The sequence below is a fragment of the Octopus sinensis genome, unplaced genomic scaffold, assembly GCF_006345805.1.
Source record: "Octopus sinensis unplaced genomic scaffold, ASM634580v1 Contig18899, whole genome shotgun sequence".
Classification (NCBI taxonomy): domain Eukaryota; kingdom Metazoa; phylum Mollusca; class Cephalopoda; order Octopoda; family Octopodidae; genus Octopus; species Octopus sinensis.
In genome coordinates this window covers 179,990-247,314 of record NW_021836125.1, presented here as the reverse complement: position 1 = coordinate 247,314, position 67,325 = coordinate 179,990, and the positions used below count along the sequence as shown (strand labels likewise).

Below are 67,325 nucleotides of genomic sequence, written 5' to 3'. Positions count from 1 at the left end.
TCTATACTTACCTGTTAATATCGTCGCTTCTATTAAGTTAGCAATCAAATTTTTATAACTAACCTCGCTCCGTTGCATAATTGAGGTCACACAAGTTTTCTTAATAAATCACTAGAACGCCCATCTTTAACTTTTAAAATGATTCGGCATTTCAGAGAAGTCTAAGGAATTTGAAAATTCACCGAATATTTGCTTGAAAATAAATTGTATTTTTACGAAAAACTTAAATAGATAGTTTATATTTCTACGAAAATATCTTCTAATTGCGCTGTCAATTGGTGGTCAATTGTGTTAATGATTGTGCGAATTATAACATTAAAGTATTCTTCAAAATCTGTAATTGCACACTCTGTCCAGGTCTTTTTTATTTATCCAAAATCGCCAACAGTGATATCAATTTTTTTTTTGGACGAAAGTTAAATTAATCAGAATTAATCGGGCCAGCAAGCCGGATGGAACAGCTGTTCCCACGCACAAGGCCAACAGGATCCTTTGGATTAGGAATGTAAATTCCCTAGGATCCTTGGAGCGTAAGTGAACAGAGGTGGCCAAGTTTCTTCAGATGATCAACTGTCTTTGTGCCAAGACGCACGAGTCTCAACAACAATTGGCCAAAACAAAAGCCGTCTAACAAGCCCTGGTATTTTTCGGATTTTGTTATATTCACCCTATTTTAGCACGGGACCCGGGCAAGAGGCGGATTCGTTGATGGCAGACTTAGAGAAGGATCAACACACGTGGCCATCCCAAGCTAGTGTTTACCAGTGTCGAAGCGAACAACGTCGAGCCATCAGCCTTTTTCCATCACCAACGGTCAAGACCATGGGCTCAAGGACAGAAGGATACCCTGCCTTTTCGAGGGCTTGGAGAATGATCTTGGTTAAGAGCCGAATGACGAGGTATGCGACCTGCGCTTTTCTTGCAGAAAGGGCATGGAGCCCGTATGTGTCCATCGTTGATCACACCGGTATCCAAATGGGTCGTGAAAGCAGTTAGCCAGGAGCCAGAATACGGTTGGCGACTGGCACGGAAGCAAGCTAGTCTGTGCTGGTCCGAGAGACGCTCCAACGAGTCAACGTAATATTCACAAATAATTTTGTCCCATTCACGTTGGAGAGATCGTTCCGACGGTAAGACGAATCCTTTTCCTTCCAAAGTAAAAGTGCAGAATTGATATCAGAGTCCCAAAGTTTGATTCGGGTGATTTTACAAGAATCTTGTGGACAAGAAGATACAATCCTGAAGAAATGAAAGGAAAGCGGGAGAGAAAGGGTCGAGCGCGGAGCGAAGCCCAGAACCGCCAAAGGATACAGGAAGTTGGCCTGACACCAACCAACGTCATCAAACTTGACATTAAAAATCTTCTCAGCGGAAGAACGCACCAGAGCGTCGAAGAATCCAAGGCAATATGAATAGAAAAGCAGCGGGAACTCCTTAGACCTAATTGATTTTCGGGATCAGAAGATAATTTTTGAGAATGAAATAAGCAGGGTGGGGATCAATATCTGCAAGTTTATCACAAAGGAAGAAAAGGGCATTCCTCTTGTATTAAGAATACGGATGGCGGATTGGTCGTAGATCGGAGAGCACCCAGAATTTCGAGATCAGCAGTGGAAGTATGTCTCAGATCGGGCAAAATGCCTCGAAACTGAGAAAAAATGTTTTGAAACTAACACGATCGATGTTAACATTTACGATTTCAAATTTGAGAGAATTAATTTCAGACCAATGGATGACAAGCTGGGATTAGAGATTCCAAGTCCTTTATCAAAATATCGGGCGACCACCAATAGTACAATCATCCAAATACCAATCTTCAAGGCGACAAATTCTTACGGGCAATAAAATCCACGAAAGGGCAAATAATAATGGGCCCAAGTTAATTAAAAAAAATAATTAGGTAATCCAGACAACCCAAGGAAGGTCTCAGCTTTTCTATGTGTTGGATTTTTGAGCCAACACAGTTTCTGACCGAGCAAACTGGTTTCCTTAGGTATTCTTCCTTGCTGTGCCTTTTCTCTTCTGCGTTTATGTAATGCTCATCATTCTCCGGAAACACTTGAAACGACGAAGGGAGATAAACCCCCCCATTTACAGAGATTTATGATTTTTTTAAGAAACGAACTGTTCCGAATGTCTCTGATGTTGGTGTACGACGAACGCTGAGTTCATTGGATTGCCGATGACTGTCGAATTGGCATGCAAACAGATCTGATCTGTATTCCACAGAAAGTGAGCAATGTGAAAATGGGCGCCGCAACAAGAACGACCAAAAGGAAGCCAAGTCAAGTGAAACTCTGGACTTGATAGAGGGGCAACCCTCGAAATGTCTGGAAAGGCAACCATTGATACGCCTCCTTTAGCCAAGGTGGCGGCGCTTCCTCGGGAGGTCAGTCACCGACGGCGAAAGGATTGATCGTACTAACGATCACGAATGCCCGCTCGCTTGCGAAACGGGCACCGGAGCTGAGGCTCCTCCTATCCTCAGCGAAGTCTGACATTAATGAGAGTAAGCTGAAGGAAGCAATGAAAGTGAAATTTGAAGGCTACACGTCTATTAATATACCATGGAAGAGTGGCTACCTTTGTCGAACAGTTGGAAAAAACAAGACGTTTCGCATTGAATCTGGCTTATGGAGTACAAGTTGACGCCAGGCTAGAAAGCTCGTAGAATCTTCTGTGCCCACGATCTGGATGGTCTTGGAGAAAGGTTGTCGACATCGACAATAAGTGGGAATACGGATTAAAGAGACACTATGATGTTTCGTTTAATCTCCTCGTTAGCAATCTTTCCTTGTTTTTTTTGGTTTCCTGTTTTCTCTGATCAATAAACAACATTCTATTCTATGATTTTTTAACTAATTACATCTCAATCACTGGTCGATAATGTTAAATTGATTAATTGAAATAACTTTTTTAATCAGCAAAACAAGAAACCAAAACAATCATCTACTAGCCGTAGAGAGAATTGAGAAAGAGTTCCTCTAAAAGCACTTATTGAGACACGCTCAAAAAGCCGATTGAGCTCGCGGAGGTTTTTTACAGTTTTTCCGAGATGGCGGTCTCTCTCGGTGAGGAAACGTAGTGTCGATGCTGCTAGTGTGCCTGAAGTTTTCCACAGACACAGGTTCAAAGAAGAATCTTTCCAATAAAGATCCCGTATTATTTGTTTTGTGAATCTCCTGTTTCGTTGCCGCTGTGCCTGCTTCAGTCGCAGACGCAAAAAGACATGTTTAGACCTCATCATGTGATTGAGGACATAGTTGGTGTTCATTTTAACCAAAATGCAGAAAATATTCTTTAATTTTCTTGGCGGAAAAGTTTTAAGGACATCATCGAGGATATTCTTGATATGTTAGATTTTTAGTTGGAAGATTCTTGGAGGACTTTATCATTTTTGACTTGCCCCATTATTGACTAATTATAAGGGAAAGGATTTTCACAATTACTGTGTTTTAACTAATTTTAGGTTGTTGTCCACACATAGACAACAAATTATTTTATTATAAGATAGTAAGTTAAAAATGATTAGTCTAGATTATTTGACTTATCTGACTGAATATTTAATATGTCTAATTCGTCCTTTAGACAAGAATGTCTGTAGTGTATACGAGTAGTAGGTACGCTTGTCAATTCAATTTTACTATTGATTGTCCCATCTGAGCAAACCGTTACTCCCCACTCACGTTTGAGCTAACAGATTCTACAACTACAGATACCTGATCCGAAAAACCACAATATATAATGCTATTAAGAGCTATTTTTCGCACAAATCAACAAGACTCAGTTTCCACACTTGAGAGGCTAACTGTATTCTTCATGAGAGAATCCTTGGATAATTACATTTTGAGACCTACCTTAGTAAGATGAAGCATGAGTGGATCATCTGTAGATAGTGAGACACACATTCCCTCGTCAAAAAACTTTCTGAATGGATGATTGCTATATTTTTTGACTAAAGCATTGTTGCTCATTGGGACATTGCTATCCCAATCTGTGACAAATAGAAAAGATATTTAACAACAGGGACCTATCAACATATTATAGCGGAAAACCTTGTTTAATAAAGGCCATGAGAAATATTTTCGGCTAATAAAAAACTTGTGCAAAGGTTCAAAGGGTTTCCAGATCACCACAATGTGGCCGAAAGTTAAAAGTTGAAAGATTTAAATTTTTTCGAAGAGAATTGAGAGTAGAAATATTGGAGTACATAAAGAAGAGGTAGTACATATATGCTGGATTTTTAAAGGAATTATACTCCTCTGGAGTTACTGTAGAATTGGCCAAAAAGTCAAAAACAGTTTTGGCTTCGTCGTCTACAGAGTCAAATCCACTGATCTACAATTATATTAAATGATTTGAAATTCACCAAATGAATGACCTGTGTAGTTCTGGATGACTGTCAGGATTTAAAGTGACTTCAAACAGCGGCATAAAATATTATTAATCATTTGACCAAAAGTTATCCAGAATGTTCGAAGACCGGAGAGCGTCGCTAGAAAAAATTAAAATTTTAAAACTATATTCTTGGAATTTGAATCATCCAGCGTACATTTTTGGACTCCATTTTATTATGAAGAACCACCTTGCCAAAAATATCCCACTCGTCATATGATTTTCCGTAAATAGAAAGACGAAATTCCGCCAATTGTATTTTTCTTCCTCCAAGTAACATATAACCTCCTGTGTTTTTATAAAAATTACCAAAACATACTTTAATCAGGTCAGCAAATAATTTCCTTTGTTTGTAGTTGTTATATTTTAAGAATATTTCACGCAGTTTGCTCTTCCCTATTGGATTATATTTTTTTGAAAATTTATCAAAACGATGAAAAGTTTTATCCTAAAACTGAATATAGCAGACTACGGCTCGCATGTCAAGAAGGTCGATGTTTAAATCATAAGCAGTCAGGTTGAGTTCGTCAAAGATATCTTGGAGAGTAGAAACTTTCCCATTCGAATCGAGATATACTTTCATATCAGACACGAGGTAATTTCCTCTTTATAAAGTTAAGTAAATGTTTTTGATTCATAGCAGACGCACAGTGTATATGGGTGTCCACCTGAATAATGAAATAATAAACATATATAAGCCTTTCTGATGTTGTAGAGGTCTCTGTGACTAGTGCCCTTGCTTTCTAGAGATTCGATAGAATCGTTCATCAAGACGTGAAGTGAGTACTTGGATTGGAGATACTGAAATCGTTTGTGACAGTAGGTTTTACTGAAAAACAATTTCTAATTTATTTGATACAGTGTTCCGTTTTCGACGAGAGACTGAATGTATTCGAGATCAGATACAAATTCCTTGTACGAAATAAGTCAAAAATATTCTTCGAGTTTTTTGTCGAAGATACCGATAATCCCATTTTTCATTTTTAAATGAAGATCTGAAGTATCTTACAATTTAATGAAAATCTGTACTTAGCGGCAGTATTCGTGTATTATTTTCAACCCGCTGCTCATAGATTTGGTCAATGTAATTATTTTTGCAAAGGAAATTTTCGGTGGCAAAACTGTACTTTTGAGAAGACAATATGATGTATTTTCTTCTTAGATTGAGTGCTTTTATCGAGAAGAATAAATTAGGGCGTGTTTTTGATTAGGGATCTAAGTAAGATAAAATTAGTATTAAACTTACGACAAACATTCCGTGTGCAATAGTTTGATGATACATATTCGAATCTGCAGTTTTTTCCATACAAGCGTCCGATAACAATAATATTCTAGGAATTCTCCGAGTTAATATATTAAGATTTATCATATTAATTATAATTTATCATTCAAAATTAATTGGTACATTATTAAAATGAAATCATTAATATTTGTGACATCACAAAATAAGCCAAATATTTTGACCTTAAAAGTTTTAGTGCGATTTTTAAACCTTCGGGTACTTTTAATTTATCAATTTACACTTAATGTATCAATTTTAAGGAATGCGTCATTTTAAATCATAGCTTTGCCTTAAAATTTTTAATCTGGTATATGAAAATGTTTAAGGACTACTTAACTCATTATTCAATACAAAAACCAATGAACAGAAAAGATATTGGAAGTTTAATGAAATATAAGTAAATGAATGATAATTATATCTCCTTGAATGTGTTTATACGGTCGTTGAAGGCTATTTGCTACCTCATAAAAACGGATCAAACTGCACCTGTCTACCAGGCCATGGAACAATGCATTCTGTCAGATGAATCAAAATTTTGTGGACAACCCCCAAAAAGTTACCGCCTGTTCTGCAACATAATCTGATATAAGTTAGGTTAATCTAGGCCATATTCAGCCGATTCCGGCCATTTGAATTTTATTAATCCACGAATTCCTGTCTTTAACCAGCTCTACAATCTCCAAAAAATGATGTACGGCTATTTAACGGCTTGTGATATCCAATTTAATTTTGGCTTTCTTGGCTTTCTCTTTCATGTAAACATAGATAAGAAGATTATCTTTTCTATACCATCCCACCGAAGTACGTGTCCCAGGTATGATAATTTTTTCCATATTTTCGTCACGAGCGACAATGATAGTTTAATTTTGAGAGAACTTTGTCATCTGATACTTTGTCGTACCAATTTACTTTCAAAAGAATAAATCATAATTCGAATAAATCCACTCTACTGCTTACTGCTTTGGACAATGCCCACATTCATCATCACATAGAGCAGGGGTTCTCAACCTTTTTTATTCGTCGATCCCTTGATTTTTTTTGACCCTCCTAATATTTAATCGACCCCCTTAAAAAATTTTATATACAACAGACAATACTAAGTAATATTTTATATACAATAGACAATACTAAGTAAAATTAGTTAACTACCTATCTAAAATGAATTCATTATTAATAATCAATCAAACAAAACTCAATGAAAAAACTCGATGTTAAGTTAGTATTTTAGCATAAATCTATAATAAATAACAATTAAATACCAATGGGAACCCCTGTGACTGATGTTTTTTGACCAAAGATTCGATCTAAATCCATATTCAACACAGTATGGTGTCGGAAAATAAAGTAGCAATTATGCTATTTCGTTCCATTAATGTCACATACTTTCCCTGAAGTTCTAATGAAATTTCATTAAATTTTCCAAAAATCAACGTCAATAAACAATTTCTTTCTTTTTCGATACAATTAAATCTGCTAAATTTTTGTCACCCTCGAAGTTGAAAATTTACGATTGTGTCAAATAATATTAAAAATCGTTCTAATGCATTTCCATTTGATAACCTCCCACCACCTATAAATAAAATTGGAAAGTATAACCTCAGTGTTAAGCACAAGACGGACATGCTTCTTTAGCCTCATAGCAAAATTTTCTAAAAAGACGATCATACTTGCTGTTTTAATTAATTTCGTTGATAGTTTTAATAACTATATTTAACGTTTTATGTAGAATTGGTTTCAGGTTGAGAACCGCTGACATAGAGAAAGACTGGGAACACAATCGCGTTGACAAATTTTATCTTTGTCTTAAGACAGAATCCTTGCTATTCCAGATCCTATTTAGCTTTATCACCGTATTTCTGCACATGGCTATCCGTCTATTGATTTCCGAGACACAACCACCATTATAGTTATCAGAATACCAATAAAGATATTGTTTCCAGCACATTCTATTTTTTTGTTATTGAAGATAACTCTTATTTTCCAGATAATGAGTTCCCACTATTTTGGTTTTTCTACATTTAGAAAAAGATCAAATGTGGCGCTTTTCTCTTTTGCTATCATCGTTCACAAATCCTCCTGTCCGGATAGTTAAAAACTTTAATCCTTTTTCTACTAGTGTTCGTATCATCTTAATATTGCAACGTGGAATGTAAGAAAATTAGTATTGGTAAATTAGATATTGTTACATCTGAAATGCGTCACTTAAATATTGACATGGTCAGTGAAGTCCGTTGGAAGGATAATGATTGTTTCTAGTCTGATGATTTCAAGATCTATTGTCTAGAAATAAATGTCTTGATCATCACCACCGATCGGATGTATTTCGAAATTAAAAGATGTTTCTGCTGACGATTCTTCAGGTTACTTAAAATATGCCACTTTCTACAGATTCCATGATCGGTAACAGATTTGTTCCTATAATTCCTCGATAACGCTTGAATGGGGTCTCATTCGAAAATGAATGGATCGTTTATTGTAGCAATACACAGAATATTCAATAATGGAGACCCATTTATTTTCACTAAGGAACTTCAACTTCGATAGTGATCTCGTAATTTTCTGATTAAAGCGTTTGACTATACCCTACAAAAAAATGTATTCCATAAGATAACCTGTGATCTAGGGCAGGGGTTCTCAAGTGCGGCCCTCGGCCGCATGCGGCCCCGAGAATCTTTTTTGCGGCCCCGACTTCCAAACTTTAAAATAAATTTGGATATAAAATTAATTGTAAATTAATATTATTAAAGATAATATTTTAACTACACGTGTTTGTAAATATATTTCAGGTTGAGTATTTTTTCATGCCATCAAAGAAATATCGAACATTATCTCAAGAAAATAGAGATTTCAAATTGAATGGGAAGAAAAGTTTTTTTTCGTTGAACTGAATGGTAAAGCTGTTTGTTTGATATGCAACTGTGTCATTAATTCATTGAAAATTATACTATTGAACGTCATTATAAGAAGCACTCCGAAATATACAATTTATATCTCGGAGAGTCAAGAAAAAAAAACTCAATATATTAAAGACGTCATTTAAAAATCAGTCCTCAATATTTAAACCAGTGGAAAATAAGCATCAGTTATTAACGTCTTATAAAATTAGCCACCTTCTTGCTGTAATATGAAACCTTATTCTGACGGAGAATTATTAAAACTGCTATTTCCATTTTTTGTGATGAATGTTTGTCCGTCAAATATACAAAATATTGCAAACGATTACCATTAAGTAATGATACTATTACAAGAAGAATAGAATGTATTTTTGAGGACCTTGCCCGTCAGCTAATCAAGTTCTTTACTATATTAAAAATAATTTTTATAGAACATCGAAAGATTTTTTATATCATTCTTTTGCTGTCGACACGAGTAAAGATATCTCTGATACCGAACAAATGGTCGTATGCATTAGAGGTGTCACTTCGGATTTTAAAATTTCTGAAGAATTTTTTTTCTCTTCGTTCATTAAAGGCACTACAAAGGAATGGATGTACTTAACGAATTCCTTGAAAGTATTAAAGAATTTGACATTGATCCTTCCAAAATAATTTCCATATGTACTGATGGGGGGGCGAATATGATTGGTCGTATAAAGGGTTTCATGGACTTTATTCAGAATGGAGACTTGAAAAAAATCTTGATCCTATATTTTGGCAACATTGTATCATTCATCAGGAGAATATAATCGCAAATCACTTAAAATGCAAAATGTAATAAGTACGGTGTTTGTCCATTGTGAATTGGATACGCGGTAAATCTCTCAATCACAGGAGATTTAAAAAAATGTTAGTGGAAAATTGACACAGTGCATAATGATGTGCTTTACCATACCACTGTTCGATGGTTGAGTCGTGCCGCGTGCCTCAAAAGGTATATTTGCTTGAATAGAAGTTAGATTTTATGAACTACTCCCTCAAATAAGAGAATTTGTTAAAGACCACAAATACCATGATTTGTTGAGCAGTAAAGAGTGGATTGCCGATTTAGCTTTTTGGGTAGATCTAACCTCTCATTTATCGTCGTTAAATTGTGAATTACAGGGGAAATATAAATTTTGCCATCAACTCTATGGATCTATTGCTTCTTTTATATCAAAATTAAAACTTTGGAGGGATCAAATAATGCTCAAAGATACATTCATTTTACTTGTTTGAGTGAAAATAAAGCTAACGGTTTCATTTGAAAAATATACTACCATTATCAGTCACCTTATTGTTTGAATTTGAAAAACGTTCTAAGGTTTATTAAAATTTAGTTTATTTTAAGAATTTTGATGAAATTTTGCCATCAATGAAAATTTTTGCAGCACCATTCAATATAGATCCTAAGAATGCTCCGCCATCACTCCTCCAATTAGAATTGATAGACCTTCAATCAGATGTGCAATTTACCTCAGTGCAAAAGATTGAAAATTTAATGGAATTTTATAGTTCACTTCCCAAAGAAAATATCCGAATATACTCATAAATGCTTATAAATATGCTTCAATGTTCGGATCCACTTATTTATGTGAGTCAATTTTCAGTAAATGATTCACATAAAATAAATATCGAAATAATTGACTGATATCACTTATGCCAGCTTTTGCGATCTACATGTGCCTCCTATATTCCGTGTTATGACAAATTAGTTAACAATTAGTTAAAATAGCTAACAATTTTTCGTTTTAGTTAACAATTTTTCGTTTTAGTCATTTTCCTTTATTAATTAAGACTAACTATCTCGGTTCTGAATAAAAAATGAATCTAAAAAAAAATTAGTTAAAAGTTTAATGAAAGTTTTAATTTAATTTATTCTGCGGCCCCGAAGACAATGGTTAATTATCGATTTGGCCCGACGTTCAAAAACTTGAGAAACCCTAGATTCTAGGGTTATTAGGTCTGTCGTGGATATGTTGAATTTTGAACTTCTCGCAAAGTACCCGAATGTCATTTTGAATTCTGTGATTCTGTCCCATTGTCGGATTGTAAAATCTGACAGGGACCATTTAGATAAAATAGGGACTCTAGATTTTTTGAAACCTCGAAAGTGTATCTTGATAAGTATCTCAAAATATATATAATGAGAGTTGCAATCAGAAAATAAGTTGCATATTCAGATGATTCATTCGTCGATATGAACATGCCATATATGCGATAAAAAATCCAACAAAACAAATTATCAGGAAAACGTGGTTATAAATCTAATTCTAAAAATATTAATTAATTTGAATATTTATATTTTACAAATTTTATAATTACCCGTTACAATCAGCGGGTTTTCATCAACCTTTTTTAGATTGGGGACCATCTTAAATAAATAAACATTTTTTGCTATTAGCGTACAATTTTTGGCCTCGTTAGTGGCAGGTTGGAACATGTTTGATTATTTATTATATAAAAATAACATGTTTGAAAAAGTGCATATTTGTCCATCGCAGGTGCCCCATAAGTAAATATAAATCCAATTTTATATCCCATTGCATTTTATTCGTCTTTATAAAATTGTCAAAAATTAAAGATCCACGAGTGTGTCCATCCGTCTCCAAACAAATAAAACCCATCAATAATATCACATGATCAACAATGTAAACGTATAATCTGACAGAGGATATAATCTGACAGACGATAGAAATGTCGGTAACTTGTCCAGAATACTTATCATACATTTATTTTTATTGATTCGTTTATTTAATTGCCCCCAGTTCATCACATGACAATTTTCAAATTCTACAGAAATTGAATCATTAGATAGTCAAAATTCGAGCTATTTCAAGAGCCGCTGGTTTAATTATCTTTTCTCCAGTTAAATTGGAGCCTTGTTTTTTTCGATAATCATTGAGACTTATTTGTTTTAGATATAAATTGAAATTACTGCATATGAGCTTCTATTCTTGGATTATCTTGGATTTATTAAACCATTAAAGCTTTGCAGTGAATCAAATTTCGTTCTTTTAACTTTAAAATATTCATGTAAGCAACAATTTTCAGTTTACGACGCCCATGCGTATGCAGATACAAATCAGTAGTAATCCTTTGCTGGAAAGAGAGTGCTTTAGGCCAGTCCCAGTATGAACTTGACATGTGGCAGTTTAGTAAAGCCAGCTAAAGTTGATCTGACTTTGAAAAAAGTTTGCATAACTATTTACGCCAAAGATTTCGTCCCAGCCCTTCGGACTGAAAGACTCGCGGGAAAATCAAGTGAGCACCAAGCACGGCAGGCAGACGAATATTCCGAGATTTCGTTAAGTTTAAAGTGGGGGAAGTAGAACTGAAAGTGTTGCAATTTACATAATGGGTGATTTCAATAAAAAAGTTGAAAAGCAGTAAATTAATAAAAATCTGTCAATAAGTATTGCTTTGTATTTAGATTCGCTTCAGCACTCTATTGTTTAGATCAGGGGTTCTCAACCTTTTGAGCTCAAGGGCCAAATCGATAATTAAGATTAGCTTCGCGGGCCGCACAAAAATTATTTTATATATTTTTATATTTTCCATTTTACTAAATATTGATTCGCATAAATATGTAGATTCATATATGCATTGTGTGTTATATTTTTGAATTTGTCTTGAGGTATTAATTCGTAAAAATTAATAATGGACGCATTTTTGAACAATGCCGCCAGTTATATATCATGTTTCGAAGTAAAAAAGGAGATTAAAAGAACAAAATCGAAAAATATCACAAAAAATATAAATAGAAATAAGTAAAAAAGGAGATTAAAGGAACAAACTCGATGCGTCCATTATTAATTTTTAAGGAATAATTCAAGATGTATTTTCTTTTAATGATTTAATTATCTGAAAGTTCATCATTTTTGTGATATTTTTCGATTTTATTCCTTTAATCTCCTTTTTTTTACTTATTTATACTTTTTGTGATATTTTGATCAGGGGAGGTAGAAGGTCCCCCTTTCGACATCTGTGTCGTGCCAGATGGACTCGTCGCCTCACGGGTGGGGAACGTTGACAAGATTTGACCCCGGCTGAAAACTTGGTTCTATCGGATTCGAACCCACGACGTTTGAATTCCAACATCCATAGTCTTCAGCCACCGGGGCTTTGCAGGCGCATCCTTAATTTTCACGCTGAATGGAGTTGTCAATATTTTCATTAAAGGAAGGAATTCTTTAAAATTCTAAAAATTAAATTTATATAAATGTACCCCAAAACGTGCTTCAAATTGATTAATGAAATCACTAATTATGGATATGTTTAACCTTAAGAATGAATAATTAAATTTAAACATTATTAAAAAATTAAAAAAGTTAGTTACTCTAGAGGGGCCGCAAAAAAAATCCTGGGGGCCACATGCGGCCCCGGGGGCCGCATTTGAGAACCGCTGGTTTAGATAGATCTGTCTGGTGACGAGATCAAATAATCCAGGGTCTTGAGTGCAAAGTGAAGTGGCAGAGTGTTGTTTTAGAATTAATTTGCTGAACATTTTTTGTGCGTGTTAATTTCTCTATATGTTTTTGGCTCTGTTTGCTTATCAGCATCTGAGCTGAAATAACGTTAGTAAAGTTATCTATGGGAAAATAACAAGCGAGATAGCTACAATCTTTAGGAAAAAACTATACTAACTGAGTTATTTATACTGCAATAATTATTATTTATTATGAATAAGCACACCGCAAAATAACGTTAGTAAAGTTATTTCGCTTGTGCCACCCTCTCCTGGATGCGTTTTGTTAATCGCTTCAAGTCCCTTTGTTCCTCGATACTTCCCTCAGCTGCTCAAGATTTCAACGCTTTTCAAATCAAAGTTGGTCTTGATGCAGAAGGGTTTCTAGAGTAATTCGTGGTCTTTCTCGGAAGGTCGTCCCGGATGAGGAGCGTAGTGGTGTAATAATAGCGATTTTTTTGTAAAAATAGTCATGGAACGAATCAATTAATATTTAATTGCAGACCCTGGAACATCGTCGTCTCAGGCCGATCTTGCGGGAAGGATGAACCTTTCAGAAGGATCTCTCGTTTGGATCGGCGATCACGGGAATAACTATAATTAACTGGCTTGCCCGTGTTTGGTCTTTAAATAATAATAATAATAATAATTCCCTTTTGCTAGTAGTAATGCCTTCAATCTTTTTTCTGTAAGAATAAATAAGCTTCTGACATTCAAATAGAGTATATTTCCTATTCTTCATAGCAAATTGTGTCACAGGCTGGATAATGCCCTGGGTTGGATAATACCCCCTTAAAATTTTTTTTAAATCAAACGAAAATAACCTGATAATTAATTAAAAATAACTTGATAATGGAATTAATTCGATTTATTCAATTTTTTATCCATTTTTTGATTGAAAAAATTTTTCAAGAGTCGGCAAAAACGGCATCACCAATTTTTCCGAATCAATAACGTATTTTATTATAATTATACAATTTTTTAGGTCTACCATTTAAAAAAAATATTAAAATTCATGAATTTTTATTATATAAAAATTTTTTTTATAAGAGTTATATTTTTTTATACGACTTTTGTGTACATATTTGCATGATTCGTCATTAAGATCTTAAGTACGCATTTGTCGGTACTTTTGTCGAAGTGGTCGCAGTTTTTTTTAGAAGATAATTAAAATTAATTAATTTTTTTAGTGAAAAATAGATTATTTAATTTATAACCCTCTATCAATAATTTAAATGTTATTAAAATTATTTAAAAATTTATTTAACCAATTTAGTCATTTTTAGTACGCGGCATCCAAATCCAGGACTGTAGAAGGAATTTATGTCTTTTACAATCTGTGCAAAACATTCCTTATAGTTCTGTATTTGTTTTCGCCACATAAATTCTGAAAAAATAACTAACTAAAAAACCTGCGAAATAAGATTCCAGATGATGTCTTACAGCTCCTCTTTGAGCTTCGGTCCCAAAACTAATTCCATCTGATGTCCCTTCGGACATATACGTGATTTTGAAAGGATATCCAAATTTTGCAGAAAATGCAACTGCATCCTCCTTACTTATTGGGAGCTGTCGGAATTTGATGTTGCATAAGTCCACAACAAATTTCCATGTGACCTATAGTGCCAGTTTTATATCAATATTAGGTACATGCTCGCCATAATATTAAAAATTAGAAAATAAATTAGTAAAAAATTTAATATATTTTAAAATTATTGATAGAGCGACTTAAATAAATATAATATATTCCACCTCAAAAATTATTAGATTTTTTAAAAGGCCTAAAAAACTGCGACCACTTCGACAAAAGTACCCATTTGTCTTTATCAACCTCCGATATTTCATATATAGTGGAATCAATCTGATCGTATAGGGTATTTTTCGGTATTTGGATTCGCATCAATATCATGTCTCAATCGTCCTCGTTACAAATAACTTGCCTTTCTCTTTCTACTTGACCCTGAATCCATGGTGCTTTACGGCGTCCACTTATGTGTATGATTTTCAGATCATTACACATTGTTTTCCATACATTTGTTCTTAAATTCTTTCCCATTATCCGTCTGTAAAATAAATGGGGGACCAATCATGTAAAAAATGTTCTTTAATTTTCTAGTAATTTCCTCCGCTGATTTCCGCCTGGCAAGTTTTACAACTGCGAATTTAGAAAATGAGTCTATAACCACAACCAACTACAATTTATACAAAAAATACCCATCCATTATCGCTATTAAGGCTAGCATACCTTCTTAAATCCACTAAATCTGCAATATAGCGATCTTTAGGCCCTCTTGCAATAATAGGAGTGATTGTTGGCTTAGTCGCCATCAACTTTTTTGTCTAAAAATAATTTAATACATATGCACCTGACAGTGAACGCATTTTGAGATCACAGCAGTAATTTCATCTCGGGTTACTGCATAAATTTCCTTTCTCAATATCGAAAGCAACTTATCTCTTCCAAAATGTGTCCTCATATGTTTAATCTATAATAATTATGTAACGATCACGATCACCTCGATAGTTTTAGTTTAAGTTCCTTTTCTTCTTTGGGAAAAAAGCGTAACCTCTGGTTTTTGTATTTTAAGTATACTATCCCTTCCTCCTCGAAAATTAACTGTTCTGCTAATTTTCTGTATCTTTTCTTTTCAGATTTCTGAAATCGGTCAATATATAAAACATCTATTTGAATATTTTTGATTACTTCAAGTTCATCTTTGGTAAGGTTGAGTAAAACCATTTCTGAAATATAGATTTGATCGATTATACTTATTATTTTTTCAAATTGGAAACTTAGATAACCAAAACAAATTTTCACGCTAGATTAATTTGAAAAAAACTTTAATAAATTACTAAAATAATTAAGAAAATCAAAAAATCTAATCAAAATTAATTTGAAAAAATATTTATTTTTTTAAAATAACGTTGAGGGGGCATTATCCAACCCAGGGCATTATCCAGCCGGTGACAAATTGTTTTCAATTCGTGAATGTTTTTCATTTTTCTCAAACCAACTTTCATTTTTACAATTTTCTATAAATGTTCGATTGGATTGAGGTCTGGTGATTGACATTATTTTATTCCTTAGTAACCATTCAACAGTGATTTTTGACTTATGTTTTGGGTCGTTGTCATGATGGAATGTCCATTGTTGTGTTAAATTTAATTCAGGGACTAAACGAAACAGGCATTCTTCTAGGATTTTGCAATATTTGAGCAAATTCATAATTCCATCTATTACAAATAATTAACCGACGCCTCTTGATGAAAAACAGCCACACAGCATGATACTTTATCCCTTGTGCTTTATGGTGGGTATGGTGCATTTGGGTTTATACGCCTGATTGGATTTACGCTAAATTGAAGGGGTGTAGTTCCGTCCGAAAAGTTTGTATTTTGATTCATCCAACCATAAAATATTGTTTATGAATTCATTTTCTTTGTTTTAAAAGATATTCGGCATATTTAATTTGTGCAAAAATGTGTATATTCTTTAATAACGGAACACGACGGGGACTTAGTTTATTGATACCTTCATTGCGTAGTGTAGAAGTAATTTACGAAGGGATACTAATGTTCCTGTATTCTTTAAATCACCAGCAATTTTTTGAGTAATTCTTGGTTTTGTACCGAATATTCTTTTCATTAATGAGCAAGAATATTATCTTGTAAATATTTTAAATGATCGAAAATTTAAAAACATTAAAAAATGGTAAAGTTAGGGTCGGAAATACATACAATCTAGATCCTCGCACAAAGTGTTCCGTTTCGAACTCGCTGATAATCCTTATCACTAAATGAGACGATAGTAAATGGCCCTGGCACGTCACATAACTAAGAAAGGCACGTTACCACCTAAGCCAAAATGTGATTAAGATAATTAATTTTAAAAATATTAATGAGTGAGTTTGACTTGCAAGATGGATGTGTGTGACCATCGAAAAAATTGACTCTGACTCGGAGAGGATGAAAATAGACTGAGATGAGACGCATTAATTAAAAATTAGTCATTATTTGTTGGTCTGGATTGAAATTTTTTGCGAGTTTTTGTGGTTTAGAATAAGGTGTGTATATTTAGCCTAATTCGCTTTGTTTTTTATTTCCTCATATTGTTCAAAATCGAGCAGAAATGAAATACATCCTCATTACTGGCGACAATAAAACTACTAGAGCAGAGGTCACCTGCAGTATTGGATTACTACTTAAGTCATCAATGACCACTTTAATTCACATTGATGCTACTCCAAAACAAATTGAATGTAACGTCTTTACTCTACTTAGACTGTGAGATGACAGTATTAAACGATGGAATGGTTTGCTCAGTTGCTGTCGGCAAATTTGAACGGTTTCTTGGAATTGACTTTACGAGGGCACATGTGATCACCATAAATCAACTCTACTGCGAAAATAACCACGCAGCTTCTACTTTTAACTCTGCCTTCGAAGCCCAAGAGCATGTTGTACAACGACTATTGGACACACCCCAAACGCCCGGGAATGAATTAGTACCAGAAATATGTCTCATTGATGTAATATACCATGTTCAATGTAGTGCGCTGGAGATTTGAAAAATAAAAACGAATTAGCACAGTTCTCTCTTGGTAAGTTTGTTTCTAAAATTGGAAATCAAAGCATTTTCCACATACATGTGTGGAATGATGAAGTTGGTCTTATGACTTGATGTTAAGGCCGACGACAATAACTTGAGGCAACTTGAAACTTTGGTTGAGAAGTTTAAAGAATTTGGTTTATCGCCTGATGTGGTAACTGTTTTTCCGCATCTTAGATTATTAGCAAACATTCGGAAAGGGAAAGAACAAATTTAGAATTACCCAAAGTACTGTTCTGAAGACTTTGTAGATCCTCTCTTACGATGGAGACTTTTTTAAAATGCCTAAGTCTTTGGTAGAACAGAACCTTATGTCTCTGATACAACAGAAGGTTACACCTGTAGACAAGCCTATGATTGATATTACAGCTCAATTGTTTGCGAAATATGCGTATTGCACTACATTTTAATAAAAGTGACACATTGGAGACAGAGGGTTTGATGGTCGCAGTTGTGGGCGAATTTACCGAATACGACCAATGCGACGCAGTCCAAGAGGCCTTCCAGCATTCAATCATTTGGTTGGACAGTCCCTTTACACTAAAAGTTGGCGGGGTCATTATTATTTGCAGAAAATCAAGTCATCGGATTTGGAAGATCAAGGAAGTCCTGAACATACGTCTTCTTGGAATTTATTGAAGTCGTGTCGGTAAGAAAGTGACCGGTCATTTACAGGGGAATTATGTGTGCTGGAGGAGCAGGCGTGAAGGGTGCCGAAGGAAGAGGACTTGCTGCGGGATATGCTAGAGTAAACAAAATCCCGTTTTTAGGTAAATGTTAGTGTCAATGCTTTAAGGGATCTGCTACGGAATGCAATTTGCCATAATCGAGTTTGCACGGAATGTTTGTGGAATGGAATCTGCCAATACGACGGAGGTCGATCCAACTACACCATTTCCCGTGGTATTTCCCTTGCTCTAACTCGAGGTTTCCCGGATAAAAAATGAGGCCGGGGAATTGAGCATGAAAGATGGTTCTAAAGAGGTTCTCATCTCATCGACCAATTCCCTGACGAGTATGACTTTTTTACAAAAAAACACAACTATCACGTAATATATTTAACAGGAGGACTATTTGAGACCGATCGCATCCACGAACGACAATTAATAATTATGAGGTTGTTGTGACGTGGGCAAATAGTAGTTGATAAGCAATATCTCGAACTCTTGTCGTCGAAGGATGAAATTTGTTGGCTTTTCGGCAGTCCGGATGAGCGTGGAGATCGTTGAGATCGATTGTTGTATTTTTTTGTGAATTGCAAGACCATCCCTTTTTTGTAGCTACTCAATTCCACCCAGAATTTAATTCAAGATTCGGTTCTCCGTCTGCATTCTACACTTCTTTCCTGCGAGCAGTGAAATATGCTCAATAACCATTTCCTTACTAATAGTTTTCTTTAATTTATTGGATATCATACAAGTCTACATTAGTATTAGGAAAATATTAATTTTGGGTATTATCGAAAATTTTGTAGTAGTTTTTATTGGTCAATTTTTTCACTTTCACGTTGTCATTCTATCAATAAATCAATTTATATTAGTAGAACTAATATTTTTGACAAATTTTAAATCCCCATCAGGGGGTCCTGGGAAGCGTGGACGGTAGACACCCAACTTAGATTTTTGAAATAGTCATCCAATGCTTCATTCTGTAGTATGCTTGGCTCTAATATTAGGATATGCACAAACAGATTCTATTGCTACCCTCGATAACTTGATTCAAAGGGTCTTTGGAACAAATCCCATACAAAACATCCTTCTTTATTAGCTTTAGCCACCGGAATTCAAGAGATTTCGTAGTTTTTTCCATGGAATGAGTTGAGTTCCTTCTCTAGTTCAGAAATTCGTCAGTTATCAGGATTGTAAATCAGGATAGGTTTATAAATGCTTATTTGGAGCGAAAGGCCGTCCAGGTGTCTGACTATCCATTTCTTCATCGGTTTAGAAATTTTGGCCGTTGATAGGAACTTTCTCATTGCAATGTCTTCAGAATCTCCTAGGAGAAAGTGAGTTTCTTGGGTTTCTTTAATATTTCAGTTTTTCGTGAGTACATTCGTTTAACTCTTTTAACATCAAGTTTTGAGATATTCGTCATCAATCGCCCGTATGGCAGATTCCAGATATATTCTGATAACAAAAAAGACAGTAAATTTCCTTAAATATGGTAAACGTCGTTAAGAACTTTTGAGATAGATAATTTCCAACACGAACTCTGATTTTTCTAGATAACAAAATTCGAATCAATTCAACTGTGTCATGATTCAGGAAACTTTGCGACATCTCAATCACTTTTTCTCGACGTAAAATATCAAAAGCTCTAGAGCAGGGGTGCGCAAGTGCGGCCGTGAGTCGATGAATGTGCGGCCGTGGGCACAATTAGTTCATCGAGCAACTAATCTTAAATATAATGCTCATAGTATTAATAAATCAAGAAAAACCCCATATTAAATAAAATATGTCAATAAAAGACGACGTTCTTTGAATTAAGAAAAAGAAAAAATATCACTTCGTAGTCGAAACAGACAACAATAGCATACAATGCTTATTGTGCCATGAGATTGTGAAAACTATAAAACGGGACAATGCTAAACAACATTTTCAAAGACATTTAGACCACCTAGTTGTCAAGTCCAAGTGTTCAAGAGAAGATTCCGTCGAAAATTTGAAATACAAATTAAGACAAAAAAAAATGTTTAAAAACTTTTTTAAATGTGGCAAATGCAAGAGTTGAAGCATCCTTTCGAGTTGCTCATATCCTTGTATCTGCTGGAAAACCTTTTTCAGACGGCGAACTCATGAAAAGATGTATCATGGAATCAGTTAAATGCATTGATCCCAACAAGGAGCATAACTTTGAAGCAATTCCACTTTCACGTGACACAATTCAGCGCCGAAAGTTTCATATTGCCGAGCATCTTAATCTATCACTCCTACAAAAATTAAATTCTCAAACTACGTTATTTTCACTTGCCATTGATGAGTCGAATGATATATGTGATTCTGCTCAGCTGATCATATTTATTCGTACTCTATCCTTCGATTTTGAAATACATGAGGATTTTCTATCCATGAAGTCACTACCTGGAAATGTACGGGGTCAAGATATATTTAAAATAGTTAAACAATGTTGTTTGGAATTCAAATTGGACATGACATGTCTAAGAGGAATATGCACAGATGGCGCACCAGCAATGTTGGGTAGAAAACAAGGATTTGTTGCACGCCTAACTGAATATGTCTCAGAAGAGTATAACAATAAATCAGTTATTGGCAAGAAATATTCTCGTTGTATTCGGAAGAACATATTTATGTGAGTCTACATTTTCCAAAATGAAATATTTAAAAAGTCAATATAGATCTCGGATAACGGATGCAAACTTAGAGTCATGTTTGCGCATAATGATATCTATCCTACCAGTGGATTTCAATAAGCTCGCAAAAAATACCAAAGATCCTGGCTGTCATTAGAATAACTTGTATAATACATTTCTTTTAATTAATTTTCCTTCTTTCTTATCTTTTTTCCATGAAATAATTATTTATTTTAATAATATGATGTCGCTGATGAACGAGAGCATTTCCTGTTCAAGAACTCATTCGGTCTCGATGACAATGGGCAACTTATGCGGTCACTTTTAATAATTAAAAAAATTACTATATTAATATCGAAAAAATAATGCAGAAAATGTGCGGCCGTGGAAGAGAAGGAAAAATAAATGCTATGCGGCCGCAAACCCAAAAAGCTTGCGCACCCCTGCTCTAGAGAGATCAATTCCAAGGATATTCTGGGTTCTCCGGAATTTTTGCAGAATAGCCCAGTGCTATAGAAACCATACTATTTTACCCGTAGACCTTCTGGTTTTGAAAGTATTTTGACTATAAGCTAAATAATCGTCTGTCACATCTTTGAGTCAAACAACGACGATTAAGATAAAAGTCTACTGCTGGGTGTTCAGGAGAATGATAAAACGCAAGTTTTCTACAGGCCAGGTAAATTGATTTCCTTGCTGGATCTGTATTAGTATCCCTTATTCACAATTATGTTATCAAGAAATTTCCAGGTTCTTCTGGGCTTTAACAACTTAAAGATGATGTTGTCCAGGGCCGTAGAGCGACCATGCTTTAGCTTCTTTATTGCTCTAAAGACTTCTTCCAGTAAGATAGATCGTTTCAAAGTTTTTTGCATATCTGATTTATGGTCTTGCACTAAAAAGAGCTTTTCAAACTACAAAACAATAAATTTGGTTGTTCAACAAGGTTTCCAGTTGATTTTCTGTCTTTATCGTTTAAAAAAATCTTCCCTGATTGATTTCCAATCCCTATTATTTGCATGCTTATGAACATTTTGGGGCTGTTTCAAGAATTCCACCTTCTTCCATTCAGTTCATTATTATAGTGCTGTTTGTTTTTATTTAATTCTGAACTACCTTTTCTTCGTGATTAATTTAGGAATGGTTTATGGCTTAAAGGTATTTTCACATTAAAACCTTTATGGCTTAAAAGTAATCCACAACGTCAAGGTAACTATGGTACCATTGGTACCAACATGGGAAGGAGTTTTGAATAAATTCTATAAACATCACTGCAATTCAATCGGTCTCGAAGGACTCAGTCTGTGGTTATCCCCAAAACACTAAGAGTATGCGTAAAGAACATAAGTTTGAATGATCCTGCCGGAAGAATGCCAATTGCAGATTCCCTATTTAGTAGGATATCAGAATGAACCAACCGGCTATTAAAAAACGACCAGCTATTCTATCCGCTCTCAGAAATCCTCAATGTTTTATGAAAGAGTAAAAAGTAGTACGTTTAATTTCCGAAAAAGAGAAAAGTTTGATCGTAAATCTCTAAATGATTTGATATGATCAAAAAAACTTATTTTTGTACTGACAAGGCCTAAAAATTATTCTTGAGAATTACACAATTTTTTGAAATAAACGGCTAATAGATCTACAAGATTTTTAACTTCAAAAAGCGTGAAAATCAAAAAACTCGTTCAAGTAAGAAACCAACAATAATAAAGGAATAGACAAAATTCGAATCAGCAAGGAGGCCACGTGCACTGCTTTCCACCAATAACGTGCACGTGTAAATGATATACGGACTGCTGTCCATCTGCGCCATCGTTGATCACCAGTCGGTACCCATTGCCGAGTCCCTTCCGTTGAGCCACGGTTGCAGCAGTGACTAAAAGATGACCCAAAAGCTTGAAATGAGCAGTGAAGTCAAACATTCTCGTCTTCAGCAGTGACATCTGAGATTTTCCTGATTGGCTTCCTCGGAATGACCAGAAAGTGTACTGGAGCACATGGTTCAATGTCGTCAAAGGCGACGCACTGAGTATAGACATTTATATATTACTAGATCATCCTCGTAGATAAACTTGCACGGTATTGTCCCTGAGAGAATTTTTGAAAAAACCGTCTCTTCTGCTACACCTGAATCAGTACTCATCACAAAATGTGTTTGTTTATTTTGTGATTAAAATAAGGAAATATTTGTAAAAATTAAATTTTCCTAGTTTTAATTCTGACAGAGTACACGTCAAAAACAGAAAATGCCACATACTTGTTTTAAAATTGAGTAAAAATACTTAACAAGTTGCATATTCTTTTGCGTCAAATCGTCGACATTCTCAAAGTTCTTTAAGCAGAATTTTCTATTTAAGCATCTAAAATACACGCTTAGCGGCGTTTTTCATATAATTTCTATTGCAGCCCTCTATCGTATTTAAAGTGCACTAAAGCATTTGGAAGGCAAATACACAAAATCTTAATATTAAAGGATCAATAGTCTAGCAAGGGCATTATCTCCAAGTATAGCTACAGAGACTTTGTCTATGAGAACCAGTGTTCCGTAGGGTCTAAGATAAACTTCCGTATTTAACTCATAATTCAATTAATTAAGATTTTCTAAAGCTTTTTGACAATTAGACCTTTTAAATCCAAAAAAATATCACTCTTTTCAGTTTTATAACAAGGAAAAATAAAAAAAATTAATAATTGATTGATATTTTAGTATCACAGCCACTATTATAAAGTTCAAAAAACGAGTTTTCAAGGGTATGGAACACAAAATTGAATTCAAAGTTAATTTTAAATAAAAATAGACGTCAAAAGTAAATCACTAAAATTTCTTTTTTATACTGTCTTGAGCGACAAGAATTAGTTGTTTGATTTCAGAGCGAGGGGCTTTTGGTCCTTTGAGAAACTCGTGTTCAATCAGTTCTTCGCAGTTTGATCTGTTTATTGGTTTGACTTCGAGACATCTGTCAACGAAAGAGGACAAAGCAGATGACATTCTTTCTGCCTCCTGAATCTGGGGTCGTCCAATGTTCGCAATATGATAGAGAGCTTTCAATGGGTGTTCGTTGAGATACGGCGGTTCCCCATCAATCATTTCAATCACCATAATCCCAAGACTCCAAATATCTACTTTCTTGCCATATTTTTGTCTAGATGTTGTTCAAATATAAAAAATACTTGGCAACCACTTCAGGAGCCATCCAGTAGGGAGTCCCCACCATTGTGTTACGATTGGCACTATCCCCCACAACCTGCGCGCAAAACCCAAAATCAGTTAATTTGACATCTCCGTTGAGTCCAAGAAGAACATTGTCGCTTTTTATATCTCGATGAATTATGTTGTGACTGTGAAGAAAGTTTAATCCATTAACAACGTCTCCAATAACTGTAGCCATCTGCTCCTCTTTCATCATTGTCTCCATCACAACATCAGTAAGGGCCCCTCCATCAAGATATTCCATCACCACCCACAATTCGCTATTACTAACCAGGAAGCCATTAAGATAATTAACTATGTTGACGTGTTTAGTTAAGTTCCGCATTATCTATGAAATTAAAATCAAATGTTAACTTCGATTTCCGAAATTAAAAGTTCTTTTTTGGGCTGTAGTTCGAGATTCATCGACTTTATGGCAACAGTAGATCCAAGAAGATTATTCACTGCCAAATTGACTACACCAGAAGCACTAAAGCACATTAAGAAATACCAAAAAACTAACCCAGAACCCAATTTCTTTTTAATTGTGTATATTTCACGAGGGTCTTCTAGAGAAACAAGAGACCCTAACTATAGGATGCATAACTATACTTAGTTTCTCGATGACGTACTCAATGCTAACTTTTCCTCCTTTTTGAGACTTGTTTCTCTTTTCAAACTTCGGGCTTGTTTCTTCTGCTTCATCCAAGCTTATTTCAGAGTTTGCATTTTGTAAAAATTTTTTGTGTTTTTGTTCAACATCTTCCAGCACTTGCAGAGCATTTATTACCTTCCCAGGATTTTTCTGCTGTTCTTCCTCTCTATAACTGTTGGAAATGATTGGAAAACGGAATTTGTGATGCTTTAAGCAAGGATTTCCACTCTGATGGCAGACCAGACAAATCTTTGCTCACGTGTAGGTTGTGAGTGAATAGAACCGGCTGAGTTATGGTCATGCTTTTGTCCATGGATTGTTTTTTGTTAATTTTTGTGTTGAGTCGCCCAAACAGTCCTTGTTTCGGATTATCATTCATCTATAACAATTTCGCTGCGCACTGAAATTAAGCTATTTAACATTTAATTTCAATAATTCTGGCTAAACCTAATTACAATATTAGACTACCGAATCCTTTTGATGAATATGTGAAATAATGTTTTTGAAAATAAATCAGATACAAACTATATCTAGTGGGGATTATTTTTTCCACAATTTTTTAAAATTTAATCACGGGAAAATTATTATTTAATTGAACAATATTATTACAAAAATATAACTTATGCAGAAATTTAATTCTTTAATTCAAAAGGTCAAATCTTTTGCGATTTAAAAAAAGCACAGATTTTATTCATTTAATCGCCAAGACCACGATAAAAATCAAACAAAAGTCACGTGATCCCGATGCACTCGACCAGGGACCCCATCTTAGCTCAGTGATCTTTTCACGAGCCCACACAAGATCACACCGGGGGGCAGGCCGTTTTTGACGGGGCATTTGCTGACGGACCGAGATAGCCATAGGTCTTGCTGCCAGAATGATCTTCGAGAAGAAGCCAATGGCCTTGTCGAGAGAGCTAAAGTTGCACAGATTCCAATTCTTCAATCTCGTGTTCAATATCTCTTGGAACCATAGCCAGTTGGCCGCTTTGTAATTGTATGGAATGGGAACTTTCCGCGATCGGGTTGTGGTGGTTTCTCGTTTCATAGAGGACTAACCACTACGTAGATAAAGAGCATAGAGTTACCGAGTGAAGTAGATTTGTCAGTCACTCTGAATGGAGTCCTTGTGTTCCTCGATGGGTCGTTCAGGATTGTTTTTGTCCAATTGGGAAAGTAAAGATTTCCCTCTCGTATCCGCCAACTGATTTGAAAGCAAAAGGGGGTGTTTCACATTGAGGTCTACGCATAAGATGATTTTCTAATAATTAATAAACTTGAAAAATCCATTTGGAAAAAAAAGTAAAAGATGTTAGCTCCGCAAAGAAAACGATATCGTTGTGAATTATCTTAAAGAAGAAAATTCAAATAATAAATGAATCGATAGCATCCAAAAATTCCTCGGTCCCAGAACTAATCACCTGCAGTAAAACATTGAGATGAACGAAAGATGTAAGTAAGCCTCGAAATAAAAAGCAAATTCGTCAACAAGAACGCCAAATGGAAACCAAGACCACCTATTCGATCAGTTAACAACTTAATTTATTCCCACTTTCTCAACAAGGCTTTAACTATGCCCCTCTCGGAAATTGGCAAGCCTAGTATAACCAAATCATTGTTCGTAGTGAGTCGTAGTCTTTCGACCAGGATATCAATGGAGGAGTACGTAAATATTTACGAGTTCTCATTTTCTGCCGTCTAAGGAGAGTCCAATCTTTGAGAAACCAGAAATAATTTTGGAGATATCATTGACAATCACATCAGTGGGTCCTGACAATCACGCCGTCTAGATACCAGAAATTTACTTTGAAAAAATAAGTTGCAAGCGATGTGGTCAACAGAGAGGGTAAAGAGCCCGAGTGGGTCTTTTTGTAGCTAAAAACTATTATTTACCACCGCGAGAAAATGACCCACATCGAGAAAAATTACAGATTTCACATGAATTTATTACGGCCCGTATAACACTTGTTTTAACGTTGAAGTAGTACTTATTGCATAAATCCTCCATTTTAATTGCATTATGTCAGGAGTACAAACGATCTTTTCATATCCTAGGAGTCGATAAAAGTAAGGCATTCGACAGGAGTAAATTACTTATCGTGTTGAAAGACATTATCGATGAAGACAGTCTCCGCATAATACACATATTATTGTCTGAAACTGAACTACTCGTCAGAGTTGGTTCTAAGAAGTCTATACCATTTTCTACCAATGCTGGAACCTCACAAGGAGATACGCTATCACCCGTATTATCTATAAGCAGATTTGAGAGATCTGAGAGAACAAATCAAAAATCTTAACGCAACTTATTTACGCGAATGATATCGATTTGTAGCTAAGAATCGGGAATTTATAGACATTATTGGGAGAAAACAATTTTGAGCAAATTGTCTCTCAAAGTTAATGAAGATAAAACATAATTAACCACTATTGAACGAATGCCTACCTACGTGGAGAAGTGGAGGAACGCCAGAAAACTCGGATATTTACTTGGCGAATCAGAAGATATTAAACAAAGAAAGATCTTAGCCACAATAGCACTCAAAAAATTACAATCGATTTTATTAAGAAGAAAACAAATTTATGCGAAGATGCGACTGCGCTTATATTACGCATTTGTCCGACCAGTCTTCATGTACAACGCAGGCACTTGGAAAAACGTCAAAAGAAGACATGAAACAACTTACTCTTTTTACAGAGACCAACTAAGAAAACACTTTGATTATTCTTGGCAAAACAAAATTCCGAACAAAAAATTCTACAGGCTGACTGGATAATTTGAAGTTCGTAAAATCAAATGTAAAAATCCAAAAGTTGAAAAAATCAGCCGCAAATATTCTTTAGGAGAATATTTTGGACTTTGGAAGCAATACCTGTATCAATATCGGATCTGTGTTCTTCACAAATTCTCAAAATTGTAGACCAATTATCCAGATAAGATTAAAAACAATCTGATAAAGTGTTCCAGGAAACATCAATTGGAAGAACAAGTTCTTTTCCTCAAGCAAATTTGTACCGCTGCGACTGGAAGATGGACATTTCGAAAGTATCTATGTATTTTTACGATGGTTTCTTTAACGTCGCTACTTCTACATTTTTTGCGAGAATGTTGAATAATGTGTCGAGCAGCCATATGTAAGATTTCACAGTCATTTTGCATCATTATCAGCCTCATTTTAGTCATGGTGGTTGGATTGTTTATCACAAGACTTCCGATTTTACATCCAAACTGTTGCTCGCCAGACTTGTATATTCTAATGCAACAGATTCAAGATACTCTGCAATGTGTCTGTGTCCAAAGGTGTCTACAGTGTCAATTAGATAGCTTTCTCCATCCGATGTTACAACCGAAACACAAGTAACAGGTGACGGCAAACGCCAGACGGTATGTCCATCTTCCCATACGAGCAGGAGAAATCCCTTATTTGGGATTCTATCTGTTCGGACACGTTTTCGGTCGGAAATCTCACTCTGTCCGCCGAGATTCATTATAAGTGTTAATTCATCCAGCCAACACCATAGACACTGTTTTGTCCTAAAGTCTTTGTCGACAGTTCTCATGTAGTTAGTCGTACACTTGATCGAGTAATGGACCACCAATTTTATGACGAGAAGGAAAACAAGATTTTATGACGAGATTTGGACAAATTAAACAAATTCGAGATGTTCTACAGCACCAAAAGAAGTGTTAGTAGAATATAAGCAAGTTTCATATCTGCCAAACTTGTCTTTATTTACAGGCTTTTAAATAAATCTGATTAAAATCAAAAAAATCATGATTTTTAGGAATCCTGACTATACGCCAAACCACGCTACCGTCAAATTACGTGGCGTGTTGCAGTACTATCGTGATATTGACATTGTTTTTACATTTGGATTCTGAAGGTAACATGAATCCGATAGTATTGAAAAAAATTGATTAAGGCAGGATTTCTTAGTTTATATAACGGAATATTTGCTAGAACAAATGCTTCGGTACATTTAATGAAAAATCATTCGTATCACTAGCATTGGGAAGAAACGTTTGAATCGTTTTTCCAGATTCGTTTATATATGAAATATGTTTTAGCGTAAATTTGTGTTTTTCAATAAACCTTTTTATATAATATGTTACACAAATATCCCATAAATTTCAATATAATGCTCCACTGAGGGTAATTGAAAATTCATTTGGAAATTTTTGGATAATTCTCGAAGCTTTCAAGTAGATGAATTTTTCAACTTAGATTTTTTTGAAACAAGTTCTGAGTGTATTGAAATTATTTTTGTTAAATTAAAAAACGTACTGTATACAAAGATGATTTTCGTTGCAATTAAATAAACAAAATAATTAAAAAAACACAATACATAAAAAAGTCAATGAACATGAAAATTGTCAAAATAACGCAATAAATCAAAAATCGGTTTATAGACAAAACTTCTTTTGAGGAGATATTCAAGAAAGCCAAACCTCATAGATGGCTATAATTAAAAAACAAAAAATACTAAAAGACTTCCGCAAACATCAGCATTAATACAATCCACATCCTAAAAATAACTTGAAAGACACCAAGCAAAACCATGCCAATATAGTCAGCAACAATGCTCTCAAAAGCGGGGTGGGTCATAAGTGAAGACTCCACATAACCTCCCTGCAAACGAGGATTTACCAAATAAATAAGTTTAGTAACACACTCAGAACTCCCCCCATTCCACAGAACAGCAATAATATCCGCCATCAATAACTTGATTCTTTCAAACTAAAATTATCACCTAAGAAAGTACATGAACATCTTGTCTACTCTCCCAAAATAAGTAGGCACTAGAAAAATATTCAAAACATACAAATACTCAGTAAACAAGGAAAGAGACGGAATGACCAGCGTCAGATCATCACAAAACACCAAGTACACAAACAATAAATAAAAAACATCGGCATCACGAATCAAAGTAAGAGTGAAGACCTTTTTCAAATGAGCAAATAACCAAAAACAGTATGAAGAAATATCAGCACAGTTGATCTGAGCATGGATGTGGCAACATCACAACGTAAAGTGAGAATGTTTAAATACGAAACGCCTAGACGGGACATAAAAACGACGAGTTCGACTATAAATGCGTCAACATCGCTCTGTACCACATTCTGCGAACTAAAATACTAAAATTAACGCAAATTACAACAAAGGGTCCCCCATATTGTAGCCAATTGTTAAAAAGTCTGTAAAAAACAGTGAAATAAATATTCGCTTCTTCCGATGTAGTGAACAACAAAATTCTTCGAAAACAAAGAAATATGCCACTTTGAAGGTCTGAAATTGAAAAAATGAGAGATCAACCCATAGGAGGCAAATAAGGAATGAGATGGAGTATTTCGGCTCTGAGAAAATGAAAATCCCGCCGTTTCACTACGCGGAGGACAAACCGGGCACACGATTCAGGAATCTCCTAAAAAATTATTTTTTGAACAAACGTTAAAATATTCTGCGAAATGACACATACAACTGAGAAGAGGGAAGGTTAAATTTAATTGGGTCAACAATTCTATTTGTTAAAAAACAAAAACTAGAAAGATGAAACATTTTGTAGTAGTTTCGATCGATAGATTTTACTAGGAAGTCATCAAGCATATTTTGTGTGAGATCATTAGTATGTAGCCATTCAAATGAAGGTTGGGACTCAACTGAAATATTAAAAACATGGTAAGGACCGACTTCTGGGATCTCAACCACTTCATAATGTCGTATAAGTCGCTTTGACCAATTATGTAAATCAAAACTAATATTTTTAAACTAAAAATTGACAATATAATGACTACAGTGGGAAGATTTTGTTGTAAATTTCTGTATTTGTTCAAAAGGATAAAAACATCGGACTAAATTTAAATAAATAGTTTTTAACATTAGATTCTGAAAGTTCTTCGATGTGTTTTATTACATGAGGGTTTACATCGGATTTCTTTGTGAGAAGACAAAGAAGTATTGATATAGGCTCAGATAAACCTCGAGTGTTTATTATTGACACTAAATGTCCATAAAACTGTCTCAATTCGTGACTTTCTTCAATAAATTCGAAGGAAATCACCAAAAATTTGGCAATAGTTATTAAGCAGTCTTTAATTTTGATATATATATTTTTTATAACAAATTTAATCATTCTTTTGGCAACAATAGTTGGTATTCGCTCTTTTGGAAGGGCCATTTGAATAAACGACTTTATTTTATCTATATCTGATTTTTTAATTAAAATATATTTAAATTTACCTTCGTATTTGCATTTTAATAATGTTTTAGAGAATTTTTTAAGATCATGTGCGGACACATAACACGAATCCATAATTAATATTATTAATTAACTAAATTAAATTAAATAACTTAAAATAATGTTTCCATGACTATATCAATTTTCTTATGACAATCAAATATTATTCGGATTTTGACAAATCAGTCGTTACATGCAACTTTACTGACCGAAATTGGATTCCTACTAGCCCAGAAGATGACTGGAATATATTCTGGTAACTGATTAAACTAATTTTTAGGGGAAGTATATACAGCATTAGGAACCTTTTTTCACCTGATAGCGGATACCGTCTGAATGACAACCAGTCAGTGCTTTCCGCTTATTTGAAGAATCGTAAATCATTTTCCTAACCATTTCGAACTAACGAGGAAAGATTTGCTGGCAAAAAACATAAAAAGGTATAAAAAGGATTTGGAGAAAGAAGGACATATTCTTGCAGAGAAAGACAGTGTCGGAAAATATATTTACCTCGGTTTTTTGTGTTTTTATAAAAGTAAGATTTCTTTCCACAAACATTTGTGATTCCGTCGGAATACAACTTGTTTGTTGATGAGTTCAAACGCAATCCAAACACCACGTGGATCATCAAGCCAGCCGCAAAAGGTTTCATTTTCAATTTCAAGCTATCTCTAAAGCTCAGGGAAAAGGAATTTTTCTAATAAATAAGTTGTCACAAGTCAAAAAATGGTCAACAAGAGACTTCCAGTCAGCTATAATAATCTATTTCTTAGGAATAAGGAAAATTTTGTCATTTCTCGTTATATCGAACATCCTCTTCTCATCGGAGGTAAAAAATTTGATCTCAGAATTTACGTTCTTGTGACTTGCTTCCGTCCTCTCAAAGCTTACATGTTTAGTGGTATTTTAATTGGTTAGATATAAGCTCGGGTTTTGCCGTTTTTGTACACTAAAATACAACACAGATATTTCTGAAATTTCCAACCATTTTATCCATCTCACGAACGTAGCAATTCAAAAACACGGCGTAATGTATAATCCAATTCATGGAGGAAAACTGTCTCTAGAGAACTTCCTCAAGTACATTGAAGGAACTCGAGGGCAAAAAGTATTCAAAATTTATCCTATAAAAGATTTCCGATGAATTATTTGGAAACATTTGTTGGGTCATTGCGCAAACTCTGAAGTCAGTTCAGGTTTTTTGTAAGATAAAAGTATGTTAGACATCAATTATCAATGATCGGCACTCATTTGAAGTTTATGGGTTAATTTGAGTATTGAGATATTTAGATTTGATATCATCATCGACAGTTTGCTTAAGCCCTGGCTAATCGAAGTTGCTTTTTTAAGTTTATTTAAAAAGGTTAACGCTTCTCCTTCGCTTTCTACAACTACAGAGAATGACAGAATAATGAAATACTCTTTAATTTCAGATGTTTTGGATATTATTGTTACCAATAAGGAATCTATAAAGTTTATATTTCTTGAACTATAACTTGACAGTCTTCGAAGTCGGAAAGGCTTGGTCCCAACTAGTATGGGTCACTTTGAAATTCTGTTAGTCTTTCTTGACAAATTTTCAGGATTGACGAAGAAGAAACGACGAGGCCCAAAAAAGTTATAAATGTAATAAAGTATGGAAATGATTTTTTGACAAATGAAAATTTTTATTAATTTGTTTTTTTAAAATCGAAGGTTTTGTTTTAATTATATACAACTCTCAATCTGTACAGCGCCAATGGGACGAAATCTCTTGTCAGGCAATCTTCGAAGGCCTGCTTCCTGTCTCCAATCAACACCGTGTCGCTTGCCTCCGTGCAGGTCGCTGTGAAAGCAGCGGTGTCTGGTTAAAGGCTCTCCCTCTCCCTTCCATCGGGAACCTGTTGGACAAGGAATGCCTAAGAATCGCAATCTCCCTCCGTGTCGGGCTGAAAATCTGCCAGTCGCACAAATGCCGTTGTGGGGGAACTGTTGACGAGTACGGTTTGCATCCCCTCGCTTGCCGGCGGAGTGCCGGTCGTGCCCCCCGTCACAGTGAACTCAACTCAGTCGTACAGAGAGCCCTCGCCTCAGCAGGCATCCCGTCTATCCTTGAACCTGTTGGATTGGTTAGAGGGGATGGCAAACGCCCTGACGGCATGTCCACCTTCCCCTACGAGCAGGGGAAATCCCTTATTTGGGATTCTACCTGCTCGGACACGTTCTCGCTGGGAAATCTCGCGCTGTCCGCCGCCAATCCTGGGCACGCTTCCAGGCAGGCCGAGGAGCGAAAGATTCTCAAGTACGGCCACCTGTCCAACTCGCTGCTCTTTACTCCAATTGCCTTGGAGTCCTCCGGGATCTTCGGTCCCAAGACACTCCGCTTCCTTCGCTCGCTCGGTCGACGGATTTCAAGGACTAGTCACGATCCAAGAGAGTTTTCTTGGCTCCTGGAACGTCTGTCGATTGCTGTGATCCGAGGGAACGTCTTCGCCATTCGCGCGGCTGGTCGGGTGTCTCGTGAGGCCTTTAACTAACTTAGCTATCTGTAATTTTTGTCTTGTTTGTATAAATTTAATAAAAAAAAAAAAAAAAAAAAATTATATACATGTGTATGATATTAAGGAAATTTTCTGATTGAGAAGGTAATTATTTTATTTTTGTGAAATCAGAGAGTTATTCAATAGTAGCTTTAAAAAAACTTAATTGAATAAAGTCTTCCAAATCGGAAGTCTTCGGACGACTATTACCGGCAAAAAGGACAAGCTTCTAGTTTGAGATGCCACTTGCGTCGACTCTTATCGGCGAAAATGCTACACTAACTTGCAGCAAACCAGGCTCCACAGTAATCGGGAGGGGGGGAAATAGAAGAGGTCAAAACACACGTATACTCTATAATTAATTTTATTAGTAACGTACGATCATACTTAGTCGTAAATACCCGTTCCCAATCGAACACGGCAGTTAAGCGATTACAGCATGTTCTAGTACTTGGCTGGGTGATCGCCTGGGAACAAACAGTGTCGTACGGCAAATTTTGTCAATCTGTCATTTTCTAATGGTGGCAAATGATAGTTTTTCGTCGTATTCTCGGATATTTTCCGTGATGTTGGTTGCTTCAAAGTTGCTCCCAAGAAACTTTCTTTTATACGCCCTTCTTCTTTCCTAAGACATCGACCAAAATCTGGTACCCGCGAGGAAGAACCACTACGCATACCAAGTGGGATTGCCCACAACACTGCTGAACTCTGTTTAATGAAGAAGTGCGATCTGGACATTGCGTGGGTGCAAGAAACAAAGCTGTCATCCAAAACCTTTATGCTCAATTTTTCAGGTTACTTATACATCCGGCCTGACAGACCGTACTCTTTTAACTCTTATCAGAAAATCAAGATGAATTGCGAAAAAGATGAACAGTTGATGGAAGTGTGAGTTGGCTTTCCAGGGAAGTCAGCTTTCTTACTAAAATAAGAAAAAAGAGATGTCTGGACGTGACCGGACAAGGGGACAGCATTTTTAAAGGAAAAGAAACACTAATTAATGATAATTTTAATCCTTGAACTTTTTTTCTGAATTTATTAAAAAAATTTGTCAGTTATCTTAATTTCGATTCTGAACAATATAATATTTATAAACCTCAAAGAATATCGTTCTTCCCATTACAATTTTGTAAAAGCCTTCCTTTGGAACTGTGGGAGAACTTATCCGCCAGGGGTAGAGACCCTTTACAAGCAGTATATCGAGCCAACAATAGGCTATGCATGTGCTGCTTGGGGCTGTAACCTGACGGCAACGAACCGGCTAAAAATCGAAAAAATTCAAGAACGATCTATCAACCTACTGAAGGACCATACCGATAGGGAAATTGTCCATAGAACACTGGAGTCTCTCGTAGAGGCAAATGGGGGGGATCGTGGAAATGGACCACAAACCATTCACCGTACATACAGAAAGTGTGTTGGGTCACGGTCGGAACATCGTGAAAAGATGGCTCGACTGTTGAGAAGTGTCGGAATCACCTGAACGTGTTAGTTAATGGTTAAGACGGTGATTTTGTTTGGCTTAAATAATAATAATAATAAAAAGAAGGAACTGAGTGCACGGGAGGACTGGGTTAAATCCGCTCTTTCCCATCTGTTAGGAAGAGCTTTCAGGATGCCCAGGAATGGGTCGCCTAACCTGCATTAGTGCTTCAATCGACGCTTTAGCTCAAACCTATCGTTGAATGTACTGAAGAAGCTAGCCAAAACCCCTCCTCCTGGCTTGCGGGGGAGGACTGGTGCTGGGGTTACGCCGTCAGGATTCTTCCGTGTTTTGAACAACACGAGCACCAAAGTTGCGAGTTATCGCTACTCTTGCAGGTTAAAGAGATATTTAGTAGGCATATTCCTGCGAATCGTGTTGTCCCCCTTGCGGATTGCAGAGTGACCTGAAAGATACCTCGGTAACAACTCAGGAGTGACGTTATGAGTTGCATCAATCGTACCATATTTTACACGATCGTGCGTAAGGCTTTTACACAATCCGCAAGAAAGGCCGAGCTGGAAGAGCTGACTGGGCACAATTATAATGTGAGCAATGGGATCAAGAGAGAGACTCCCATTTTGGTGCGTACTGTACTTCGTCGGAAACGAGCTGCCAAATGGGAACTCGACAACTTCAGACGTGCCTAGGCAGTAAGTGAGGAGCTGATTCTCGTTTATCAAAAAAGGTCTTATTTCATGAGTCTCGATGTCAGCTCATTCAAGAGAACAACCTGTTTGAGTTTAATCGCAAGCTGTTCTATCGACGACTGGACGGAGAGACGAAGAAGGGTACCCCGAAAAAGGTCGAAATGCTTGACATATGGGGGAGTATGTGGAATGCATGTCCTCGCAAGGGTATATCGTTTTCGTTTTGTGGATCCGATGCTCCCTTGATGACCAAGTTTTGTGGTGTCTCTGACATCCACAAGAAGATTGATGAGGTAGTAACTCGTCTCTCTGACTGGAAGACACCTGGGGTCGATAGGGTGTATAATTTCTTTATAAAAAATTGCAAACAATCGAACAGTTTACACCTGACCCTGGCTCGATTCCAGAGTGGTTATGTACTGTGGTAACTTATTTGATTCCTAAGGTAGATAACCCTTTCGCTCTGACGAATAAATCGTCCGATAACCTGTATGCCCAACCTGTACAAGTTGATGACTAACTTGGTGGCTACTGAGGTCATAAATTTTGTGGAGGAGAATTGGATTCTGTCCGAGAACCAGTTCGAACCAGACCCACAAATGCTTTGCAAGAGCCCACGGATAAAAATGTAATTCAAATGTTTGTTTTATTCCATAAAGAGTAATTGTATTAACGCTTTCAAAGCATGATATAAAAAATCTGCATGTTCTTTGTTAAATTTTTATCTATAATTTCCATCTCTCCTGTCAGATTTGTCTCCATCCCTTATCCAACGATATGCTTTCGTTCTTTAGATATTGAGTTCTATTGCTGTTTTTTCCAATCCTCACCTGATTCTGTAGCTGAAATTAAATTTAGTTTGTTTTTATGCATTTGATGTTTCTTTTACAATAATCTACGTAACATTTTTATTTGCCGGGTCAAAATATAATATTTATAATAAAAGTAATCCTTTATTGATCTCATTCAGTTCGTTATTAATCCTAATCCTAATTAGTCTACTGTTAATTCCAATTAGTTTACTGTTAGTCCCACATAGTTTTCTTCTAAACCATCTTAGTCTTCTGCTAATCCCACTTAGTTTAGTGTTAATCTCATTAAGTATGAGAAATGGTATAGTTATGTTCAGAAAGCGATTAAAGATGAGAGGTATAAATGTGTGCTCATTTTTAAACAAAATTCCAAAAGATTAACCATTAGGCACATTAAGAGATTAGTAAAACATTATTCCAAACTCCTATAATTCTACACTTAACGAATCGCCGTTATTCGTCGAGTATTTTTTGAAAATGTTGTCATCTACTGTCTCTAAAACTTCATTATTTTCTGAAATTCCAAATCCCGCCTTCAAAAATTTTTCTGCCCTTATTGCAAATTGGGACAGGTCTTTTGGAGTAAATTGAGACCGGATTTCACACAGTTGGTAAAAGAATTTTAAATTCTCAATCCATTCTTCGGAAGGTTCTTCTTCAAACTAAAAATAAATAAAAAAAAGAACATCGAGCTGTTCTTTGAGTTTTTTGACAACTGGATGGAATGGATTTATTTCCATAATTTTTTTCAATTGTTTAAAATAACTGAAAATTTCATTTTTATAAATCAAACTTGGCTTGGGCTAAATCGTTTTTTTCGTGTGCCTGAGAAGTAATAAATTTCAACAAATTTCCAGATACCCCATTAAAATCTCCCTTTACAATACAAGATGAAGAAATTAAGCGATTTGAAATAACTACATCATTCAGTGCTGATTCGAGAATTGTTTTTGATTTTGATATGAACTTTGAGTAAAATTTGTTATAAGTTTCCATTTGTTCTTTCAGGTCATTTTTGTCAAACAGGTCATCCATGTTTGCAAGTGCGATATTGACTAGTGAGATCCCACGATAACTCTCTAATTTTCCCAATAGATGCTCGTCTAACGATTCAAACAAATATATAATTTCAATGTTTCTTTTGAAGAGAAGTTCCACAAACGGAGACTTTGTTACCTCTATCCGACTGCTTCCACCAAAATAATATAACGACTTCTGATCAGGTTCCATACGAGAAATGTATTTTTTCAAAGTTGTCATCTCGTTGGGGTTTTTGGAGCTAGGAAATCGCAAAATATCCGCTAGACGATTTCTATTAATTTCGTCTTCATCAATTCCAAGTTTAAGTTTATTTGAATAAAGGTTCCAAATTTTTCCCATAACAACTTCATTGGTTGCAAATGAGTGGAGAGTCTTTTTTATTATTTTTCTTCGTATTAACTTGAGTAGTTTGCTTTCCTGTAAATGTTCTCGAGACACACTAAGCGGGAGATCTTCCGAATTGACTATGATGAAAAGGAAATTTAAATATCTTGGCATGAATTCTTCGTCTCCAAATGAGTCAGTTATAAAAACGCGTCTGGTATACAGCTAAATTAGTTTAGTGTGTCATGGGATTAGAACAACCCGAAAATGGCTTAATTTCTTCCCGATTGTATGTTCTCTGTTACTAAAAACTTCTGAAGGAACAAAAATTATGGCAGAAAAAGGAACTTCGCCTTCTACGTTCAAGTGAATGTAATGGAGAGGATTTTCAGTGTCCTTCGTGATTGATTTATAAAATTCTGCATATTCTAATTCAGTTACATCCAATGGACTACACATCAATTTTACATATTTACTTTTGCATCCAAATCGGTTTAACAGGATTTACGTACTTCCATTCTCCGCCTGTTGACTGCTCTTCTTCTTGACCCTGTGAATATAAAAATAAAAAATAACATCTTGCCACAAATAGATAGGATAATTAATAAACTGACTATAAGTTTCTATCAGTTCTTTTAATTTTTGGGTTTTTATAAAATGTGTCGAATCTTCTCTCAGCCGAAAAATTATGCGAGTTCCTCTTCCCAAAGTATTTCCATCCGGGTCTTTGACAATATTGAAACTCTTTGAGTCGGAAGTCCAAATATATTGATCGTCAAAATTCGACTTTGAAACGACAGTTACTTGGTCGGCCACTAGGAACTGCATTAAACCAAATACCAAGAAACAAAGAATAAAATCCAACTCCAAATTTTCCAATTAAATCATTTTCCAAATTCTCAGCCTCATTTTTCGAAAATTCTTCAAGGAATTTTGCTGTTGCTGAATTGGCTATGGTTCCAAGATTATTAATAAGTTCATTTTTTGTCATTCCAATTCCAGTGTCTTCAAATGTCAGAGTCCCATTTTCCAAATTTGCCTAAAAAGTAATTTACTAAAATCATTGACTTTGACTCTTATTTTAAGTTCAGGATTGGTGTCCAAAACAGAAGGGTCCGTTAAAGCTAACATTCGGATTTTGTCACAAGCATCTGAACCGTTTGATATAAGTTCTCGGACAAAAATCTAGAATTAGCCTGATGATCAGTAGGGTACATCTCGAACTTTGTAGATTGACCGAATTATGACGTTCATCATATTTTTAACATCAGCTTTAAATGGGTATTGTTCCATATCTTGAGAATTTAAGTTTTCTCTAAATTGTGTTATAAGCTTAATTAACTTGACCATGGCGTCAGGTGAAGTCCCTGGTGAAAAAGGTGGGATTTCATTGGATTCTTCTGTAGATCTCGTGAAACTGATTTCTATCTGTTTAAAATACTGCTCTCACTCCAACAAGCAGAAATTAGAATAAATGCTAGAATTTTTAGCATTAGACTAATGAATTATTCAAGAATTCAATATTGGTTTGAAATATATGTTAGGTTTCTTTTAACGAAACAAATTTTTTTTATCAAACAGTAAATAAATTAAACTACTTGTTAATTTTTTAACTTTATTTTGTAAAAAATGGTTAAAAATATGAAAACAGCGCACTACACAGCTTAAAGAAAAAAGAAAAATTAGCTAAATCTTAAAATACTCAGTACACAAAAACGGATACGCTTATACAATTCTCTGGTTAAACCTATTCTCCTTTATAATTCCGGAACATGGAGACTTTCTGATACGGACAATTTGAATCTAGATTACTTTCATGGAGACCGCCAAGAATAGAGGGAAATGAACCAAACTAATAACTCTTGTTGTTTCTTTCGCTGCAAAAGCTTTGTCATGATCCATGACATCGCGAAAGTGCATAAAAATAATCTGAAACAATAAACGTCGAAAATGGGGCTAAACTTTTTAATTTTTTCGCAAGATAATACCCCTTTCTATTTTTCAAGGACAGTAACTGAATATATAAAAGACAAATTCAATAGAGCATGTTTGGATACGATGAAGAGTAAATCCATCCAAAAATTTAAAAGATTTGGAAACAAAATTCTTTCCAATATGGGAGCCACCACCAAAAAAATACCTAGAAAAGCTAGTTATGTCAATGAAAAAAAACTTAAAAGTTTATGAGGCACATACAGCTTTCAATGTGAAAAGCACTCACTCTCTAAAAATAACCCAACTACCTTTAATGACTGTCCCTGGGCCTTGTTTATTGTCATTGCAAAACTCATCCTCAAAGGAAATTGCAGCCTTTTAAATCTAAATGGTAATTCATCAGAAATTATCGGAATTCGTGGAATATATACATCCTCACCTCTATACTTACCTGTTAATATCGTCGCCTCTATTACGTTATCCATCAAATTTTTGATAACTAACCTCGTTCCGTTGCATAATTTAGGTGGCGCAAGATTTCGTAATAAAACCACTGGAACGCCTATCTTTAACTTTAAAAAATGATTCGGCATTCCAAGGGATCTAAGGAGTTTAAAAATTCAATCCGGTTGAATTTTTAGAAAATAACAAAAAAATAAAAAAAACAAATAAAAATAAATAATTTAAAAACAAAAAAATAAAAAAAAAACAAAAAAAAACTTTAAAAATTTGTGAAATAGTATAAACAAAAAAAATCTCTGCCGCCACGGCAACAACCTGTCTAATTTTTTTAACAGCCAATTAAGATAATGCTTAAGAGCCTTTATAGTCCGGAGATTTAGCTTAGTGACCTTGATTAGACAAACCACTGGCGGAGATTGGGCAGGCAGAGTAGCAGCAGCCAAAAAAGCGACGCACAAAAAAGATTTAATTAATTACCTTAAGCTGACCGTTTTTTCTTCAGCTTCGTCTTCCCTCCTTCGGTTATCTATTGAAAAAATTATTTTTGAATAATAAAAAAGTTTAGGAAAAGAGGCATCCGAAAATAAATTCTATCTTTACGAAAAACTTAACTAAATAGTTAATATTTTTACGCAAATTCTTCTGATTGCGCTGTCAATTGGTGGTAAATTCTGTTAATGATTGTGCTAATGTGGTTTCAACTATCAAAGTGTTTTTCAAAATCTGTTAATTGCACACTCTATTCAAGGTCGTGCGTCAATTGGTGGTAAATTGTGTTAATGATTGTGCTAATGTGGTTTCAACTATCAAAGTGGTTTTTCAAAATCTGTTAATTGCACACTCTATTCAAGGTCGTGCAATCTGTAATTGCACATTCTGTCAAAGTCAAATATGATAATAGCTTTAATTTTGATTCATGGTCGATAATGATATATGCATTTAATTTTTAAGAGAAAATCATAGGATGAATTGAATTTCTTTATCGCGAATAATTGAAAGTTCATCATTGTTAATATTCTTGCTGTCGTTTTCATCAAGGATATTCTTAATACGTGAGATTTTTGCCTCGAAGGTTTTAATGGACCTCATCATGAATGTCGAGGACATTAACGTTGTTCATTTTAATCAAATGCAGAAAATAATTTTTTGATTTTTTGGCGGGAAGGTTTTAAGGACTTCATCATGTAAGTCGAGGACATCGTAGTTGTTCATTTTAACCAAAATACAGAAAATTTTTTTTTAATTTTTTTTGGGGGGGAAGGTTTTAAGGACTTCATCATGTAAGTCGAGGACATCGTAGTTGTTCATTTTAACCAAAATGCAGAAAATTTTTTTTAATTTTTTTTTGGGGGAAGGTTTTAAGGACCTCATCATGTAAGTCGAGGACATCGTAGTTGTTCATTTTAACCAAAATGCAGAAAATTTTTTTTAATTTTTTTTTGGGGGGAAGGTTTTAAGGACTTCATCATGTAAGTCGAGGACATCGTAGTTGTTCATTTTAACCAAAATGCAGAAAATTTTTTTTTAATTTTTTTTTGGGGGGAAGGTTTTAAGGACTTCATCATGTAAGTCGAGGACATCGTAGTTGTTCATTTGAACCAAAATGCAGAAAATTTTTTTTTAATTTTTTTTTGGGGGGAAGGTTTTAAGGACTTCATCATGTAAGTCGAGGACATCGTAGTTGTTCATTTTAACCAAAATGCAGAAAATTTTTTTTAATTTTTTTTTGGGGGGAAGGTTTTAAGGACTTCATCATGTAAGTCGAGGACATCGTAGTTGTTCATTTTAACCAAAATGCAGAAAATTTTTTTTAATTTTTTTTGGGGGGCAAGGTTTTAAGGACTTCATCATGTAAGTCGAGGACATCGTAGTTGTTCATTTTAACCAAAATGCAGAAAATTTTTTTTTAATTTTTTTTGGGGGGCAAGGTTTTAAGGACTTCATCATGTAAGTCGAGGACATCGTAGTTGTTCATTTTAACCAAAATGCAGAAAATTTTTTTTTAATTTTTTTGGGGGGCAAGGTTTTAAGGACTTCATCATGTAAGTCGAGGACATCGTAGTTGTTCATTTTAACCAAAATGCAGAAAATTTTTTTTAATTTTTTTGGGGGGCAAGGTTTTAAGGACTTCATCATGTAAGTCGAGGACATCGTAGTTGTTCATTTTAACCAAAATGCAGAAAATTTTTTTTTAATTTTTTTTGGGGGGCAAGGTTTTAAGGACTTCATCATGTAAGTCGAGGACATCGTAGTTGTTCATTTTAACCAAAATGCAGAAAATTTTTTTTTAATTTTTTTTGGGGGGCAAGGTTTTAAGGACTTCATCATGTAAGTCGAGGACATCGTAGTTGTTCATTTTAACCAAAATGCAGAAAATTTTTTTTTAATTTTTTTTTGGGGGAAGGTTTTAAGGACTTCATCATGTAAGTCGAGGACATCGTAGTTGTTCATTTTAACCAAAATGCAGAAAAGTTCTTTTCAATTTTTTTTTGGCGGGAAGGTTTTAAGGACCTCATCATGTAAGTCGAGGACATCGTATTGCCAATTTGAAGTTGGTGTGCACACACAGACAGACACACACCATACCATTTTATTATTAAGATTTAAAGACACTATTCATTTTCACGTATAGGGTCAAACTACTAAGTAAAGTCAACAAACTAATAAATTCTCCCAGCGAGATTACTAAGTAAAGACACTATATTCAAAATAGCACTCATTAAAATGAAAATCCTAGATGGAATTATTAACATTTTGAAATGTTATTTTATCTGAAGAAAGTGTTGCCACTAATAATCTTGCTTTAGACGCAACACGCTCATTTTCATCATTCCCCAGTCGAACAGCAAGAGACAGAATATCATCACAGTTGATTAAAAGACGAATTCGTTCAATCATATCAAGAACCACATCCAACATCTTCTCTCTAATTAACAAATAAGTCGATTCAAGATTCTAAAATAAACATTAACAATCCATTACTCTCCGAACTAGCGAAAAAACAAACGTGAGAATTTCGGAATCAGTGTAATTTCTGACTATAGTACAAATTATTTCCAAGACGATGATAGCACATTTCTACAAACTATAAAAGCAATAAAAACCTCAGAAATTACAGAAAGACTGTTCAATTTAGTAACAACTCGATGAATAAGCGGTTTCATCCTTTCAATGTTAGAATACAAAGCCCACTGGAACGCATGTAAACGAAACTCACCGAACTCAGAATCTAGAAATTAAAATATTTCTTCAATACTCAAAAAGTAAAGACCCGTCGCACTCTCAAACTCCACATCAGAAATCAAGAAAAATGACAACCCCATACACTTTCCGGCCAGTTGTAAAGTGACAGGATTAGGGTCATTTTCATACGAAAGAAGATGCTCCCTAATGAACGACAGAGAATCAAATGAGAATGGTTTACTCGAAAATTCAAAAACACAACACAGTCCACCAATTATGGAAGCTCTACAAAATATAAACCAATGGAAACACCGTATTCCACTATTTGTCTGCTCTAAATAAGCGCCCACCAATCTCTCCGCATAAACACCGGGATTTCCATCAAAGACCACAGCTTCTCGAATGCACTCAACCGACAGTTCCCTCACCTTCAAATTAACATCGAGAATTGTGGCACAAAACGTAACACGGAATTGAGAAGCAAATGGCAAAAGGCACTTGCCAGCCCGGTAAATAAACTCACGTATGAGAGACAAACAGTTTAATTTAGTTAGCAAAGACTGATTGTGTATCAGTGCTCGAATAAGTGCCCCAACTATAAACATAGCGGAAGAATCAAGTGCCCCAGGAGGACATTTCACCAAAATTGCAAGCAAAACTGCAGTGCAATCCTCTTTATTCCTGCACTTTGCACTGAAAAGCCCATTTCGGAAAATGGAAGCGAAACATCGAATTCCCTTATCGGGGAGGCCAAACCCGTGAATGACAGATTGAGGACACTTAAGTAATAATCCGTCCACCACACCACGAATACTCTTGAAAGACTGGTTGAATACATCGGGATCTATGTTCTGTGAATGAATGAGAGAAACATGCCTTAATAAACAAATCCATTGAATTCCACGCGACATGTTGCAATTGAACGTCGGAATCACAAAGAAGCTCAAATAATGCTTGAAATACTGGCATGGAAAATTGCGAAGAGTCGAAATTAGCACACTGACACACAAATCCGAAAAATTGTGCTGCGATAAGTCGTCGAGTAGTGGTCTGATTGACCAACTTGTCGACAATGAAGTTTATCACATTCCCACAACTCTCTTTGTCGCCGATATTAATCAGAAAATGTTCATATCGAGTAATTTCCTAAAACTAAACAAATATATAACACCAAGAGGATGTCATCACGTTCTAACAAATCAAAAACAATCCTTTCCATTATTCGTCGATATTCCGATCCCAAATAAATCACCGTATTCCAAGACAGGCAGACTAATCCTTCCAAATCTAGAGTTTGGTCGCAAAACTAAATAATATAAAATATTACATACAAGAGGAATTATGAACTGGGAAAAGACAGATTGTTTGAACTGGCAGACTAGTCCAAGTATTTTGCAGATTTGTTTATCTTTTGACTAAAAATTAATCTGAATCAAATAAAACGGCAAATCGGGAAAGTCTTGGTAAAATAGTTTCTAGAGCTAAGTTGCCCGAAGTAGTGTAAAACTTTTGCAATGCCTCAAAAGCACTTTGTCGAACTACTTCCGCAGAATCCTTCAATCCAGAAATGAGAAAGTCGGAGTATTTAGTCGCCATGAACACGGCCTGTTCTCTATTTAAGGAAGAGAGAATATATCCCATTGCCACATGGAATGCAGCATGTAATCGAGTGTTCTCACAAAGACTCTCTGATAATAATTTATCAATAATCTCTTCATATCTTCTCGACCCGAATTTTCTGCAAATATCAGCCAGAGCCGACAAAGCCGCCTAAACCGAGATGTGAAAATGTGAAATAAACATTATGAACATGAGCAAACTGATCATTGGAAACAACGTCTAGAACCAATCGACAAAAAACTCCCAAAATGATCGCAACAGTCTTCATGCTGTTTGTTGCAATAATTTTCCACACACGAACGGAGACTTGGCAAACGTGATTGGAAGAATCAAATCGATTAATATATAGAATCGATAGAACGCGACCAAGCATATCATCACCAAATATAGTACGAATAGTCTAAAAGTTAAAGAAGGTTAATAAACGGCAATGTTGGCATCACTTGTGCGAACTATCTCCATGCTCTCTTCGTCAGTCGAGACAGTCACTCCTAACACAATATACAAGCAGGGAAACCAATTAGCTGACAAAACAGTTGTCCGATGAGATGGACAGACCACTTACGTACAAGTTTATCAACATGAAACAATGACTTTTGAATATGAGGTACAACCAAATGGACTGAAGAATCCCCAAGTCGGCCAAAAATGCACATTAACAGCTGAAGAGCTGTTTCTCTTAGACTATCGTGATTGAATTTCTAATGAAAATAGAAAAAAAAATTAACCTCAACTACAGAACTCACGAGCAGTGGAATATGCGGAGTCAGTTCATTCGGGAAATCAACAACAATATACATGGCAACCCTCAGGAGGCCATCCACCCTGTACAAGTCAGCATCACCTGTAACTAAAGCCTCCATTAGTTCATCCAACACATTCACCACTTTATTTACCCCCATCACTTTAATCATTTCGTAGTATCCTTACACTATTTCTACTCTCATTACTAACCTCTGGCACCCCCTTGTCGGTCAAATACAGTATCCTTTCTCGTCATGAGATTGTACAACCATTCCAGAGTGTCATCGATATTCGAGGTAGTCAGCGCAACAGTTGCGAATGCCTTGGCAGTCATTATTCGAACTTCACTGTTAATACTGTGAAAGCAGGCCTTCAAATTAGGCAGTACCTCCTCGCTATAGGCACAAAGATCCTAAGAATGTCGGATAATAAAAACTGACTTTAACGTTGGCCAATGAAGCAAGTCGTGAGAAAATAAGGGCAGACAAATAATTGTTCTTTGGGTCTGGATCACGGAAGCCGTATTGAATAACAGGAAAAATGATTGAGAGTGAGGGAGAGTCGATTGCATAAACAAACTTGACTTGTGACAAGGTGTTCAACGCTTTATGAATGAGTTCATTATTGGAAAGGGCAGATATAAGAACATCCACAACCTCTGAAAATATACCAATGAGAAAAAACTCGCAATTTCTGGATTTTTGATAACGGATCCAATTTTATTGAGGGTCCTCACTGCACTTTCTCTAACCGTACAAGTTATGTCATTCAGAGTCTGGAGAATTTTGGGCATAACTTGAGGGAGGGCTTGAGACATAACTGGGGATGAAGAATCCGCAATCGTAGAAATAATTTCAATAGAACCTATCACTCAAAACACCACACTCACCACTCCTTGTTCTCCACGAACGGTCTGATAATGCTTCCAATAGTTTTGGCAGAATTTGTTTCATTCCATGCGAACTAAGATTTCCCATTACAACACGACAACAATCCGAAGCGGCCTAAACACCTTCAAATAAACAAACCACCTTTCTCACATTATTGGCCGAATCACCGATAAGAATTAAAAGGTTGGGAAGAAATAAAACAGTATACGGCTCGAATGTCCTTCCCATCAATATAAACAGTGCCTCAAAAAGAAAGGCGGCGTCTATAACATGTTTATCAAAAAATTGACTTTCTCGTCCGGTATTTTCCTTTGTGTTGAAATTTTGAGTAAGAAATGCTATAATATCGTATTTCTTTATAGAGGACAATCCAATTCCTTTACAGAGTCCAGCTAATCCAAACGCAAATCCACGTCTCTCGGCATATTTAGTAGATTCGGTCAATCCTTTTCTCATTCGATCGATGTAGGCGATCTCGGAATCCTTAATCGCCTTAATAAATGTTGGCAAACATCGAGCAATGTTTTCTTGCACCTATAATTCGCATTAAAATCAGCATAATAACCATTTGAGAAGGCGTTGATAAAACTCCCAAAAGATTTTCCAGGATCTCCAACATCCTTTGATCATTAGCATCCAAATGGTGTGCAAGGGATCCCATTATTGTTATTAAAACGTGCTTTTTTGTATAAAGTTGCTCAGTGGCTTCCGAGTTAAGAAGTCCTTTGAGAAATGGCAACAAAACTTCGACGTGTTTCTATCCAAATTAATATAAAGGGACAAACTCCCCCATGTTTATCTGTAAGATTAATTGCAAAGTTGAAAAAAAGACTCTCCACGTCCGAACAGCAGTCGTCAACAGCAAAGGTAAGAATAAATTTAAGCAAATCGATCATTATGAGGCAAGAATCACCATAAAAACTGCTGAGGTGTAACATAGCCAGACCCGAGCCATGTCTTATCCACCATTTGTCCACAACTACTACATTGATGTGACCCTTCCTTTGGTCTTTATACTAACAATAATTTATCGATAATATGAAAACAGGCAAATTCTGATGGTAAATTTGTTTTATTTGTTCCAAAATCACATCTATGGGGCGACCGTGGAGTTTTGGAAACACATAACACAACGCCTGGGAAGCTGTTTCTCGGACTTGTAGGTTTTCTGAAAATGCCATTTCTAACAAGCGGTCAAAAACATCCCAATCAACGTCAAAATTAACCAAATCAAGTATTCTATAAACAACATAATTGATTTTTCAAACTCTTGTGCCAAATTTCAAATATTTTCATTAGTTTTGCAATGCAAGGATGTAATAACAGAGCAAAAAATTTCAATCCCCAGTCTTCTATCTTTTTGTACCGAAACATTAACTGACAGGGGCATTTTTAGAAAAGTCTATTTCAAATTAAGTAACCAAAAACCTCAAATCCTAGACGTTTAAAATATAGACTATCAGCTTGTAAAAATTTGTTAATTTCATCTATTTCTGAAATACAATTCTCTTTCAATTCACAAAAAAACGCCGCAAATCTTAGCAATCGTGCTGCTTCATCGTTCATATCGCAAAAATCATTCAAAATCATGGCGGCTAATTCAACTATTTCTACAATAGCAAGCTGATGGACATTGGACTAGAGAAGTAAAATAGAAAAAATACCACTTCCTCAAGACAAACTGATTCGATGAATTCAAGATAGTCAAAAAGTAGAACCACGAAATGATTGCATGAAATGACTGAAGTGGTAACAAAACGATCGTATATCTTCCAGGTAATTATAGACTTGATCAGAAAAATCAAATAGCACGTCTGAAAAATGGCAAATTCATTGGAAAGTGTTGATTTTGAACGAATTATTCGTAGTAATTCCGTCACGTTCTTTTCAAAAACAGTTTGGTGAATAGGAGGGAGTCTTTGAAGGCCATTTTTGTTCCAGAGATATAAATTCCTATAATCTAATTCTCACAAATCGAACTCTCTGCATCCGACAAAGCAGGGAATGCATATTTGACCAGAGAATGAGTCAGCTAATCCCGACATCGTAAATTAAGTTGTCCTTGAGAAGACGGTCAGAATGTCTGAGTAAAAAAACAAAGTTTTGTGGCGTTATGTAAGAAGAATTCACCTTTTCCATTATTTTAATAAACCACGAAGATCTATCAACCATCTACGCCAATATACATGCTTAATACTGAGTGGAGTTTGTTGGCTAATTCTGCTTCTTCCGCCAATTTGTCTTTAATTTTCAACAATTGCGTTTCCGTAATGGAAATTCCCATGAAACTGCATTTGAACGTATCCTAAGCATAAGGGTAACAAATTTATCAAACCTCGTCAATTCTTGATTTAGAAATTTTCTTGTTTACTTCATTAAACCTAAAATATCAAAAATACACAAACATTTCAAGCATTCCCACGTCGTGCAAATCTCCGACTTTGGCCGAATCCATCACTTGACAATCGGACAGACTCACAGTAGACGCAATAATTTCTTCATTAACAAAATACAGACGGTCCAATAGGACAGGAGAAAGAGCGAGTCGTACATTTTTTATTCTCGACAATAAGTCGCAAAGGTTCACCACAGCCTCCGAATTGATATTATTTGATATTAAAGTGAGATATTCGTCGACTGAAAATACAGAAAAATCGAAATTCGCCAATAAAAAGCCCGGATTATCTAAATAATAAAAATATAAAAGAACAGATTAGTGGACAAGTCAGCGAAAGAATCACAGTCTTGAGAAAGAAGGAAATCATCTTTCTTAATTTGGGAGAATATAATCTTAAAAATCAACTCATTCGCGATGGTTTCAACATGCAATGGGACGACAATAAAGTCTAAATAATTCAAAATACAAAAAGCAATGCCGAAATGCCTTTCACGTTGTCTATAAAAAGACAGCCTGATTAAGCAGTTCTGAAACACAAAATTCGGGTATTTCAACGCAAAGTTTACTGACTTCACAAGGCGGTGACAAATTACAAAACAACAAAACGACAGCGAGAACTGCCAGTAATAAATAACAAGCAACCTTCTATCCAGCGGTGACAAATTACCAAAATAACAAAACGACAGCGAGCAATGCCAGTAATAAATACAAGCAACCTCTCTCCAGACTATCCAATCCGCCCACAGCAATCCCATTTTATAAGCAATGGTCAAATCTGGATTTAACAAGGCAATAAAAACCTTCAGAATTGTAACACGCAAGAGCTCTGTCAGTAAACAAATTACATTTTTTAATTAAACTCTTTACTTGTTCCGGACTGGGCACAATCGTACTATACAGTCACTACAATTAAATACGTAATCAAATAAGCCAAGGAAAGTAATTTTTGTTGAGGACATTTTTCAGTTGTGCATTTCTCCATATAACTCTGGACAGACTCAACACATCGAGAAGTAAATTCTCTGTCGAGACTATCCATAATATTCGAACAAAAACCCACCATCATTGCGCAATAAATGCAACGACAGACGCAAAAAAAACAGATGAAAAACCAGGAGAGTTGAATAACTTGGTGTTGGCTAAACAATCAGTCTATTTATAAACTACAAATAATGAAGATTAAGGTCGGAATTAGACCAGAAGTATTGACATTTTGGGGAAGAACTGTAGTCCAGTTAGTAAATACTGCCATCAGCCCGGCAGTAATACGTGGAGAAGCTGACAATATAAAAGTAATGAGTTACTTGTAGTCATGAGAAGAGGGAGAAGAGTGTCAAACACATGAGCACATAATTTGATAGTCGGGGTCCTTAATTTAGAAAATAAAGATATTGCGAGCAAAACATTTTCTTTGCTGCTGACATCCGACAAATTTTTCAGGCCTGGTTTATAGCAACTTAACAAAAATGACTTTTAGTCAGCATCGTCAAGTGTCAAACACATGAGCACATAATTTTAATCGCGGGGTCCTTAATTTAGACAATAAAGATATTGCGAGCAAAACATTTCTTTGCTGCTGACATCCGACAAATTTTTCAGGCCTGGTTTATAGCAACTTAACAAAATGACTTTTAGTCAGCATCGTCAAAAGAGACATGGCTGTTTCGTCGTCAAATCCAGCCGAGTACAGCACAGTGAGGGCTCTAGTTGACATTTCCTTGTTCGTTGGATAACTCTTCATGTTTTCTACAGGTTTGAAATAAAATGTCCAACCAATAAATTGAGTGGATAGAGAAATGAGGGATTCCTTATCGTACACCATTCCTCCGCCAACGACACTAAAAACTAACAGAATTAGCAAAATAAAACAAACTCGGACAAAAAACGACCCAACTTCTCTTTAGCATGCTTAAAACTGCAGGGAACACAACAGATGAGATGAGATCTCGGCCAACAATTGATATTACATGCTTCAGCCCATTCTTAAATAATGACACACTTTGATACCAAAAACGATAGGAAGGCTTTGAAACAGCTTTTGCATGTAAAATACTTTGTGGTCAATAACTCGGCTATTAAAGTCTAAAATTAATCAATAAATGACCCCCTGGGACTCGGTGGGAAGATGATTAGAACGACGGAGCAAAATGACTGATCAAGTAAAAATTCCTAGATCGTCTTTGAACACATATTGCACAATGTCCTTAAAATACTGATGCTGAGAAATTTTGGAGAGTTGTGCTAAAAAATAATTTTAAATATAACAACCAGAGAGAAAATCTGAGTAAACTGAGACTTTAACATGGTCCGAAAAATCATTTCATATTTAGGGGCAAGACAGCAATGTGAGCTAATTTAGCTTGAATATTAAACTGAAATACTTATAGTAGTTACTTACTATAAATACAACACATCTGTGACAAATTCATCGGTTGAATTAATTACAATTCCGTCATTATATTAACTGTTAAATCATTATTTTATTGGCTTCGTCGCCATTCAGTGGTACGTCGAATGTTCCCATTTATCAACATGATTTGCCAAAACAGTACATATTTGATTCATAATATTCAAGTTTTTGAAACAAATAAATGCAAAAATATTCGGTTTTATATCAGAATTGTGGGCTTGAATTAAATAAAGATGATTGAAATACGAAATCATTTCTTGGTGTTCATGATTATCAATTCTGAAAAGTAAATCAGCAAAAATTTACGGGAAATATGAAAGCAAAAATCCGATGGAGATAATCAAATAAGTTATCTTCAATTTCGGCCTGCATGTTATAAAATCTCTAAATTCTGTTCAAAAATGGTAACACGTGTATGACTCAACAAGACCAAATTCCAGTAATCTGCTATTTAGTCGAAATTGAAACAAAAATTATGAACTAAATAAATTTAATATCAGAATACTTTTTTCGACAATTAAAAAAATTAATTCTAAAATATTGCAGAGCTTTCTGAATTAATTTATTTTATCAATTGTAATTATACGTCTAATCCAGAATGTTTATTTGTAATATTAAATTGTTTTTATATTTTTAATTAAAATATAAGCTTTATCGACTATTATGTCTCGTACTTTCGTGCAGAATCGAGGAATAAGGTTAAGGACTCGTTGAACTACAGCATCCTCTCCAGTTACGTCCCAAAAAATAATGGTAGATTTTTAAATAAAAATTATCCTTCTAGGACTAAGGAGTGGTGCTTATTACCGAATACTACGATTACAGTTTTTAAATGGATTCCCTGTATTTTCTTAATGTTGATTTATGTTTAGCCTCATCAGTAATCCAAAATGAATTTACTTTAGAAACCTAAAATGTCAAATGGAGTGTGGTCGAATTTGGATCAGTCATTCTTTCTCCTTTAAACCAGGACTCTTTTATGCCATACTCGTCTTTCAAACACAACACATAGTATACTAATCATCCTTAGATTAAGAATATTCGTTTCATTTGTTATTGATTGTTTTATTGCATCTTTTATTGATTTATTAATAGAAAAATAAGCTTTCTAGTGAAATAATAATAAAATAGTATGGTGTGTCTGCACCAATTTCAAAATAGCAAGATACTGATAAATTGTGAAAATACTTTTTCCTTATAATTAGTCAATAATGGGGAACAAGTGATGAGGTGAGGTCCTTTAAAAACATTCCACCTAAAAATCTAACATATTAACAATACCTTCGATGACGTGATCCTTAAAACCTTCACACCAAGAAAATTTAAAAAAAATTTGCATACTGGTTAAAATAAGCAAAGTGAATGTTTTCGACTTTTATGATAAGATCCCTTTAAATATTATAAGCAAAAAAGTAAAGAATTATTTTCACTTGACAGTTCCTCAGACGATGTCCAACAAGACTGAAAGAGATGAAGAGTCTTTTGGGGACCTTATTTTTCATTAAAATCTTCGTACAGCATGAAGAAATACAGGCATAAATTTTAATATTTTTGTAATTGAAATAAAAAGAGTCCAAGACGAAAGACAAGCTCGATCTGCGAGAATGCCAGAGAACGGTTACGTGCATAAATTATTGAAGGATCGATTATCAATAATGCTTTTTTTCGAATATAACCGCTACCAATAAACTAGCATCATTCATAATTGGAAAAATCAAAAAATCTATCTTCATTAAAAATTTTTAGATACGGAAGTTTTGTAAGCTATCTTAATTCAGAAAAATATTGAATGGATTCCAAGATATCAGTTTGGCTAAAGAAAAATGAAAAAATACTACTCGTAATTGACCAATGTCCATCTCACAAGATTTTTACAAATTTACAGCAAATGAAATAATGTTTTTCCCGGCAAGTGCTACATGTTGTTACAGCCGATGGACCAAGGAGTTATTAAGATATTCAAGACGCTAGTCAATAAATTCAAATTCTTGAAATTATTAAAAAAATGAACTCGGAAAATCATCATTTGAGGCATGTAAAAAATAAACCAATAATAAACTGTTTCAATAATCTAAATGGACCCACAATTTATTGAAAAATATATGATGAGTCTTCGCCTGAAACCTATCAGGGATTTGTGTTGACTACAAATAAATGATCCATTCGAGAGCAAGTGTATCTTCTATACGAGCATACGAGAGTGAATAAATTATGGACAAGTTGGATAAAAATTATGATGAGGACATTGATTGTGGAGGACAAAAGAATGAACAAGTCGTTTTAGAAAATGAACAATGTAATGAATAGTGTCTATATAATTATAAAATACTTCATATAGAAAGATGAAGTTAATTTAAATGTCTTCAATCACCTTGATAATTATTTTTATTAAACAAAAGAATGAAGTGAATTATTTTTCTTCCTCTTATTACATATTCTTTTTAGAACAATCTTCTTGTCTCTTATGCCCAATAATCATAGTCGGTACATAGAGGTCCTCGTCCACACGTATTCCTGATTCAGAAGAATCCTTCGGTGACACCCAATCACTGCTTGCTCTCATCGGGAACCGATATTCCATGTCTTGTCTCCTCATGCATACTCTCTATATTTTTCTTAAAACGAGTGTTTGGATATATGCCTTCACTCTGTCTTCCATTGCGATAGAATGCAGATGACTTTTGAAGAATCTTGAGACAATTCCGTCGCAAGTAAGTACAACAGGGATTATTTTCACTTTAGCCCGATGAATCACCCCTAATTCAATTTCCAAAAGGTCATATTTGTGGAACTTTTATCATCTTGATAATATTAGTTGAAACATTAAAACAAGTATTAAAACGAGAATACTGATTTTTTAAAGGAAGTGAATGTCTTCATTTTTTAATTAGTCTTTAAATTTAAAAAAATGCATTTTATTAATTGATAAAAAAATTCGGACCTCGGAAATCGTCAAATATGATGTCACAAAAATTCAAATCAACTTTATTTATAGAAGTTAATTTATGGAATTAATTAAGAAAATTTTACCGGTCCGAAGTGGACCCCGCCAACATAATTGACGTTGCGTTGCCTCTCACGATAGCAACGGAGATCACTGGAGAAGCCACCGGGTCTCACGTGTGTCGTGGCTTTTTAATGTGGCTAAGCGTCCAAGCTTCTTTAGGAAGCGAAGCGATTTCCACAAATTATTTTTGGGTTTGCTTTTATTGGGCTTGTCCTTAACGGTTCGAAATCTGAGCTGCCTTGGTTTCCAAATCAGTAGCAAGGAGATTAGAAAGGCTCTCAGTGACCACAAAAAAGAAATAGAAATCCTTATCTTACGTATCTGCAAACTTGAATCTCATCTGGAGCTTTCCTAATGAAGAACTATTTTTTATTCCGAAACTTACTTTCCTTATGCACTCATCGCCTTTCTTTCTCAAGCAAGAACATCTATCTCGTCTTTATAATTTGGTTTCAAAACCCCCGAGTTGCTGGTGAATATCATATTCAAACCTGGTGCCATACTACGTGGCAATTTACCTAATCGTTGCGGGGGCATCGATATCCGCTTTGCAGAGATTTATCCCTGCCATGCTATCTATCATCGTTGTCCGATTCCACTAATTTTGTCAACTCTGTTTTCTTTTCCTCTTCTGAATACGCCTTGACATTGAGATTTTCCCGCCACATCAATGCAAAACAATTTTAACCTTATAATTTTTGATTGATTTATTTTATTAAAACACAAAGACCATTTTATATAAAATTTAGAAAATAATGTAATTTGTATGTGTATCAAAGAGTTTCAGCCTTTCTATTGTTTAGTTATACAGTCCGACCTCTAATTGGGGCGCACCTCCAGGGGTGGGGCACCTCTTTTTTGGGGAAAACTCTGTTTTGGGGCATTATAAATTTTTTTAACCAAATCATAAAAAATCAATTAATTTTAACATCTCTATTTGGGGCATTGATTTTTTATTAAATAAAATTAATTATACCAATTTAAAAATAAATATTTTAAGACACCGTTTCATTTCAAATTTCTTGTGTAATGCCTTTGAATTATGAAACCAAGTTGAAGATTGCTGATCATTTTTTAAAGAAAGAACATTCTGAGAGGAGATTATCCATAATGTAAAATACTAGCAAGGGAACTATTTTTCGTATAAAAAAGAATATTCTTCCATTTATCAAAAAGGATTTCTTTCCTCATCATTAAGTGAAAATAAAAACGGATTTGATGAAAAAGTCCTTGATATTTTTCAGCGTCTAAGGGATCAGAATGTTCCAGTTTCTGGAACTCTTTTAAAAAAAATTTCCCTAACTGTTTCTTCGAGAATGGGCTTAAACAAGTTTAAAGCTTCAAATGGATGGTTAGAAAAATTCAAGCAGAGGCATGAATTAAAATTCCGAACATTGTCAGGCGAATCCGCATCTGCTGATCATGCGATAATTTTGAATTTTTTATCAGAATTAAATATCAAAGTTGAACAATATGGAAAGGAGAACATTTTTAATTGTGACGAAACTTCTCTTTTTATCAAACTTACACCACGTAAATCATTCGTGAAAACTGGTGATTCGGCACGGGGCTTTAAAAGGAGTAAAGATAAAGTTACTCTTATCTATGCTGTAGTTACACTGGAGAAAAATTTGAACCATTAATAATCGGAAATATAGAAATCCTAGATGTTTCAAAAATTTTCTCCCGAAATTTATGGAATTTTATACTCTCGTCCAAAATGCGTGGATGACAAGAGACATTTTTATATCTGGCTCAAAAAATTAATGAAAAAATGATTATTCAAAAAGAAAATCTTAATGTTATTAGATAACGCTGCTTGCCACAAATATCGACATTTAGCAACGTTGATTTTTTATTTTTACCAAAAATACGACACCAATACTTCAACCATTGGATGCTGGAATCATTAAAAATTTCAAGGATAATTATTTGAATTGTCTAATTGATTTTTATGTTTTCAAGACGACCAGGATTTGTTTATAGAGTCTTTATTTAAATTAAATTTGCGGCAAGTGGTAACAATAATCTCAGATGCTTGGAATAATGTATCTGCGGATATTATTTATAACTGCTGGCAAAAGGTTTTCGACAATCTCCATCAGACTCGAGTTGCATAAATGAATCATCTTAAGAAATATTTAATAATGTTATTGATGAAATAGAAGATAATGATCCAAATATCTATGAGAATATAAGCTGCGAACCATCAATATCACAAATTTTAAGTTTGATGGAAAACTTAGAGACAAACATCTTTGATTTGATTCCAGATTCTCTTCATGATTTTTATGAATTCAGAAAGAAAGTGTCGTTAGGAATTAAAAATAAATATGGAGAAAAATTAACTGATTATTTTAAAAATAATGTTCTTTTCTTTATTTATTGAGCTTTTTGAAAAACCTCTTTTTGGGGAAACCTCTGATTTGAGGCACTAGTGCCCCATTTAGAGGTCGGACTGTAGTTAAATTTTTGGGGTATTTTTTTTCGTTTTCAGATTAAGAAAGTTAAATTTTTTAGGTTAAATTTTTTTTATCTTTTAGGTTAAAAAATCGCCCTAGTCATTGTAGAATCGACAGCTCTATTTCGATTAAGTAAACGGTATTCCAAGTAAACCAAAAATAATAGAATGCTCATTTTTATATATCATCAAATCTAAATTAATTGAATTCACGATTCAGCCTTTGCCTTAATTAATTGTCATAGTGAGTTGTATAATTAATGGAAAAAAGATAAAAAGAAACTAAACACTCACTCAAAAGAATGATCTGTTTTAACTTGAATTTCCATTTTCTATAATACTGCATGTCCTGCGACGTCTTCTCAACAGTGTCCATGTAATAAACAAGTTCCTCGGACAACTCCGACAATAACTACAACACAAATGGCACGTGATACTTCTTTATCAAGTCGACCCTTATTCTGTAAACTCCCAATTAGCGACAAAAACTCCTCGACTGCTGAATATGGGAAACAAACTTCTGAATCTTTGAAAAGCAGGCAATTCTAAGTAAATACACATCACTTCTTACTTTAACACCAAATCGAGTTGGGTCTCTCCCTCCCCCAAATATGCTCTGCACATTCGATTATCAATTCAGCCGCACGTTCATAAAACTCGTTATCGACATAAATACGAAGGAGAGACACGGGAAATACGCTCTGGAATAACCCAATCCAGATTATACCATATATTGAGTCTCCAGGCATAACGGGGCAACGTTCCATGTTTTAAGAAGTAATTTATAGAAAGTCTGTGTAGATTGAAAGAATCCGTGTCGTCGTATTTGAGAAGCAGAGTCTGCAGAACAGTAATACACGAATCGACGTAACTAAAGCAAATAAAATAATCATTTGACACTTTTTTGACTCAAATGTTTCAAAAAATGGAATTTGAAGAATCCATTTAGAATTTTCTAGATATAAATCAGGACTCATTTTGACGACGGACTTTGATTCGACACATCTAACCAATTTCCCTGACATTTCATACCTTTTGAGTAAACTATCAATAATGTCCACATTCGAAATAGAATAATAAGAAGTGACTTGAAATGCTTCGTCATAAAGCCCAGCTATGCAAAGGACTGGAATCAAATCTTTGGCTTTCTCTGAAGTCGATATTAACAGATCGAGATCAGCAAGAGTTCTTTTTGACTTCAAAATCAACAGTTCGGCTTCAATCCGTTTCCTATCTACCAAAATCAGATTTGTTGGTTTTAGTCGAACAATTCCCTCGCCCGACACGCGAATATGTTCATTGGCAATACGCTTAAATAAAACATACAAATCAACCAAGTCGAGTGAACATAAACACGTGTCTTCGTTACAGACAATAAACTGATCATATTCAGGCAGACTTGCCAAAGCCTTCAATGCTTCCTCCATGAGTCTACAAGGTCCCTCAAATTCAGCTTTGTCGTGCTTGATAAGTTTCCTGCTACTGTTGTAGGCAACTTGAGCCACTATTGAATCGTGATTTATGAACCAATAACCACTCTGGAATTGATAGATTCTATTTCCAAATGAAATAGTGCGGAGCGAAAGTACAGCAATTAGAATAGTCGACACCTGCCAATCTCCCTGTCATCGAATCGAATATCTTGGCCAATTTAGCCAAACACTCAACCTGAATACTCAGAGAATTCAAAGGAATTGTGTCCATTACTTCATATTTATAATGTTCTTCAATGTAATCCAAAAATGAAGCAATCAGGTCGGTTTTAGGTCTATAAATATTCAAATATGATACGAACTGAATATTAGAGGCAGCGAGAAGTAGAATGGCTGTGGTATACTGTTCGATGTGCAGATAGGCGTCAAAAAGAAATGGAATCTACAATACATCAACTTTGACTACAAATTCATCCGGATATGGCCCGAATTGGAATATATCCTCACAATAGTCGGAGACCAATTCATGTCTTTTACACAAAGACATGGCAGTGACAACCTCAATTTGAAATTGTAATAATACCATTAAATTATATTCTTCCCAATTGGAAAATTTAAAAAACACAGACAATTCGTTCATAAACTCTTTTCCTCCAATCATTTTAAATGTCCTACCCAGACATCCATCATTTAGCACTCTAAATTTGTTGTAATGAAAATAAAATACAGATTGGCAAAACAGGTGATAAATAAAAGTGTGGGAGGAATCTGTCTCTGAGACGTGGATAGAGTATTCGAATATTCAACGACAGCACTCAGACATCCGCTCTCAAACAACAGCAGCCCAAACAGACTAAGAGACTCATTTCCCCATAGATTCAGTAAAGAGTCGAACATGTCAGACTGAGAGCAGACGTTCAAGTCATTCTGACACAACTCCACCCCGTTTTCCAAAATCAGTGCCACCAGTTTCAGTTCTGGACTATATTTTTTGTTAAAATTGAAGTGAATTGTGGCATATTCGTGGTATAATGAGTCAATACGTCCACTAATAGGAGAATTAAATCATTATTGTACAAACAAGCAATCAGGAAGCTTGTTAGACGGCAGACAAGCAGCTCCAAGTGAGAAATCAATGCAATAAAAGTTCAAAATATGATTGATTAAATAAGTTTTCATATCATCTTCCAAAAACTGCAAATAATTCGTAAAACCTATCCAAACTTGTAGATTTCCACTCATTGAACAAAGAATGAAGAGGGATCGAACATATCTGCGGTGGGAACTGACATATAATTGGAATTGTTTTGTCAAATACTCCAAACCGAATGAGGAAATCTCACATTTTCCGCATTTTCTCACTATTTTATGTACAAAACACAAAACCATCTTCTTTTTGTGGGAACCTGAAATCCTCGAGTTGTTTTATTGAGTTCGACAACAGAGAGACACTCATATTTGACAAAAGACTCACAAGTACTGCATAATCCCGTGAATTACTAAAAATATTTCACTCATTTTACAGATTTTCTTTGATAATTCGACTCAACAGATCAATTGAGTCAAGTATCTTACAGTTAAAGTAATTCTTGATAAATTTAAACATAAAATTGTCAAAAGTGGAGGAACCGATGCTGTGCATGACAGCGGAATCTACTAATCGTAATCCTTCAATCAGGATTTGAGAAGTTAACTCTTCGGAATCAGGGAATAATTCAGCCCCAACATGAGAGGCTGGAAAAGACTGCTGAAAGCACAAATTCTGACCAACATTTCTCACAAGAAATGACAATCCGTTCTACTGTCCTTTAAATTAGGTCTAACCTTCGAGAGAAGCACTAATTCGTTGGAATCCTCCATGCAGTCAAAGGAAATTAAATTATGTTCCTTAATTTAATCATCAAAAGCTACCTGTTGATCACAAAGCAAACACGTGGAATAAAATGCTTTTATATCTGCAAAATGTGTGTTTTCTAAATACAAGTCCTCTTCCCCCTCAACTACCCCATGAGAGCCAATCTAAAACTTATTCCACAACAATAACCTTTTCATAAATTAGCTTAGAACATAAATCTGTCAGCTGAGCATAGTCCATTGCCTCAATATTCCCAACGTTAAAACAAAGTCCACCACATTCAACCTCCAACTACAACGCATTCCTCAAATCACTGCTACCAGAATAGATCGACGGATTGTGTCAAGAGAGAATGATTTCAGTGCCCGACGAAAACTATTAAATGCCATTAAACACAAATCATTCGCATCATCCCCAATAACATTACACACCAACTCTGAATGGGCTGACCGACTGTCACTCACTACAGTACAGGGATAGTCATTTTCTCTAATATTCAATATACAACAAGCACTACCTTCTTACCAATTCAATACTTTTATGATCAACACTTCCAGTCATCAGTACGTAATAATCACGAGTAGAGACTATAGATAAGCAAGGGTTCTATAAAAATGAGACAATTCAAAAATACATGTGTCTCACTGATCCTTCGATCGAAATTTAAACTGACATTTTCATCCAAAAATAACATAAAGGCAGCCACCTACCGAAATGATTGAATAAACAAAATATTACACAATATGACGACTTTAGACGTACTTGGACAAATAGTTCACATTTATTTGAATTATATCCTCTGGATTTGACGAGGAAATTGTTCTCAGAGTCCCCTGAGTGCTCAGCGGACTCACCAAGTAGGTCAAATATATTACAACTCGCCACAAGTCTCCCCTTCTTTTAAATTTATTGACAAATGACCAACGGTGGAGCATTCCCAGATCTCGATTTGTCCATCGTGGAGACAGGCAAAGTAATCTTGTCCATTTAATTCAATAAACAGGCAGGCCGACGGGATAATCGACCGATTTGAGGACCTGGAGGTGACCAAATTAGAAATCCTTCGAAAATACGACGTCGAACAACACAGATCCACATAAAAAGAGATCCCGACTTTAAAAGACTCAGAAAGCAGTGACAATTCTTAAATTTATTCATTCAAAACACCAGATTTAGATTCACAGCTCAACAGAGGAATCACAAGAATATGAATTTTGCTAAAAGCAGTCGAAATGGCCCCAAAGAACGCATTTTTTGAATTTGTGGAAAATGTTGAACAAAGTGGTTCCCAACCACTTAGGTCAGTCCTGTCACATTCGACCGAATAAAAGGCAGGTCGGCTGTTTAGAATGGAATGATTAGCCCCACAGGAGTTGAACATTATGATGTAACAACATTCAATGCTTGCAGAGAGAAGAACATATTCTCGACATGTTCTATATTTATTAGACAAACAAAACTTGTCTGTTTGACTAAATTCATTAAATGAGATTGAATTTGGAATAATTTTATTTGAGTAAATTAAATTGAGGGACCGACCAAAAAGGTCTGCCCGGAATGATTCTTCACAGAGAAGTATGCGGTCTTCGTTGCAGTACCTCGATTGTTAATAAGTATTTTATACCAGAATATATATCTATTAGAGTCTTTGGAAGGTATAATTTTAATCCCACCTTCATTAGTAAATTCTTTGTATGAATTTAAAACCGTTTCTAGAAAGTAATTTATATATATAACCAGTGTTTTCGTCAAGACTTATTGTTTGAGCTGCTTCAGATGGAGATCGTATATGAATCAGAGAAAAAGACATCACGTCGAGTATGTCTTATCAATTTTAATTTAATTAATTTTACAATATGAATAAATCTAAATTTTAATAAATTGTGCTTTCAACACTTTCCAAAGAGGACTCCAATTGCTCCACAAAATATAAGACCTATCTCATCCATGCCACAAAATCTCTATTTCAGAAAACAAAAAACATATTATCACTACTCTGACTGATCAATGCAGATATCTCTCAAAAATACTCTTAACGAACAATTGGCAAATTGGGAAGAAACTAGTTCATGATTAAATCTCATTTCGTGCTATCAGGATGTTTAAAAATCACAAATTTCTTGATTCTCCCCGCTGTTCCATCCTTCAGAACAACTTGCAACCTCCGTTTCCAGCTTGCACAACTTCGCTCGGGACATCATTCACTCATTTTTGAAACATATCATTCGCTAACCGCTAAAGACCTCTTTTTCTGTTCTGGACCGCCTCACCTATCGAGATTCTGGATCTCTGAGAGCGCTCAATCTCTGCTTCTTGCTATTTGATTGCTGCCGGCTTCCTACATGCTAGAGAAGCCGGGGTAACTACGCATGTAGATATGGGATAAATCAATTTCCTGGATCAACAAATTGAAAATCGAGGCGAGCCTGAAAAGAGCTTTTACACTCACGAGCGTTAGAGTACAGGAAAGTCCTCAACTTCTACAAACATGAAGCTTTTGTTGCACTCGTTAACGATGATATAATTTAATCGGAGAGACCAGAATTACACGTACTAGACGCACATTGGCGACTTTACGAAAGGAAAATCTTTGCTTTTTTCATGCCGACGTCGCAAATACATTTATTATTAAACTTAAGGTTAACCTTCCATTTGAGAATATTTAATTTAAATATTAAAAATAATTTATAAAATTACTGTCCGTTAGCGTTGTTGAAATGGCCAGTTTTAATGTAAGTGTGGGGATCCTCGGCCATGTTGATTGTGGGAAGACGACACTCTGCAAAGTTCTGAGTACCAAAGGAAGTACGGCAGCGTTTGATAAGAATCCACAAAGCAAGGAACGAGGTATAACCCTTGATCTTGGATTTTCTGTCCTTCAAATATCGAGGGATTCACATACCCGACAGTTTACATTAGTTGACTGTCCTGGACACGCATCTTTGCTTAAAACTATCATATGTGGTATTCTATAACATTACCATCCCCTCAGGGTCGTCCATAATCAGTATTTGTATTTTGGTGATCGACATTACTAAGGGAATTCAACCACAGACTGCAGAGTGTCTTATTCTGGCAGAATTGACATGCCAAAAATTGATAATTGTACTTAACAAAATCGACATTATCACTGAAGCTTGTCAAGAGGCAATTTCCACAGTTTTAGTGTATCAACAAGTTGTAGATGAAATCAAAATTGGAGAAAATTATCAAGAAAACAAAGTTCAGGCAATGTCCGATCGTGGCTGTTTCCCTTGTAAAGAAAAATAATGTTGGAAATGTAGATAAATCCACTGCAATTGTTTATAGTTTATTGGAATAGACCAACTGATCGATTTGATGGACAACATGGCTGAGCCGACTATATGTCGTGACAGAGATGACTTTTTGATGGCCATCGATCACTGTTTTACTGTCAAAGGACGAGGGACTGTCCTAACAGGCACAGTTCTCTCGGGATGTCGGAAAACCGGTTTAAACGTGAACGTCTCTTCTTTAAATATTGTCAGAAAAATTGTGTCTATGCAGTCGTTTGGGCAGCCAATTAACTCGATTTGTCAAGTAATTACATTTTTCATTCCAGGGTGACAGGGCAGCAATTTGCCTGCCGAATGTCAACTCAAAAAGTATTGAAAGAGGTCTCGTATGTTGGCCACCTTCTCTAGTCAGAAGGTCCCGTTATCTTATTGCTCTTGTTTCTCCTCTTTCATATTATAAACGACCTCTTTTCTCAAAGTGTCATCTTCATGTGGCAGTCATCAACCAAATCCATCCAGCAACTCTTCATTTTTTTACATCCTCAAAAATTATGGACGAAAATCCAGGCCTTTCATTTAATTTTGATATGAGCTATCAATATTTGGAACAAGTCACATCGGGGGATCAGTTTTACTGTCTGATGGACTTTGGGACCTCCACTACACTCTACTATGAGTCAGCCTTTCTGATTGGTTTTAATTTCGAGTCTGGACATGACCTAAAATGTCGTATTGCACTCAGCGGACAAATACTTTGTGGAAGTGGAGATCAGGTCGATCAAAGACTTAAGGTTTTGAGACGCAAAACAAAGAATGGTTGGGCCGAGAGAGTTTGTGAGGATCAAAAAACGATTATTTGCAATGGGCTGTTTACTAGAAAATCTGACTTTATGGATAATTTCATTTCTTTCCGCGGAAAGCTGACGAGTGGGGAAGATGGGGTAGTGGAGGACCCCTTTGGCACGACCGGGAAAGTCAAAGTTCGTTTTGGTAGTGTAGAAATGATGACATAATAGATACGCTTTCCACTTCAACCATCGACAAAATAAATTCAATGAGAAAAAAACCAAAATGGAAACAAAAAGATGGCGAAACTCCTCAAGAATGCACTGAAAGAATTGGTTTTGGTATTAATTATTATAAACGTGTGTTTATTTCTGATCATCATGTCTATCAGTGCTAATGCTTATTTGAATAAATGTTATTTTTGTTATTAAAATGGTATGAAAGATTTATTAAGAAACAAATTATTTTTCTTGAGATAATATTTGAGAATCCACTTTTTCAAACTCAATTTCTCTACAATGTAACTCGTGTTCAACTGAGATTTGTAGCTTTTGAAGTCGAGTCTGATAAATATATAAATTATATTATTACTTGAATATTGCGAATATTTGTGTTTATTGATAATATTCGTGTTTTTACTAAAGAAAGTCGCTTTAAATATGGTTCTACGTCAATAAGTCCTGGAATTGCAGAATTAGTTTCATTAATTTCTATTAATTTTATAAATATAATTAAAACCAGATAAAACCCCGTCGATACTAGAATTAAGAATTTCCTGGGCTGCCCTAATAATTGACTAGTGGATGGTACAAACCTGACTGATTGAAAACTATCTTTAATAGAATTGGTAGCATTAGTAACAAACGAGGTAAAATATCCGCTTTCCAAATTATCAAATGAAGCGTCCATCAACAGCACCTATTATATTTATTTATATTTATTCAAAAATCAAATTGCAAAAAATCACAAAATAATAGTACAAATATATTTTTTTAATTTTTACTATCTCATTTTTGGTAGTTTTAAAAGGGCTAGTAACATGTATTTTTAATTCAAATCATTTTTTTAATTGAATGATTTTTTCAAAAGAAAAAAGAAAATAACTTGAGTGTAGCAGACTTGAGGGTCAGTCCGACGACGCACTGCAAATCGAGAGGCAGTTTCCACGGAGAATTGAGACTAAGACGCGCTGGAAGTCCCTTCCGGTAATTGGTCTTCAATTTGATTTTTTCGCACACCGGCCGTAGCAACTTCTCAGTTTCTTTACCGTGGTCTCACAAAGTCATAAGCCTCGGAAGAATTAGCGTATTTCAACATTTTCTTTCCTTCCGCAAGCGCGCAAGCATAGCCTGGCAAACATGCCGTCCTGGACAACAACGTCTCCGACAGGGAATCCACGCAGGTCACAAACGAGAGACCTACTGAATAGGAATGTCGTTATTTCGTCGGGACGTTTTCTATTACCCCGAAAGAGACCAACCGGTTCCAGTATAGACGGAATCAAGAGCCCTCTTAATCACTTCATTGAATAGATCAGTGGTTCTCAACGGTGGGCGATTCGCCCCCTAGGGGCGATTTTTTTTGCCAGGGGGGCGATGGCTGATTGCTAATATTTGAAAAATTAAAATCTTATGTTAGAAGTCGATAATCTTTGAAAAAATAAAGATATATAATCGAGTCTAATAATATGATATTTTTATTATATTTTATTTAAACCGGAGGGAGACGAGCTGGCTCTTCCAGCGAATCTCGGTCGCAGTGCTCCGCGGAAACTGCCACTCGATACGAAGTGCGGCGAGTTTGAGCTGACCTCCAGGCTCTTTATTAATTCGTGTATAACTTATTCCCCATTTTAATTAGTTCATATAATAAAATTTTATTTAAATTTCTAAGCTTGATTTCTAGTTATCTTTATGGGTCGTGTTCAAAAAAAAGTCAGAATGTATAAAGATGAATATATTTCTCTTGGATTTATTAAAGATCCTCAAGATCCTAATAAACCACTTTGTCTTCAATGTGGTACAATTTTTTCGAATGAGGCAATGAAACCGTCTCGTTTGATTGAACATTTAAAGCGAAAACATCATAATTCAATTGGAAAAAAGCCAGACTTTTTTCTAGAATTAAAAAATAATTTTGAAAATAAAAACACCTTACCGTCAATCTTTAATAAAAATATATCTCAAAATGTCTCTGGATTATCTTATTCATATAAAGTTGCAGAGATAATCGCAAAAACTGGTTGCATTATTATTTTAATTTATAGGTAATGCCCATTCGATTGCAGAAAATGTCATCCGTCCTTGTTTAAATTTATTTATAAACGATATCTTACAAAAAGATTCTTCAAATATTATGAAGACTATTCCATTAAGCAACGACACTATACGAAGAAGAATTGATGAAATTTCTAATGAAATTGAACAATCTTTAATTTTATTTCTCAGAGAACGCAAGTTTTCAGTCCAACTTGACGAATCAGTTGTCGTTGATAATCAGTCAATTTTGATGGCATAGGTAAGGTATTACTTTTTATAAATACTTTTTATAAAGATATTTCGATGATGATTCTATTTTGCAAGAAGAGTTATTATTTGCAAAATCTTTAGTCACGGATACTGCAGGATTGTCAATATTCAAAATGTTTGAATCTTATTTATTCTTAAATGATATTCCAATTGAACATATTTTATCGTGCGCAACTGATGGCGCAATGGCTATGGTTGGAAAATATTGTGGTTTTTTTAGCTTTTCTAAAACAAAAATCTCCAATGTCCACTTCAATTCATTGTATTTTACATCGGCATCATTTAATTGCAAAAAAGGAGATTATGTTAATTTAATTAATTGCAAACGAATTATAAATACATTCATTGAAAAAATTCAATGTTACAAATTTAATTTAAGTAATAGAAAATTTGGAAAATTCGATTTTTATGACCACACTTTTGATGACAACGATCTGAAAATTTATGAATTTCATTTAGAATCTTT

General features: G+C 35.0%; 2 protein-coding genes and 1 pseudogene across 2 annotated transcripts; 1 reads left to right on the top strand and 2 right to left on the bottom strand.

The window, feature by feature from the left end:
• Positions 1–22,667: 22,667 nt before the first annotated feature.
• Positions 22,668–24,079, bottom strand: LOC115231795 (histidine triad nucleotide-binding protein 1-like). Its single transcript, XM_029801735.2, has 3 exons — positions 23,828–24,079; positions 22,915–23,004; positions 22,668–22,874 (listed from the first exon to the last, which is right to left on the bottom strand). Exons 1-3 carry the CDS (start codon positions 24,077–24,079, stop codon positions 22,710–22,712), a joined length of 507 nt encoding a protein of 168 aa, XP_029657595.1. The 3' UTR covers positions 22,668–22,709.
• Positions 24,080–33,953: 9,874 nt separating this feature from the next.
• Positions 33,954–34,072, top strand: LOC115231796 (annotated as a pseudogene).
• A 24,482-nt stretch (positions 34,073–58,554) lies between these two features.
• LOC115231785 lies at positions 58,555–60,164 on the bottom strand. The gene is made up of 4 exons (XM_036500165.1): positions 59,658–60,164; positions 59,515–59,627; positions 59,284–59,481; positions 58,555–58,768 (listed from the first exon to the last, which is right to left on the bottom strand). Exons 1-4 carry the CDS (start codon positions 59,820–59,822, stop codon positions 58,555–58,557), a joined length of 690 nt encoding a protein of 229 aa, XP_036356058.1. The 5' UTR covers positions 59,823–60,164.
• Between the last annotated feature and the right edge of the window lie 7,161 nt (positions 60,165–67,325).

Bases quoted from the DNA above. Each gene is read 5' to 3' on its own strand.
- LOC115231795 (XM_029801735.2), bottom strand. From the start codon at position 24,079: ATGGTGATTGAAATGATTGATGGGGAACCGCCGTATCTCAACGAACAC. The intron at 23,005-23,827 runs GTCGCTCAAGAC...GTCTATACTCAG, and splicing joins AAATCAAACAACTAATTCTT to TGCGTCGCCTTTGACGACAT. The intron at 22,875-22,914 runs GCTGAAGACGAG...GCTCATTTCAAG, and splicing joins GGAAAATCTCAGATGTCACT to CTTTTGGGTCATCTTTTAGT.
- LOC115231785 (XM_036500165.1), bottom strand. From the start codon at position 59,822: ATGGTTTTGTGTTTTGTACATAAAATAGTGAGAAAATGCGGAAAATGT. The intron at 59,628-59,657 runs GTTTGGATAGGT...AATTATTTGCAG, and splicing joins CAATGAGTGGAAATCTACAA to TTTTTGGAAGATGATATGAA. The intron at 58,769-59,283 runs GTTTGGGCTGCT...GAATATTTATAG, and splicing joins GGAAATGAGTCTCTTAGTCT to ACCTAAAACCGACCTGATTG.